General features: G+C 46.3%; 2 protein-coding genes across 2 annotated transcripts; one reads left to right on the forward strand and one right to left on the reverse strand.

The window, feature by feature from the left end:
* The first annotated feature begins 24,187 nt into the window (after positions 1–24,187).
* LOC149434144 (uncharacterized) lies at positions 24,188–50,621 on the forward strand. Its single transcript, XM_089664058.1, has 6 exons — positions 24,188–24,247; positions 28,092–28,215; positions 28,332–28,429; positions 28,538–28,679; positions 32,167–33,176; positions 50,334–50,621. Exons 1-6 carry the CDS (start codon positions 24,188–24,190, stop codon positions 50,619–50,621), a joined length of 1,722 nt encoding a protein of 573 aa, XP_089520184.1.
* Positions 50,622–60,259: 9,638 nt separating this feature from the next.
* Positions 60,260–61,382, reverse strand: LOC149434145 (uncharacterized). Its single transcript, XM_089664059.1, has 2 exons — positions 61,070–61,382; positions 60,260–60,415 (listed from the first exon to the last, which is right to left on the reverse strand). Exons 1-2 carry the CDS (start codon positions 61,319–61,321, stop codon positions 60,260–60,262), a joined length of 408 nt encoding a protein of 135 aa, XP_089520185.1. The 5' UTR covers positions 61,322–61,382.
* Between the last annotated feature and the right edge of the window lie 3,488 nt (positions 61,383–64,870).

Below are 64,870 nucleotides of genomic sequence, written 5' to 3' on the forward strand. Positions count from 1 at the left end.
TGAACCTCCCCCCACCTACTGTCTCCCAGGCTCCACTTGCCCATCTGAGGGCCCAGGACCAGTTCACTGCCATTGGCTGGAGGGGGGATCAGACATCTGCTCCCCTCCTTTTCTTGTCCTGACCCAGAAGTGACATTATGATGTCACTTCTGGGTGCCGGTTGAGAGTTTTCCCAGAGGCCGGCAAAGAATACAATGCGGTGCGGTGTGCAGTGCATTACATCCAGGGGAGTACAGGGGAGACATTGGAGGTCTTGCAGACCTTGGATGTCTCAATAAAGAGAACCTGTCATCAAAGTAGTTTATTTAATTGTAAAATATTAAAAGTTCCAGCCAAGCACATAACATCCCCTCAAAAAAAAAAATGAGCCCCCCCACATACACACACGTTAGAATGTAAAAGCACACGCTGGACCGCCTATGCATGAAAACGCTGATTGTGATACATGTTACATATCACCGCACACGCCAGAATGAGAGCGATAATTCTAGCACCACACCTCCTTCGTGCACTACCAGTATTTTATTCTCTGGGGTCTCTGCTTTCAGAAAATATCTCATATTTGGGGGGTTTGTGTCATCTTCAGGCCGAAAATGATTTTTTAAACTTGTGAAGAAAAAACACAAAAACAGCTCTGGCAGTGAAAGGGATAAAGGATAAGCCGGACACTCCCCTTTCCTGAGGAGCAGCCAATCGGTGCTCATTACACTACAATGTCTCTCTCTTCCCTGCTAGTCCTCGGGGGCAGGGCTGGAGACAGGCGGGGGAGGGGAGAAGGAGATATACACCACAATGGTAAAAATATTACATGTTTAAGTCGCCATAAAGCCCCTTTTGATTGTATAACCGACATTCCTAATACGGTTTGGGTTACATTTTATTTTTTATCTGGACAAGTAGATTGGAGCCCAATTTAGTCCGTGGACAAGGAGTTTTTTCAAAAATTTTAACACCCCCGGACTATATAGTATCAGAATGATGTAATGTACAACCTAGATTATATAGTGCAGGGGTCAGGAGGATGTAATGTACAACATAGAGTATATAGTGCAGGGGTCAGGAGTATGTAATGTACAACAGAGTATATAGTGCAGGGGTCAAGAGTATGTAATGTACAACATAGAGTATATAGTGCAGGGGTCAGGAGTATGTAATGTACAACATAGAGTATATAGTGCAGGGGTCAGGAGTATGGAATGTACAACATAGAGTATATAGTGCAGGGGTCAGGAGTAAGTAATGTACAACCTAGATTATATAGTGCAGGGGTCAGGAGGATGTAATGTACAACATAGAGTATATAGTGCAGGGGTCAGGAGTATGTAATGTACAACAGAGTATATAGTGCAGGGGTCAGGAGTATGTAATGTACAACATAGAGTATATAGTGCAGGGGTCAGGAGTATGTAATGTACAACATAGAGTATATAGTGCAGGGGTCAGGAGTATGTAATGTACAACATAGAGTATATAGTGCAGGGGTCAGGAGTATGTAATGTACAACAGAGTATATAGTGCAGGGGTCAGGAATATGTAATGTACAGCATTGACTATATAGTGCAGGGGTCAGGAGTATGTAATGTACAACACAGAGTATATAGTGCAGGGGTCAGGAGTATGGAATGTACAACATGGAGTATATAGTGCAGGGGTCAGGAGTATGTAATGTACAACATAGAGTATATAGTGCAGGGGTCAGGAGTATGTAATGTACAACAGGGTATATAGTGCAGGGGTCAGGAGTATATAATGTACAATATAAATTATACAGTGTAATGGTCAGGACTCATAATATTGTTATTCAGTAATTAAAGGTTCTTAAAGAGTTGCTTGCCTCCCATCTCCTGAGACTGCACTCAGTGACTTGGGTCTGAGACACTACAGACATATCCCTCCACCCGGCACAGCCAGCAGATAACAGAGAAGGTCCCCTGGAGGAGTCAGGCACAAGGCAGGAGACCCCAGTCACATGTCCTGGGTGCCTACATTATGCAATGCTTAGAGTAAAAATCAACATTTTTCTGCCAGCTGAACCCCAGAACCTCCATAAATCCAGTCTAGATACATAAATTGTGTCTGCAGCACAGAGAAGGAAGATTATCCGAGAGAAATCCAGGAATACAGGACGGGGAACACAGCTCAGGAAAGTGACCAGGGGATTACAGGCTGATATCACCCAGTCCCCGCCCTACTCTGGACCAATCAGTGAGCAGTATGGGTGGAGGAATGGATTTAGTGTTCATGACCCACCTGTGCTGATCTCTGTAGGAGTGTCCTCCTCTATAAATGTCCCCGTTATTCCATCCTCCTCCATAGACTGCTGATCATCCCTCACATACGCCTCTTCTTCTTCTGCTTTCACCTCAAATTCTATATCGATTGGATCTCCACTCTAAATCAAGGAAATGAGAGAAAATATCATCTGAAGCTCACATAAAAAACTCCACACATTGTCTCTACAAGTCCATGTTCTAAATCAGCGGTTCTCAACCTGGGGGTCGCGACCCCTTTGGGGGTCGAACGACCATTTCACAGGGGTCGCCTAAGACCATCGGAAAACACATATTTCCGATGGTCTTAGGAACCGAGACACCGCTGCTGTCTCCGGCGATGTGTGGGCGGGATGATATGCTGCCCCTGTCACCGCCTCCTCGCCGCTGATTGGCCACCGGAACTGTAGCTCAGGATAGGCACACAGGCGGCCAATCACCGGCGAGAAGATGGAGCTTGGAGAGGAGGAGCCGAGCGGCAGCGCGCGGGGAGATCGAAGAAGATCGAGGGAGCTGCAGGAGCGAGTGAAGAGAGAGGCCAGAGAAGGAAGACAGCTGACAGGTAAGTGCAAATTTTGCTGCTGCAGCCAGGTATGAAGGCTGTAGATGGGAGAGGGAGAGAGCGAGCCCAGGCTGGAGCAGGAGTCAGCAAGGTAAGTATCATTGGTGTCAGTGGGAGGGATAGTGCCCCATCATTTATGTCACTAATACCAACGATGGGGCACTATTCCTCCCCCCACTGACACCAACGATGGGGCACTATTCCTCCCCCCCACTGACACCAACGATGGGGCACTATTCCTCCCCCCACTGACACCAACGATGGGGCACTATTCCTCCCCCCACTGACACCAACGATGGGGCACTATTCCTCCCCTCACTGACACCAACGATGGGGCACTATTCCTCCCCCCACTGACACCAACGATGAGACAGTATTCCTCCCCTCACTGACACCAACGATGGGGCACTATTCCTCCCCCCACTGACACCAACGATGGGGCACTATTCCTCCCCCCACTGACACCAACGATGGGGCACTATTCCTCCCCCCACTGACACCAACGATGGGGCACTATTCCTCCCCCCACTGACACCAACGATGGGGCACTATTCCTCCCCCCACTGACACCAACGATGGGGCACTATTCCTCCCCCCACTGACACCAACGATGGGGCACTATTCCTCCCCCCACTGACACCAACGATGGGGCACTATTCCTCCCCCCACTAACGCCAATGATGGGGCACTATTCCTCCCACTGATACCAATGATGGGGCACTATTCCTCCCACTGATACCAATGATGGGGCACTATTCCTCCCACTGACACCAATGATGGGGCACTATTCCTCCCACTGAAACCAATGATGGGGCACTATTCCTCCCACTGAAACCAATGATGGGGCACTATTCCTCCCACTGACACCAATGATGGGGCACTATTCCTCCCACTGATACCAATGATGGGGCACTATTCTTCCCACTGATACCAATGATGGGGCACTATTCCTCCCACTGATACCAATGATGGGGCACTATTCCTCCCACTGACACCAATGATGGGGCACTATTCCTCCCACTGACACCAATGATGGGGCACTATTCCTCCCACTGACACCAATGATGGGGCACTATTCCTCCCACTGACACCAATGACGGGGCACTATTCCTCCCACTCATACCAATGACGGGGCACTATTCCTCCCACTCATACCAATGATGGGGCACTATTCCTCCCACTCATACCAATGACGGGGCACTATTCCTCCCACTCATACCAATGATGGGGCACTATTCCTCCCACTGACACCAATGATGGGGCACTATTCCTCCCACTGATACCAATGATTGGGCACTATTCCTCCCACTGACACCAATGACGGGGCACTATTCCTTCCACTGACACCAATGATGGGGCACTATTCCTCCCGCTGATACTAATGATGGGGCACTATTCCTCCTACTGATACCAATGACGGGGCACTATTCCTCCCACTCATACCAATGATGGGGCACTATTCCTCCCACTGACACCAATGATGGGGCACTATTCCTCCCACTGATACCAATGATTGGGCACTATTCCTCCCACTGACACCAATGACGGGGCACTATTCCTCCCGCTGATACTAATGATGGGGCACTATTCCTCCCACTAACACCAATGATGGGGAACTATTCCTCCCACTGATACCAATGATTGGGCACTATTCCTCCCACTGACACCAATGATGGGGCACTATTCCTCCCACTGACACCAATGACAGGGCACTATTCCTCCCACTCATACCAATGATGGGGCACTATTCCTCCCACTGACACCAATGACAGGGCACTATTCCTCCCACTGACACCAATGATGGGGCACTATTCCCCCCACTGACACCAATGATGGGGCACTATTCCTCCCACTGACACCAATGATGGGGCACTATTCCCCCCACTGATACCAATGATGGGGCACTATTCCTCCCACTGACACCAATGATGGGGCACTATTCCTCCCACTGATACTAATGATGGGGCACTATTCCTTCCACTGACACCAATGATGGGGCACTATTCCTCCCACTGATACTAATGATGGGGCACTATTCCTCCCACTGACATCAATGATGGGGAACTATTCCTCCCACTGATACCAATGATGGGGCACTATTCCCCCCACTGACACCAATGATGGGGCACTATTCCTCCCACTGATACCAATGATGGGGCACTATTCCTTCCACTGACACCAATGATGGGGCACTATTCCTCCCGCTGATACTAATGATGGGGCACTATTCCTCCTACTGATACCAATGATGGGGCACTATTCCTTCCACTGACACCAATGATGGGGCACTATTCCTCCCACTGATACTAATGATGGGACACTATTCCTCCCACTGACATCAATGATGGGGAACTATTCCTCCCACTGATACCAATGATGGGGCACTATTCCTCCCACTGATACCAATGATGGGGCACTATTCCTCCCACTGATACCAATGATGGGGCACTATTCCTTCCACTGACACCAATGATGGGGCACTATTCCTCCCACTGATACTAATGATGGGGCACTATTCCTCCCACTGACACCAATGATGGGGAACTATTCCTCCCACTGATACCAATGATGGGGCACTATTCCCCCCACTGACACCAATGATGGGACACTATTCCTCCCACTAACACCAATGATGGGGCACTATTCCTCCCACTGACACCAATGACGGGGCACTATTCCTCCCACTCATACCAATGACGGGGCACTATTCCTCCCACTCATACCAATGATGGGGCACTATTCCTCCCACTCATACCAATGACGGGGCACTATTCCTCCCACTCATACCAATGATGGGGCACTATTCCTCCCACTGACACCAATGATGGGGCACTATTCCTCCCACTGATACCAATGATTGGGCACTATTCCTCCCACTGACACCAATGACGGGGCACTATTCCTTCCACTGACACCAATGATGGGGCACTATTCCTCCCGCTGATACTAATGATGGGGCACTATTCCTCCTACTGATACCAATGACGGGGCACCATTCCTCCCACTGACACCAATGACGGGGCACTATTCCTTCCACTGACACCAATGATGGGGCACTATTCCTCCTACTGATACCAATGATGGAGCACTATTCCTCCCACTCATACCAATGATGGGGCACTATTCCTCCCACTGACACCAATGATGGGGCACTATTCCTCCCACTGATACCAATGATTGGGCACTATTCCTCCCACTGACACCAATGACGGGGCACTATTCCTTCCACTGACACCAATGATGGGGCACTATTCCTCCCGCTGATACTAATGATGGGGCACTATTCCTCCCACTAACACCAATGATGGGGAACTATTCCTCCCACTGATACCAATGATTGGGCACTATTCCTCCCACTGACACCAATGATGGGGCACTATTCCTCCCACTGACACCAATGACAGGGCACTATTCCTCCCACTCATACCAATGATGGGGCACTATTCCTCCCACTGACACCAATGACAGGGCACTATTCCTCCCACTCATACCAATGATGGGGCACTATTCCTCCCACTGATACTAATGATGGGGCACTATTCCTCCCACTGATACTAATGATGGGGCACTATTCCTCCCACTGACACCAATGATGGGGCACTATTCCTCCCACTGACACCAATGATGGGGCACTATTCCTCCCACTCATACCAATGATGGGGCACTATTCCTCCCACTGATACCAATGATGGGGCACTATTCCTTCCACTGACACCAATGATGGGGCACTATTCCTCCCACTGATACTAATGATGGGGCACTATTCCTCCCACTGACACCAATGATGGGGCACTATTCCTCCCACTCATACCAATGATGGGGCACTATTCCTCCCACTGATACCAATGATGGGGCACTATTCCTTCCACTGACACCAATGATGGGGCACTATTCCTCCCACTGATACTAATGATGGGGCACTATTCCTCCCACTGACACCAATGATGGGGCACTATTCCTCCCACTCATACCAATGATGGGGCACTATTCCTCCCACTGATACCAATGATGGGGCACTATTCCTTCCACTGACACCAATGATGGGGCACTATTCCTCCCGCTGATACTAATGATGGGGCACTATTCCTCCTACTGATACCAATGATGGGGCACTATTCCTTCCACTGACACCAATGATGGGGCACTATTCCTCCCACTGATACTAATGATGGGACACTATTCCTCCCACTGACATCAATGATGGGGAACTATTCCTCCCACTGATACTAATGATGGGGCACTATTCCTCCCACTGACACCAATGATGGGGAACTATTCCTCCCACTGATACCAATGATGGGGCACTATTCCCCCCACTGATACCAATGATGGGGCACTATTCCCCCCACTGACACCAATGATGGGACACTATTCCTCCCACTGACACCAATGATGGGACACTATTCCTCCCACTGACACCAATGATGGGACACTATTCCTCCCACTGACGCCAATGATGAGGCACTATTCCTCCCACTGACGCCAATGATTGGGCACTATTCATCCCACTGACGCCAATGATTGGGCACTATTCCTCCCACTGACGCCAATGATGGAGCACTATTCCTCCCACTGACACCAATGATGGAGCACTATTCCTCCCACTGACACCAATGATGGGGCACTATTCCTCCCACTGACACCAATGATGGGGCACTATTCCTCCCACTGACACCAATGATGGGGCACTATTCCTCCCACTGACACCAATGATGGGGCACTATTCCTCCCACTGACACCAATGATGGGGCACTATTCCTCCCACTGACACCAATGATGGGGCACTATTCCTCCCACTGACATCAGTGATGGGGCGCTAGTCCTCCCACTGCAAAATTACAGTTATGAAGTAGCAACGAAAATAATTTTATGGTTGGGGGTCACCACAACATGAGGAACTGTATTAAGGGGTCGCTGCATTAGAAAGGTTGAGAACCACTGTTCTAGATGCTCCATCCCACCAACCTTGCAATGGTGAGGGATGGTGTGACCTTCCTGTGTGGAATCCCGGGAATACAGAGGACGGGGACATCTCTCTGGTGGGTTCCCATGACTGGATCCATCTGTAGGAAACACACACACTGACTGAATCCATTGTTTCTATGTGTTTATCAGATGATGGGGGATCTAGGTGGATCCTCCGTACTGCTCTCTCCTTTACAATAAAGTCTCCTCTTACCCGGTGATGTGAGGGGCGGCTGATTGTCCATCATGACGTCCTTGTAGAGATCCTTGTGTCCTTCTAAATACTCCCACTCCTCCATGGAGAAATAGACAGTGACACCCTGACACCTTATAGGAACCTGACACACACAATGATACAGTCACCATCCAGACACATCCCTTGTCTGTTACTGGAGAATGTCCCAGAATTCCCGGCACCGCTCACCTCTCCTGTCAGCAGCTCAGTGATCTCTCTGGTGACTTCTAGAATCTTCTTCTTCTTTCTCTCTTCTATCAGGGAGGGAGGTGGAGGCAATGTGATGTCATATGATCTCCAGACTTCACAGGAGGAAAACTCTACATCTGAACACAAATAGTCACATCAAATGATATTCCCAGAATCCTCCTCACCTCTCCATTCAGGTCTCCATTTTATTAAAGCCCCACTTCAGGCTGAGGTATAATTCCCCCCCACAGGACCCCCACACTACGCAGGGTATAGGCTTGTTGCAGCATTCTGATGTCATTACATACAACGCAGGACCAACAGTCCCACTTTACATGTGAGGATACCAAGGGGCCCCACATCCTAAGAGCATCAGAAAAATGTCAGATGGAGGGACATTGGGAGGAGGAGCTGTGAGGTCAGTGTGATGTCATAGGATTCTCTGACTCTGGATGGAGGGACATTGGGAGGAGGAGCTGTGAGGTCAGTGTGATGTCATAGGATTCTCTGACTCTGGATGGAGGGACATTGGGAGGAGGAGCTGTGAGGTCAGTGTGATGTCATAGGATTTTCTGACTCTGGATGGAGGGACATTTGGGGGGAGGAGCTGTGAGGTCAGTGTGATGTCATAGGATTCTCTGACAGGATGGAGGGACATTGGGAGGAGGAGCTGTGAGGTCAGTGTGATGTCATAGGATTCTCTGAGTCAGAATGAAGGGACATTGGAGGGAGGAGCTGTGAGGTCAGTGTAATGTCATAGGATTCTCTGACTGCAGATGGATGGACATTGGGAGGAGGAGCTGTGAGGTCAGTGTGATGTCATAGGACATATAGACTCTGGATGGAGGGACATTTGGATGGGGAGATTAGAGGGGTCCTCTATATGAGGCTCCCATATAAACCAAATCCTTGTTCCTGGGTGCGTCCTACCTCTCCTAAACTGAAGAGTGAACTTTGACCTTTACCATCCAGAAATCTGTCCGGAATCTGTGGAAGTAAGCTGTCATGTGATCAGGTGACGTGCGGAGGAACGGAGTGTAAATAGCAGACAATTGTCTCCAGAGCCCCTAATGGTGGGGATGGATTTGGCGGCGTGCTGGTGCCAAGTTTCCTCCCCCCAGGGTCACTGCAGGTGTGGAGAAAAGCTGTGTAAGAGGATATGGAGGAGAGATGAGGAGGAGATCCAGGAATCAGGAGAAAGGTCAGGGCAAGCAACAGACGAGCGCATCCAAGAGACCAAGCCGGGGTCACTACACAGAAAATCAATCCAAGGAAACAACAGGCAGGACGAGGAATAGCAAGAAGGAGCTGAGAGACAAATGAGAATATTGCTCAGCCAATGGGAGATGATCTCAGCATGACTTCCATCATGAAGGAGATGAGGGGGAGGGGAGGAAGTCACTGAAGGTGACCATAGATCCATGGAAATTCAGCTGGTTCAGCAGGGATCGCTCACATTTCCATCCATGTGTGGCCACTGCCGGATAAAAGCCACTCCCCCAGCGGCTGCAGCCAATAGCTTCAGTGCTGATCTGTGTATTCTGAGAGCGGAGGAGTCCCCCCATTGTCAGAATACAATGTGTGGATGGGGGAATCGCTTCTATTTCCTTCCATGACCTTTTTGTCTCCCGCTCCCTTAACCTACTAGCAATGACAGAAACCTGACTCCAAGCAGCAGATTCTGCTTCCCCCGCAGCACTTCCCTATGGAGGCCTCCCCTGGACCCACTCACCCAGACCCAGTGGTCAGAAAGGTGGTGGGGTTGGTTTACTTCTATCCTCACTGAGCACCTTTCAAGTCCTCCCTAACCCTCCCTCTCTATTATTCTATTCTTTCCAGACTCACTGCATCCGACTGTTCTCTGCGATCTCTCTTAGGCCTCCTGGACCCGTGTCCCGCTTTCTTGATGATGTCACCACCTGGCTACCCTACTTTCTCTCCTCTGAACTACCCGCTATCATTCTCGGAGATTTTACCATTCCTATTAATGTCAACAACCCGGCTACATCCCAACTCTTCAACATAACCTCATCTTTTGCATTAGCACAATGTATACCGTCCTCCACTCACTCTGATGGGAATACATTGGACCTTGTTTTCTCCCATCTTTGCACTCCCTACAACCTCACAAACACCCCCTTTCCTCTCTCTGATCACAATCTCATCACCTTCACAGTCTCCTCGTCTTCAAACACCTATCCCTCCAAGCAGCCAACAATTACCCGCAGAAACCTTCACAACTTGAACCCGGCTCCTTTCCACTCTGCAACTGACCAACTCTATGACAGAATCTCTCCCCTGTCCTGCCCTGACCTGGCCACTGCTGTCTACAACAGTTCACTGTCATCCACACTGGACTCACTTGGTCCTCTAACAACACGAAGCATCAGGCCCCGACCATTACATCCGTGGCAGACTGACCACACCAGACATCTTAAACTACATAGTCGTGCGCTGGAGCGATTGTGGCGTAAAACCAAATCTTAACAAGCATTCACCCGATATAAATCTGCTTTCTTCACATACAATTCCTCCCTTCATATTGCCAAACAAGACGACTTTGTCACTCTCATCAATACCTTGTCATCCAGTCCTCATTGTCTCTTCTCTACTTTTAACTCTCTACTTTCTCCACCTCCACCCAGCACCTCACTCACTGCTCACGAGATTGCAAATAATTACAAAAAGAAGATTAACACAATTCATAGCGGCATCTCCACTGCACAGACATCCATCCCACTTAGCATACCTTATACTAAACCTCCCTCAACACTTTCCTCTTCTGACCTCGCTACTACCGAAGAGGTCACTAAGGTTTTCTCAGAAGCCTTTCTCACCACCTGCCCCCTGGATCCTGTCCCCTCACAACTACTACGGTCACCCTCTTCCATCCTATGCTCCCTCACTCACATCTTCAATCTTTCCCTCTCTACTGGTGCCTTCCCCTCCCCTCTAAAGCATGCACACATCACTCCCATACTTAAAAAGTCCTCCCTGGACCCCACCAACCTGAACAACTTAAGACCCATCTCCCTGCTGCCATTTACCTTTAAATTCCTAGAACGCTTAGTCTACAATCACCTGAGCTCCCACCTCACCAACAACAACCTTCTTCACCCTTTACAGTCTGGCTTTCGCTCACTCCACTCCACTGAAACTGCCCTACTAAACCTCACTAATGATCTACTAACTGCATAAACCAATGGCCACTACTCCATACTCATCCCAACCAATGGTCACTACTCCGTACTCATCCCAACCAATGGTCACTACTCTGTACTAATCCCAACCAATGGTCACTACTCCGTACTCATCCCAACCAATGGCCACTACTCCGTACTCATCCCAACCAATGGCCACTACTCCGTACTCATCCCAACCAATGGCCACTACTCCATACTCATCCCAACCAATGGTCACTACTCCGTACTCATCCCAACCAATGGCCACTACTCCGTACTCATCCCAACCAATGGTCACTACTCCGTACTCATCCCAACCAATGGCCACTACTCCGTACTCATCCCAACCAATGGTCACTACTCCGTACTCATCCCAACCAATGGCCACTACTCCGTACTCATCCCAACCAATGGCCACTACTCCGTACTCATCCCAACCAATGGTCACTACTCTGTACTCATCCCAACCAATGGTCACTACTCCGTACTCATCTCAACCAATGGCCACTACTCTGTACTCATCCCAACCAATGGTCACTACTCCGTACTCATCCCAACCAATGGCCACTACTCCGTACTCATCCCAACCAATGGCCACTACTCCGTACTCATCCCAACCAATGGCCACTACTCTGTACTCATCCCAACCAATGGTCACTACTCCGTACTCATCCCAACCAATGGCCACTACTCCGTACTCATCCCAACCAATGGCCACTACTCCGTACTCATCCCAACCAATGGCCACTACTCCGTACTCATCCCAACCAATGGTCACTACTCTGTACTCATCCCAACTAATGGTCACTACTCCGTACTCATCTCAACCAATGGCCACTACTCTGTACTCATCCCAACCAATGGTCACTACTCCGTACTCATCCCAACTAATGGTCACTACTCCGTACTCATCCCAACCAATGGCCACTACTCCGTACTCATCCCAACCAATAGCCACTACTCTGTACTAATCCCAACCAATGGCCACTACTCCGTACTCATCCCAACCAATTCCCACTACTCCGTACTAATCCCAACCAATGGCCACTACTCCGTACTAATCGCAACCAATGGCCACTACTCCATACTAATCCCAACCAACGGCCACTACTCCGTACTCATCCCAACCAATGGCCACTACTCCATACTCATCCCAACCAATGGCCACTACTCCATACTAATCCCAACCAATGGCCACTTCTCCGTACTCATCCCAACCAATGGCCACTACACCGTACTCATCCCAACCAATGGCCACTACTCCGTACTCATCCCAACCAATGGCCACTACTCCGTAGTCATCCCAACCAATGGCCACTACTCCATACTAATCCCAACCAATGGCCACTTCTCCGTACTCATCCCAACCAATGGCCACTACACCGTACTCATCCCAACCAATGGCCACTACTCCATACTCTTACTACTTGACCTCTCTGCGGCTTTTGATATGGTTGCCCATCCCCTCCTCCTCAAAAAACTCCACTCTCTTGGCCTCTGAGACTCTGCTTTCTCATGGTTCTCCTACCTATTGCAGTGCTCCTTCAGTGTTACCTATAATGTTGCCTCCTCCTTTTTACTCTCTCTTTCTGTAGGGGTCCCTCAAGGTTCTGTCCTTGGACCCCTTCTCTTCTACATCTACACCTCCCCCTTGCTCACTTGATAAACTCCCATGGCTTTAAGTACCATCTCTATGCTGATGACACACAAATCTATCTTTCTACTCCTCGCCTCACCAATTCAGTCTCCTCTCACATTACTTACCTACTAAATGACATATTTCGACATGGATGTCACTCCACTTCCTCAAACTCAATCTTTCCAAAACTGAGCTCTTAGTATTCCCTCCAGCCCGTGCCCCCTCCCCTGACTTCCCCATCAAGATCAATAATACAATTATCAGTCCCACCCCTCATGCCAGGGTACTAGGTGTAATCCTAGACTCCCATCTGTCCTTTCAGTCCCAAATCCAATCGCTGTCCAAATCTTGTAGACTCCGCAACATCTCCAAGATACGGCTATTCCTAACCTCGGAAACCACTAAGCAACTTATTCCCTCCCTTGTTTTATCTCGCCTTGACTATTGTAACTCCCTCCTCATAAGCCGACCTCATCGCAGGCTATCCCCTCTTCAGTCTATCATGAATGCTGCTGCCAGACTCATCCACCTTACTAACTGTTCTGTATCTGCCATTCCTCTCTGCCAATCCCTCCACTGGCCTCCACTCAGTGTCCTCCACCCCTCTCTGCCAATCCCTCCACTGGCCTCCACTCAGTGTCCTCCACCCCTCTCTGCCAATCCCTCCACTGGCCACCATTCAGTGTCCTCCAACCCTCTCTGCCAATCCCTTCACTGGCCTCCATTCAGTGTCCTCCACCCCTCTCTACCAATCCCTCCACTGGCTTCCATTCAGTGTCCTCCACCGCTCTATGCCAATTACTCCACTGGCCTCCACTCAGTGTCCTCCACCCCTCTCTACCAATCCCTCCACTGGCTTCCATTCAGTGTCCTCCACCCCTCTCTGCCAATCACTCCACTGGCCTCCACATAGTGTTCTCCACCCTTCTCTGCCAATCCCTCCACTGGCTTCCCATTGTCTTGGAAATTCGCTTTAACGAATTTCTCCTTACCGTGAGTACTCGCAGTTGGATGCGCAGAAATCCCCCATAAAGCTGTGTGAATCTCGCTTACCACGACTGCAGCCAAACTACACGATTCCTGCCCATCCAAATACTTTGGTCCTGTTGATTTGTAGGTGATGGAGCTCCGTTACCCTAGAATGATCACACGACACTCTAAGGCTGGTTGCAATCCACATAAGGGCCGGCTTTAGGCTCAGCTCTCTATTTTTATTAAAAAATACACACATGCCCCCCACATGAATAAAGTCAATCCCTCCCACCGAACAATGCAATGGGGATTGCCTATACAGAGGATATACATTCCAATTGGAGCATAGCCTTTGCTATTATCTATCACTGGTCCTCCCCCATGAACCTTCTGAGGTCAGCAGACTTCCTCCCCTTCCCCCCTATGAGCCATCTGAGGTCATATTTCCTGTCCTACTAGCTTCTATTGGTATGTAAAATTCTCTGCACAAGCACTCCCTAAAAATATCAGTCTGTACCTGGATGGGCCCGATACGATCTTTATTAAAACACATCCATCCGAGATACAGTTTCAAGTTGGTAATGGGTTGTAAGATATGCATAAGCCTACACGTGGAGTTCACACCGCTTGCGCATTGCGTTATGAAGCCCACGTGGTACCATGCTGCTGATATGTGGATACAGGCCCACGGTCTACTGACAGCAGCATTCGCATGGAATGCCGTGGTGGTATACACGCCGGTCTATAAGCGCAGATCTGCCATCTCATCCATTACCAAGCTGAGTACTGTAATACATACATTGTACATGGCATGGCCCAATTGCAGCCTTCAGAGCTTTAATTAAGCCACACGAGAGACATATGAATAACACGAATACATGACACATTTAAAGTTCGACCAACAATACAAAATTTCCATGACATTCCCTCCTGTTTTATCATATTCTCCTCGTGTCCCTTCTTGATCTTCTTCAGCTTGATGGGTGTAGTCTCAAACTTCAAAGAGTTCCTGTAGTTGTCCCTGAGAATAAAGCTCCACGGGGTACCTGAAACAACAAGACCCGACGCAGACTCGACGCAAACAGGCTTGATTGAAGCGATGATCCTCAAGAGCGTTGGAACCTTCACTACAGGAAGGCTCTTGCAGAAACCACAAACAGACTTGTGGTATGAATAAGGCTTGTGATCCCACGGTGGTCTGGGGAGATCCAGCAACAGATTCTCAAATTGCCCCTGCAGACGGGGCCACACAAGGCTGGTCTCGACCCAGACAGTTTTCCAAATCGCAGACACAAACAATGATGAGGCTTGAAGCTTGCTTGAAGGTCTTGGAGAATGTGGTCTTCAGAGAGATAAATTAGAGGGAAGCCAGGACGTAATCTGTAGAGAAGGTGGATGGTTGGTGAGGTCTTCCTCCGATCAGTGGTTGGAGTGGGATCCCAGGAGCGGGCATGGAGATGTGGTCGTCTGCCCGAGCTTGGTTTACACGGTCGATGAGGCAACAGGAACATCTCACCGCGGCATATAAAAGGCAGATGAAAAAGAGAAGCATCAGGATATACACTCCCACTTCCTTCAACCAAGATCCGATGGAGAACAGGAAATCTCCCAATCCTCCCAAACCCTTGAACGGATTCCAACCCTCACTAGCTATAGCTCTAGCTTTTCCCTGTAGTTCACTAACTTTGTCCATATGGGCCTGGACCTTGTCATCGGTGTCTTCTATCCAAGTACAACAATCCTCTCCGATGAACTCACAGAACCCCCCTTTGGCGGCTAAAAGATAATCGAGGGCCATCTTCTCCTGAAGCACTAAAATTCCCATCTGCCGTTGTTCTTGGGCAATTTCTCTGACAGCCTCTACGGTCTCGTTAAACATACTATCCACGATGACAGAAAAATTGTTCAGGCGCTTCATAAGTTCTATTCCCCATCCTGTCCATGAGGGGAACCAAGCCCATGCCTGGTCGCCCTCAGAGAACAGCTCCCTGCGAACTCTCCCTGCCATCCTTACCTTCTTGTGGACCATCAACTCTTCATGGTCCATCACTACATAGGATGCGGGGACTAGCTTTATGAGGGCACACGAACCTTTCGCGTTCTGGGGAAATGTTCTATAGGCTGCCGAACCACACAGAAAATAGTATGGACCTGTCAGAGCAGAACAGGAGGAGTTCCTCGTTCGGCCTCTGGTACTGAGCAACAGTTGCACAGACTGGGGGATTGCTCCCTCAGTCTGCACATCACATCCGTCCTTCCAACACACGTGGTCTGGTCGGTCAGTGTGGTTACTCAGAAAGGAAGTCTGGTTAGTCAGATTGACAGTTATACCTCCCTCGCAGGTGGTAATCCCAACAAACTTGTTACCTGTGCCAAAGCTGATGTTAAAGCACACCTGAGGGCTGCCTAGCTGTCCAGTTACCCATAATGGACTGGTGAGGGCCCTACAGGAGCTAGAGCTAATATTGGTGCTGAAACTGATGTTACCTGCTAAAAATGTGTCATTAAGTTCTACCGATAAATGTCTACGTGGGGGCTGACCAGGGGTCCCTTGCTTTTTCATGCCGACGCGGATGTCATATAGGGCATGAACAGCGGCCATTGCGGACATGTGATGACTGGGTGGGGGCTTAGAGCATACCCAACAGTTGGTTTTGTTGGCGGTTCTGGCTAAACGTAGGTGCATTTTAAATAAAAGGTTGGGGTATCTGCCATCTTTTCCTCCGTTCACACACATGTAAGACATACAAACAAAAAGAAAAAGGAAAATGACACCCCTCATTCTCTGGTGTAGCTGAGAAGCTTCTTGCAGTGGCTTGCGTGCACCCAGTTGTCTCGTCCCTCGAGCTTGAGTGAGGTAGGTGTCGTCAGCTGGACTTGGTATGGTCCGGTGAACCGTGGCTCGAGTCCGGTTCTTTGATGTTTCTTTAGGACGACCCAATCACCTGGCTCAATAGAAAGAACACCTGTTATTGTATTTGGATCGGGGAGCGATTCGCGAACCCGATGGTGTATCTTCTGCAGCTCCCGTTGCAGAGATTGCACATAACCTGTAAGCTGTGAATGCAGAGACAACAACTGTTGAGGAAAGTACAACCCTGTTTTGGGAGGTCCCCCAAACAACACCTCGTAGGGTGACAGCCCATGTGGTTGCCGAGGGGCATTCCGGATGGAATAGGGGGCAATGGGGAGACACTCAGGCCAAGGTTTTTGGGTATCGGAAGACGTTCAACCTTACCGCTACTCTCGGGGTGATATGGGGTGTGTCGCCGCTGACTCCAGTTCCACCAAAGAAATGCAGTCGTGTCCTTTGGAAGAGAGATTAGTAGTGGACAAAGAAGACATGTTAGCAGAAGAGGTGTTAGTATTGTTAGTCGTGTTGCAAAATTCAGCACTGTCATTGCTGTCCTCCCCCCCCTTCTCATCTTCCGACACAGGAAGAAGAGAAGCTGGGTTAAGAATAGTGCATCGTTTGATAGTGAGGTTAGTAGGGGTTAGGAGGGCTTTCCCCTGAGAGGGGTACCTTGCCTTGGATGTCCTGTTTTCGCAGGACCGTTCTTGCTGCACCGGTGTCAGTGAGGCAAGGGAGGGGATATTTTAATTCCTCGAGAAAAAGATGGATCTGGGCCGACACCGATTTGCCAACTTCCTATGAGGATTCATAGGAGTTACTTACCATGGTGGTCATAGGGGCGGGGGACTCATCAGGAATGAACTGCCACCGACCTTTAGGTAATTGGGGACAGCTCCTCCTCATGTGCCCCGTTTGGTGGCACTGGAAGCACCTGGGTGGGGGCCTATTCTTCCTGTGACCCAGATCCCTTGGTTTTTCGTGTGGGGTCTGGGACATAAGAACTTTGGCCTTGTCTTGTTTTCTTCTATCCATTTCCCTCTCTAAGAGTGGAAAGGATAGCAGGGATAGACATCTCATTATATTCGGGTCGGGCCAGAACCAGCCTTTCCCGAATTTTAATATTGATGCCTTCCAAAAATTTGGCCCGCAACAGAATGTGCGTCGCGGTCACCTTTACCCCTTCAGTTGGAGCATCAGGTCCAACTTCCAGATCCGCATCCAGTGCCGTCTGCTTGAGACGGCGCCAGAAGCAGGCGCTTTCCTCATTAGGACCCTGGGTGAGCTTCATCATGTCCGTAGTAGAGGTAGCACCATACATTTCTGGAAGCTTTGCCTTTAGCTGTGTACAGAACTCTTTGCCCCCTGAAGTCATCTCCTCATGCGTGGTTATAGAGCACCCTGCAATCACTGTACTGGCCACTTCCATGCCCACCTTTGCCCGTAGGATCTGTGCACAATCTGACCCGCTCATACCATAGCTGAACTGGTTTTGTCCAAACATTCGAGCAAATCCTCTCGGATTGACTCGATAGTCCGGGAGCTCAGCCAGAATAGTGCGGATCTCTGCCGGGGTGAAGGGGACATGCCAAACTACCCGTTCCCCTAAAGTCCGTTCCCCCCGTGCATTGGGAGGACCTTCAAATTGCTGCACCCTGACTGGATAGGCCTCGGTCCGGGAAGAGTGCAAGGGCTGACCCAGCTTCATCGGTGGGCTTAGATTAACCACCTCGCTTACTGCACCTTCAGGTTTGAGGTCCCTCAGATCAGGGTATAGCTGGGGGGCAGGGGTCTGATCAGTGGTTCGTAGCGCTTTGATGCAATCCGCCCTGTTTTTTAACCGGGTGTCTACTCCCCTTGATTCACAGATAGTCTGCAAATCGGTTGTTGAGTAGGCTTCATAGTTGGAAACAGAAGGAGCTGGGGTGAAGCAGGAAGAAAGGAGAGGTAGAGGTAGAGGCTGAGGCATAGAGACAGAAGACACAGAAGGTACATCAAGAGTGACGTCACTAACAGAAGAGACAGGTGCAGTTATACTTATCTCAGCCACTGTTGGTTGTTGGGGAACCCCAGCAGACCCTGATCCTGCCTGCCTTAGTAGAGTCAGCCCTGAAAGAGCTTCTTCCACCTCTGACACTGGATCCTCCTGTTTTATTCCCTCTGGAGGCCAGGTATACATCACCTGGTTCTTCCGGACAGACACCAGTTTATGTATGCCCTGCCTCCCTAATTGGATTGACCTGTGAAGCCATAGCTGTGCGATCTCTAGTTCTGACGCCTGCATCCGTGGTTCAAATTCAGAGATGAATTTTTCCCACCTCCATGCGTCAAATGTACCTTCCCGGGGAATTTCCCATCTGGTACCCTTCGACCATTTATTCCACCTTTTGAGGGGTTCTGTAGACTTCCCCCCCAAACTCACCTTCATCAGTTGTGCAGCTGTCCTTACCCTGAAGAGGGCTGGTTCCCCCTCTCTCTTCATGGACTGACTACTGCCCATCGTGACTAGTCACTGGTATATATCCCGCGTCCGGGTACCTGTTTACCCCCTGGAGCACTCGGTGGGATCCTACCGAGAGGCCTGATTCCACCACTTTCCCAGCACAGCGTAATTTATGTGATACTTATCGATCACCCGAAGCGCATCAAGTGGCGGTCAGACTGAGAGCACACCTCCCACTCCCACAGCGCAATTTGTGTGATCCTGACCACCCGAAGTGTTTGTGGTAACCAGGATTTCCCTGGACCGCCCACTCACACAGCGTAATTTATGTGGTTCTCATCACCCACTGTGTTTGGCAGGCCACACCGCACAATGATGAAAGTGGCTTTTCTCTCCCTGCACACAGTAGCTAACACAAGTCAAAACAAAAAGAGGGGTTCTTGGATGTTACTTAGGGGTCACTGGTTGGGCAGAAACCTGCTAACTGACCTTTAGGAAATTTGTGTAAAGAAAAAAACTTTCCTAATACACACAGAAAAACCCTTTTTCAACCTGAAAAACTGTTAAAAAGGACAAAGTGGATCCTTATGAAAAACACGGGACGTTTCACAGTAAAACAATTACACCGAGGTAAACCGAAAAACTGCGCCAAAAGTAACCTTGTTGCTGACGCAAAAATCACTCCTATCAGCACCGCTAAACGATCTGCGCTACACACGCAATCTTTACTGCAACCACCTAGAACCGTTTACACAAAAAGTCTGCTGGACGTGAAACACGCGACACAGCAGCTTAAAACAAACCCGCTTTACAATAAGGAACTACTTTTAACAGGAAAAACACAAGAAAAACATAATCACTATACAAGAAATCTATGTGCAAAAACCCAGACTACACCGCGCTCACTAAATGTGGAACACGTGAGGGGAAAACTCGCTTAATACACTTTAAATTGGCTGGCAATACGCAAATTTAAAGCTAAAAGCAAACAAATGAAACTGTAAAAAATTTGGATTAAAAACACAATATGGGTCAAATGCATATAGGAAACTTCATGCACATTGCATAGAGATTACTGCACATTTGGTAGCCAACAAAATGGCCACCAAACAAAAGGAGTCCATGTGGTTTAGTCAAGAAAATGACCCCCCACAGAGGAGCACATGGCAGATACTAGAATGACCCCCCACAGAGGAGCACATGGCAGATACTAGAATGACCCCCCACAGAGGAGCACATGGCAGATACTAGAATGACCCCCCACAGAGGAGCACACGGCAGACTCTAGCCTCAAAATTGCCTCTTACATAAAACAGACTTTTAGACAGAACATACACTGGACAATTACACAACAATATGAAGCACACATACAACACAATTTGGGCACAATCACAGAACGGACATAAAACACCAACATATCACACTAACATGCACATGTAACAGAAAGGACCCCCTGCTGCATGCTTGCTGGGAGCAGTAGTACCACAAAACATTGTACAGACTACATACACACACAGATCTTACAACAGTTAACAATTAACCTAAGCCTTTCAGCACTGTAATAATTACCTCACGTGGAGGGGGGTAGAGCAATCACCACAGTACCTACAGCCCACAAATACTTACCTAACACTATGCAACAACTTTTACCCACTAAAACATATACCCGTTTAATTTTTGGTTGGAAGATTTTTAAACTTGACCAAATCCAGCCAACCAAACCCACCCCCCCTGCTGCTCTCCGCAGAGACAAACCCTCGTCTTTTCACCCACAAATCAAGAGTTTAGGACAAAAAACGAGGTCCTTGTTAAGCGGTATTTCTTGTTAGCTAACAGAGAGCGAAATCAGCCACACGAACACGCAAAAAGCGATCCTCTTAATGGCAGAGAGACCTGAAATGTGCCGGCATACTTTTTGCTAGTTCATGATGGCCATTCCCCCCTCGTTCTAGGTTAGCTACGCAAGAATACGCGTTAGTATCCACCAGGCTCGCCAAACTGTCTTGGAAATTCGCTTTAACGAATTTCTCCTTACCGTGAGTACTCGCAGTTGGATGCGCAGAAATCCCCCATAAAGCTGTGTGAATCTTGCTTACCACGACTGCAGCCAAACTACACGATTCCTGCCCATCCAAATACTTTGGTCCTGTTGATTTGTAGGTGATGGAGCTCCGTTACCCTAGAATGATCACACGACACTCTAAGGCTGGTTGCAATCCACATAAGGGCCGGCTTTAGGCTCAGCTCTCTGTTTTATTAAGAATACACACATGCCCCCCACATGAATAAAGTCAATCCCTCCCACCGAACAATACAATGGGGATTGCCTATACAGAGGATGTACATTCCAATTGGAGCATAGCCTTTGCTATTATCTATCACTGGTCCTCCCCCATGAGTCTTCTGAGGTCAGCAGACTTCCTCCCCTTCCCCCCTATGAGCCATCTGAGGTCATATTTCCTGTCCTACTAGCTTCTATTGGTATGTAAAATTCTCTGCACAAGCATCTCCTAAAAATATCAGTCTGTACCTGGATGGGCCCGATACGATCTTTATTAAAACACATCCATCCGAGATACAGTTCAGATTAGTAATGGGTTGTAAGATATGCACAAGCCTACACGTGGAGTTCACACCGCTTGCGCATTGCGTTATGAAGCCCACGTGGTACCATGCTGCTGATATGCAGATACAGGCCCACGGTCTACTGACAGCAGCATTCGCATGGAATGCCGTGGTGGTATACACGCCGGTCTATAAGCGCAGATCTGCCATCTCATCCATTACCAAGCTGAGTACTGTAATACATACATTGTACATGCGCATGGCCCAATTGCAGCCTTCAGAGCTTTAATTAAGCCACACGAGAGACATATGAATAACACGAATATATGACACATTTAAAGTTCGACCAACAATACAAAATTTCCATGACACCTTCCACATCCTGCCCACTCTCCTCAGCCCTCAAATGCCCCTCCCCACATTCTCCCTGTCTTCCATTCCCCCCATTCAACCTCTCCCCCAGCACTCCCTCCCCACCACTCTTTCCCAGCCCCCCACACACTGTACCCCCTCAACCCTCACACCCACCCCCTCTGCAGGAGCCGCCTCCTCCTCCCCATTCATTTTGTATGTTTTTTTGTAATAAACATTATTTGGAAAGTAGCAGAACGTGTCTTTCAAATTGTCAACAATGCATTTGGGGTAATAATGGTGGCTTGGTCATGTCGGGAATCCAACACAGGTGCTTTTCTGAGTATGGCTACCAATAATTCCAAATAGCGAACACTAACAAAGCAGCACTTCAGAAAGAAAACTAAAAGGTGACCCTTCCAGAGGCATTGGTGGTGAGACTCTTTGGCCTTTCTGCTGCTTTCACCTGGTGGTCTGTCCTGCAAATAGTTTTAGCTGTTCCACAAATATGTTCCCTGTGCTACTTCATTGACACACACTATACAAGAAGTGTGTAATATCCAGGACACCAGGCGTGACACCAGGACACAACTTACACACAGTAACCTGCCAAGGAATGCTAGAGACACAGAAAAGTTGGGAGAATAAGAAGAAGGCCTTCTGTTGTTTGGACTATCATTATGCTGGACTAACTGGACCCAGACTAAGTTTGCTTTACACCCCGTGTAACATCTTGCCCCGAGATTGGTTGGGGAGCATAGGATCTTTAGCTGCCTGATTCTAGACGTGTGTGCCTATGGAATTTATGTGCCCAGTGGACACTTGTTCCTCACTTAATTCCCTCCCCACCTCTTGTTGCCAAAACACTGACATGTGAATGAGGAACAAGTTGGATCCAAGTGGTATGTGTGGAGCAGATAGACAATTTGCCCATTAGGGCCCCTTCTTTTCTGGGGGACATTGCATGTAACTGGTCTCATCCATAACTGATAGTCCTTCCAAGAGCAGCTTTCAAGTCATGTGACTTCTGTGGAATGCCAATCCCAACTAGAGATGAGGTGATGGGAGACATCTTGACAGAGTTGGGCCACAGGATCCCCCCACACATTGTCTACTTGGCTGCACCTCCCTTTTGGCAGTCTGCACAACTCCACTCCACCAAGCTATGTAGAAGTCCCTGGATGGAATGAAGAGCTACTCCAAACGTGAACAATGTAACGTGAATGGAGTGTTCTGTGTAAACTGTTGCAGCATTTCACAAGAGGAAGCAAACCAAGATTGGGAGTAGCTGCAGACAGCAAGCAGACAACTTCAATCTTTATGTATCCCAGCTTAGGATTGAAGGAGCTGGTTTACCTCTCGGAAACATGCAATCCTATCTGCTACAGTCCTAAAGCTGGACTTGCCAGAAAACACTTCGTTTGGACATTACCAGAAATTCCAGGTAAGCAAGATTGTCCAGTGCAGCTGGACCTAGCAGAGTCCTGCAATGCTTTAGGGACATGCAGATCAGCTCCAACTGCAATGAAGAAGATTGCCGACCTGCAAAGGCTGAAGAAGGCCACAACACAGGGCACTGTCCAAGAGAAATAGAACATTTATTACCAGCAATCAATAGAAAACTAGAAAACATCATAAAAAATTGTAACTAAACTAAAATTGCTGCCTGAAATAGACTCCAAGGCTGGGCTGGTCCTCGTCTGGTTCCACCTCCAGGGCTTGCTCCAGGGCCTGGATCCAGCGGCACATCCAGCCCAGGAGGCCACGAATGTCGGGATCGGGGAACAATGTAGAAAAAGCCAAACAAAATGTATTATCTGTAACAAAAAAGGAGACAGACTTGCTTCACACAACAACAGCATGCAATGCTTGTCTACCTTTGTCCATTATCCTGAAAGCACTCTATGCTGTTGTCACCTCATAATTGGAACACAGAACTTACATTTCTTGCCTGGATGATATCATGGCCCAAGGAGTGAGCTTGGAATCCTTAGTCCTAGATTACCCGCTTCCCACCCGCAATGTACTGTGGCCAGGCGGCAGCTACAGGCAAAGCAATGTACTTGTACGTCACTCTGGCTGTACTAACACAGGAGGAACACCGCGCACCCGAGCCGGAACACAGCACTCCCCTCCCCCGACTGCTGTGTCTGGCAGATACAGCAGAATGAAGATCCCAGTGATTGTGACCCGGTGATCATGTGATCTCTAGGTGATCCAATGTAAGCAGTTATTATGAATCAATCTCATTCATAACAGCTCTGCTTCTCCTCCTAGTGAGCTGTGATTGGCCCACAGCTGTCACATAATATATGGGGCCAATCACAGCACCCTGTACCATGTGACCAGCCAATCACAGATCACTATCTTGAGCTGTCAAAAAGCTAACTCACTGATGACAGTTGATGAATGAGTTCGGTTCTGACAGCAAGCTTTCTCCTGCAAAGAAAAGTATGGAAACAAAATCCCTGATCACCCCCCTCCCCCCACAGTAGTACAATGGTTACCATGGTAACATCCTACTATTCTGATAAAAGTATTTTAAAAAAAAAGTTAAATACCATAATGAGAATTTAAAAAAAAAAAAGTTTTTTATTTACTTTCTTAACTACTTGCCGACCACTTACCTGCATTTTGTGGGCGAGCAGCAGCGTAATCTGCATTGCTTCCTGTTTTGGGGTGTCAATGCGCCTGCGCCCCCCGCTGCCCCCCCCCGGTCGGTCCAGGGAGAGAAGAGAGAACACGGCACCGAGTAAAAGCACCACTACATTGTACACACACGTTAGGTTAGCACATTTAACCCTTTGATGGCCCCGTCACCCAGCCAGTGCCATTAGTACAGTGTCAGTATATAGAATGTATCACTGATCTCTGTATTCCTGCCACTAGTGACATCACACAGTGTCAGGGTCAGTAAGCCCCTCCCAGCCAGGGTCAGCTGGCGTTAGATTGGCCGCACACTGTCGCACTCACGCTATAGGTCGCTGATCACCGCCATTACTAGTATAGTGTTTGTACGGATCAATATATTGATCATGAACAGAACTATACTAGTGCCGGCTTTGTATAGTGTCCCCAATACTCAGTGTTAGCCGGATCGGCCCGGTCACTGCCAGCACTAGTGTTCAGCCCCTCCACTGTTCTTCACAGAAGATTTGTACCAATTGTGGGCCAAGGCAATTTATACACCACAATACATGGCCGCCCCCCAAATTCAGCTCTTGTCACACAATTCACATGGAACTCTATCACCGTTTATGAATTTAACATTTGTTTGGGCCGAACCCTCAACATGGACATTACAGAAAAGAATGAATTGCAGTCATATTGGTCCGCAGACCCGATTCATCGTATGTCCGTGTTCTCTGCTGGCACATATATGTCCAACATGGACCAGCAATGTACTGGAACGTCGCTGGACTTGGAGTGGTTATACCGGGAGGATGCTTGCAGCTACAGGCATCATTCTAGTGCTGGTTTATTAGCTGGGGGGCGGCTTTCATGTAAAAGTAATCCTAGTGGCCAATTAGCTGCAGAATTGTTTTTACAAACAGCGAGATGGAACATCATTATAAATGACTTCCTATAGCAGCAAATCTGATGAGATGAATGAAGTGGGTGTAAAGTGGAAGCAGTGGATCTGCAGGGAGCAGCATCTTGAGCACAAAGCACTTTATGTTGTGGATGGATTTGCACACGGTTCAGTTTCCTTCATTTATCGATAAACCCCATAAGACCAATGAAGTGGGTGTAAAGTGGAAGCAGTTGATGTGCAGAGAATAGGATTTGGAGCCCCGAGCTCTTTATCTCTGAATGTCTCCACATATTTGTAGTGTATTTGTGATGATTTCTGTGCACACACAATAGGACAGCGCTGTGACACATAATGCTCTTCTAGATGACAGGGAATCCTTCCCTTTGTTACAGCAGCAGTCCGCTAGAAGGTTTTTGTAGGTTTGGAGTTGTTACACATAGCGTGGGTTTTATCCATTTATAGTGATGACATCATTGCCCAAATCTGGGGGTCACCAGCCATTTCCACCCTTTACTCCCAGCTGGGGGGCTTTGTATCCATATACCAGATGTTCTACAGGACTAAATCTACAATCAATGTTACTGCAAAATCAAAGGGGCCAAAACCCCTCCCCCGAGGAGTCATATATTTCTGTCCCCCTTGGTGGGAGTGGAGGTGACCCCTCTATAAGGATCTACAGTCCATACACACCCAGCACAAGGCCGGGGTCACACTACCAGACGCTTCTCGGGGCTGCAGTTCCTCTGAGCTCCACAAGGTGGGGATCTCACTTCTACCCAGACAGGAGGTCTCTATGGAAGACATACAGGAAGTGATGTCAGGTACAGGCAGGAAGTGATGTCAGGTACAGACAGGAAGTTCCATGAATGAGGAAGTAGAGAGTCCACATTTCTGGATGTGGCAGCAGAGGAGGTAATACGTAGATTAATCCCTTCAGGGGGAGGAGTTGATGATAATATATTTGCTCCCAAAGCTGGCCTACATGGTTCAGTTTTATCGTTCAGCCAGCGGGATGACCAGAAAAACTGAAGTGATTCCTCCATCGACACATTGGAGGTGGATGGGGGAATCCTCCCCGCTGCACTCTTGTATTCTGACAATGGGGGGATCTCCACTGCTCTCAGAATACACAGATCAGCACTGAAGCTATTGGCTGCAGCCGCTGGGGGAGTGGCTTTTATCCGGCAGTGATCACACATGGATGGAAATGTGAGCGATCCCTGCTGAACCAGCTGAATTTCCATGGATCTATGGTCACCTTCAGTGACTTCCTCCCCTCCCCCTCATCTCCTTCATGATGGAAGTCATGCTGAGATCATCTCCCATTGGCTGAGCAATATTCTCATTTGTCTCTCAGCTCCTTCTTGCTATTCCTCGTCCTGCCTGTTGTTTCCTTGGATTGATTTTCTGTGTAGTGACCCCGGCTTGGTCTCTTGGATGCGCTCGTCTGTTGCTTGCCCTGACCTTTCTCCTGATTCCTGGATCTCCTCCTCATCTCTCCTCCATATCCTCTTACACAGCTTTTCTCCACACCTGCAGTGACCCTGGGGGGAGGAAACATCACACTGACCTCACAGCTCCTCCTCCCAATGTCCCTCCATCCAGAGTCTATATGTCCTATGACATCACACTGACCTCACAGCTCCTCCTCCCAATGTCCCTTCATCCAGAGTCAGAGAATCCTATGACATCACACTGACCTCACAGCTCCTCCCCCTAATGTCCCTCCATCCAGAGTCAGAGAATCCTATGACATCACATTGACCTCACAGCTCCTCCCCCATTGTCCCTCCATCCAGAGTCAGAGAATCCTATGACATCACACTGACCTCACAGCTCCTCCCCTATTGTCCCTCCACCTGACTTTTTTCTGATGCTCTTAGGATGTGGGGTCCCTTGGTATCCTCACATGTAAAGTGGGACTGTTGGTCCTGCGTTGTATGTAATGACATCAGAATGCTGCAACAAGCCTATACCCTGCGTAGTGTGGGGGTCCTGTGGGGGGAAATTATACCTCAGCCTGAAGTGGGGCTTTAATAAAATGGAGACCTGAATGGAGAGGTGAGGAGGATTCTGGGAATATCATTTGATGTGACTATTTGTGTTCAGATGTAGAGTTTTCCTCCTGTGAAGTCTGGAGATCATATGACATCACATTGCCTCCACCTCCCTCCCTGATAGAAGAGAGAAAGAAGAAGAAGATTCTAGAAGTCACCAGAGAGATCACTGAGCTGCTGACAGGAGAGGTGAGCGGTGCCGGGAATTCTGGGACATTCTCCAGTAACAGACAAGGGATGTGTCTGGATGGTGACTGTATCATTGTGTGTGTCAGGTTCCTATAAGGTGTCAGGGTGTCACTGTCTATTTCTCCATGGAGGAGTGGGAGTATTTAGAAGGACACAAGGATCTCTACAAGGACGTCATGATGGACAATCAGCCGCCCCTCACATCACCGGGTAAGAGGAGACTTTATTGTAAAGGAGAGAGCAGTACGGAGGATCCACCTAGATCCCCCATCATCTGATAAACACATAGAAACAATGGATTCAGTCAGTGTGTGTGTTTCCTACAGATGGATCCAGTCATGGGAACCCACCAGAGAGATGTCCCCGTCCTCTGTATTCCCGGGATTCCACACAGGAAGGTCACACCATCCCTCCCCATTGCAAGGTTGGTGGGATGGAGCATCTAGAACATGGATTCATAGAGACAATGTGTGGATTGTTTATGTGACCTTACATTTTACAGATGATATTTTCTGTCATTTTCTTGATTTAGAGTGGAGATCCAATCGATATAGAATTTGAGGTGAAAGCAGAAGAAGAAGAGGCGTATGTGAGGGATGATCAGCAGTCTATGGAGGAGGATGGAATAACGGGGACATTTATAGAGGAGGACACTCCTACAGAGATCAGCACAGGTGGGTCATGAACACTAAATCCATTCCTCCACCCATACTGCTCACTGATTGGTCCAGAGTAGGGCGGGGACTGGGTGATATCTGTTTTTTTTACCTTCATGCATTCTTCCTTTAGAGCCACTTTAAGCCACCACTGATTATTGGACAACATCACACTTGTAGCGCTCACCCCGGATGGGCCAGCTGATATTCCCTCAGGCTCTTTTTCAAAGCTCGCCCAGTAGCAGCCAGGCACACAAGATGGAAAGATGGTGTTGGACCCGTAGGGTTCTCTTCCTGGTATTTTTCTATGAAGGCATTGATGTTGGTGTAAATGATCTGGTTCCTGGGCAGGTGGCTTCTACACCCCAGAGGATCTCCACATCTTCATCCCCCTGGCTTGTAGTGTAAGGCAACGAGAACTGACATTGAAGCTCCACACCACTGCTAAGAGGTCCAGATACAATTTTAATCTAGTAAAAGCCAGTTTAGGGGGTCAGAGTGCAGCCGTCATCAGGGCTTGACTGGCAACAATGGGAACAAACCAGAGGTTTGGCGGCCACACAAGATGCTTGTATTTCGCAATGCACCAAAAACACAATTGTAGGTCCAGTTCACTTTGATGCCAGTCAAGCCCTGATGAAGGCAGCGCTCGGACCCTCGAATCGCGTTGGCTACTTCTTGGATTGTACCCCTAACTGTTAATGAATAAAGTCACATCTGGACCTCTTAGCAGTGGTGTGGTGCTTCAATTTCAGTTCTTGTTCCATCCCAGTTACTCTTCTGGCTCCATGAACAGTCTAGGAATATCCCTTTATAGATAATGTATTATGGGGTGACCTGGGATATGGTGCAGGGGGGCTGTGGGGTACTCCAGTAGTAGTGTGGTAACATGGGGACACTATGACTTTCTCACACTTCTCAGAACGGTCCTTCCAGCAGCAACGAAGGGACTGAGTGACATGAAGACACCGTAGGAAATGTCCCGCTGTAAGCCAGCTCTAGCATCACACAGTCACTAGGATCCTACACACTGGTCTGTACTCACAATGTCCCTGGGTACTTAGTTGTCTGCGTCCAATATCAGCCAGACATTCCTCCCATGAACCCTCCAGACCAGATTCTCAATCCGTTCTAGCAAGGTTCAGTACAACAGGCCCCTCAGCTCCAGCATAGCTAAGACCTCGATCAGCACATTTACAACCACAGCTGGACTGCCCAGAATGGAAGCAGCTCTTCAGGCTGGGAACTTCTCCTCCTGGACAAGAACAGGGCTGCCTCAGACCCTAGGCTATTTATGTACTCCCTGGCCACCTACTGGGCATCCTCCACGGATTTGCTCAGACAAAATAAATATGCAGGCTGTGAATCTGCCTTTTCCAGCCCACTATGTTTTATATTACTCCAGAAGGAAGGGGAAGCAGTTGAACCTGAAGAAAGTGAAGCCTAAAACAGTCCAAAACATTCAATCACTGATTACAGGGGAGACAAAAAGGACTAAAGGAGCCTAGGCTATCTAGAAACCTGTCTAGGAGTGTGCTATGGACTATATAATTTATATTACAACTTGACCCCTGCACTATATACTGTATGTTGTGCATTACATCCTCCTGACCCCTGCACTATATACTCTGTTGTATATTACATACTCCTGACCCCTGCACTATATACTCTATGTTGTACATTACATACTCCTGACCCCTGCACTATATACTCTATGTTGTACATTACATCCTCCTAACCCCTGCACTATATACTGTATGTTGTGCATTACATCCTCCTGACCCCTGCACTATATACTCTGTTGTATATTACATACTCCTGACCCCTGCACTATATACTCTATGTTGTACATTATATACTTCTGACCCCTGCACTATATACTCTATGTTGTACATTACATACTCCTGACCCCTGCACTATATACTCTATGTTGTACATTACATAATCCTGACCCCTGCACTATATACTCTGTGTTGTACGTTACATCCTTCTGACCCCTGCACTATATACTCTATGTTGTACATTACATCCTCCTGTCCCCTGCACTATATACTCTGTTGTACATTACATACTCCGGACCCCTGCACTATATACTCTATGTTGTACATTACATACTCCTGACCCCTGCACTATATACTCTATTTTGTACATTACATTCTCCTGACCCCTGCACTATATACTCTATGTTGTACATTACATACTCCTGACCCCTGCACTATATACTCTATGTTGTACATTACATACTCCTGACCCCTGCACTATATACTCTGTTGTACATTACATACTCCTGACCCCTGCACTATGTACTCTGTTGTACATTACATACTCCTGACCCCTGCACTATATACTCTATGTTGTACATTACACACTCCTGACCCCTGCACTATATACTCTATGTTGTACATTACACACTCCTGACCCCTGCACTATATACTCTATGTTGTACATTACATCCTCCTGACCCCTGCACTATATACTCTATGTTGTACATTACACACTCCTGACCCCTGCACTATATACTCTATGTTGTACATTACATACTCCTGACCCCTGCACTGTATACTCTGTGTTGTACATTACATACTCCTGACCCCTGCACTATATACTCTATGTTGTACATTACATTATCCTGACCCCTGCACTATATACGCTGTGTTGTACATTACATACTCCTGACCCCTGCACTATATACTCTATGTTGTACATTACATACTCCTGACCCCTGCGCTATATACTCTATGTTGTACATTACATACTCCTGACCCCTGCGCTATATACTCTATGTTGTACATTACATACTCCTGACCCCTGTGCTATATACTCTATGTTGTACATTACATACTCCTGACCCCTGCACTATATACTCTATGTTGTACATTACATACTCCTGACCCCTGCACTATATACTCTATGTTGTACATTACATACTCCTGACCCCTGCACTATATACGCTATGTTGTACATTACATACCCCTGACCCCTGCACTATATACTCTATGTTGTACATTACATACCCCTGACCCCTGCACTATATACTCTGTGTTGTACATTACATACTCCTGACCCCTGCACTATATACTCTATGTTGTACATTACATACTCCTGACCCCTGCACTATATACTCTATGTTGTACATTACATACTCCTGACTTCTGCACTCCCCCCTCCCCCCACTGCTATATATACACATAATATGTCTTCTCCTCTGTTCCCCCCATTTCCTCCCAGCTGGACATTTTATATTGGATGATGTGATTGGAGCACAGACTTTTACATGGTGATAATAATGTGATAACATCCTCCAACTTTGGGCCCTTAAACAGAAAGTGATAATGAGGGAGGAGTCAATACCCCAATGATGGTGGTCTTCAGGATCAGTCCAGTCTTCATCTTGGTTGTTCTCCCCCCATCCTCACTCTCTGACCTCTGGTGGGGCTCAGCCAGTCCTGGTTTGGGGGAACCAATCAGCTCCTGTCTAGTAATCCTCTTTGTCTTTGTATTTTAGTCCATGGCCGGGAGATGAGGAAAAACTCCGAGGATTGTCTCACTTTGTCTCCAGACTGGAAAGTAGAAGATGAGGACATCACACAGTATAGTCCAGGAGAAAACCCGGCTCCCTCCAATGTCCATCCGGCACCACCCAGTGTAGATGGACCATCGGATTCCTCGTATCCTGAGGAACCTCAGACTGTGCGGGACCGGGCCGGCCTTCCAACAGAGAAGAGGCTCTCCTGTACTGAGTGCGGGAAGGGTTTCCGGCGTAAATCAGAGCTTAATGTGCATAAAAGATCTCACACGGGGGAGAAGCCATATGCCTGTCCTGAGTGCGGGAAATGTTTTTCACATAACTCCAGTCTTTGCCTTCATAAAAGATGTCATACAGGGGAGAAGCCATATTCCTGTCCTGAGTGCGGGAAATGTTTTTCACAGAAGTCCTATCTTTACCTGCATAAAAGATCTCACACAGGGGAGAAGCCTTATTCCTGTCTTGAGTGTGGGAAATGTTTTTCAGTCAAGTCCATTCTTTACAAACATCAGAGATCTCACACAGGGGAGAAGCCGTATTCCTGTCCTGAGTGCGGGAAATGTTTTTCAGTAAAGTCCAGTCTTTACACACATCAGAGATTACACATGGGGGAGAAACCTTATTCCTGTACTGACTGCGGGAAATGTTTTAGTTCTAAAAACAATCTTAATAGGCATAAAAGATCTCACATGGGGGAGAAGCCGTATTCCTGTCCTGAGTGTGGGAAATGTTTTTCAGACAAGTCCAATCTTTACACACATCAGAGATTTCACACAGGGGAGAAGCCGTATTCCTGTCCTGAGTGCGGGAAATGTTTTTCAGACAAGTCCCATCTTTACACACATCAGAGATCTCACACAGGGGAGAAGCCGTATTCCTGTCCTGAGTGTGGGAAATGTTTTTCAGAAAAGTCTAGTCTTCACAAACATCAGAGATTTCACACAGGGGAGAAGCCGTATTCCTGTCCTGAGTGCGGGAAATGTTTTTCAGTGAGGTCCTATCTTTCCAGGCATCAGAGATCTCACACGGGGGAGAAGCCATATTCCTGTCCTGAATGTGGAAAATGTTTTTCAAACAACTCTAATCTTTACACACATCAGAGGTTTCACACAGGAGAGAAGCCGTATTCCTGTCCTGAGTGTGGGAAATGTTTTGCACATATGTACATTCTTCACAAACATCAGAGATCTCACACAGGGGATAAGCCGTATTCCTGTTCTAAGTGCGGAAAATGTTTTTTAGAGAAGTCCGATCTTTCCAGACATGAGAGATCTTACACGGGGGAGAAACCATATTTCTGTCCTGAGTGTGTGAAATGTTTTTCACATAAGTGCAGTCTTTCCAGACATCAGAGATCTCACACGGGGGAGAAGCCGTTTTCCTGTCCTGAGTGCGGGAAATGTTTTTTGCAGAAGTCCGATCTTTGCAGACATCAGAGAACTCACACAGGGGAGAAGCCACTTTCCTGTCCTGAGTGAGGGAAATGTTCCTCACTGAAGTCCTGTCTTCCAGCACAGTAGGGGTCCCACACAACCCTGGAGGTGTATTAGTGCCTTGAGTGCGGGAAATGTCTTCTAGATGAATGTTGCTGGACATCCCAGCTCTCATGTGGGGAAGAAGCACACCCTGATATACACCTCAGATATACTCCATGGCTGATCTTCATCATGGAAGAAACAGTTCATAAGGAGATCAGAGGCCCCCAAAGACATGGATGAAGTGTGGGACCGGGTTGGCCATTGATGGCAGGAGAAGAATAAAAATGGAGTTCTGCCTGTAAGGATCTAGAGAACCTCCATTGTGTTGATGTACGCCATTTTAAGTATTAAGTTAGGTTTTTGCAGATATATTAGAAGTTTAATGGAACTGTTTTAGTTTGGTGAAGGATGTATCAACAAAAGATAACATGACCCTGAAGCTTTCTTTGTCCGCGTAATTCTCAGAAAGCTAGCAAAAACAGTTTATACCAAGAAATGTATATGTCATGTTTCATGTAGTCAGCTCATGATGGAAACTTACAATTACAGTTTTAGAACTCGCCCCCCCCCCCCCTTATTATTTCTGTATCCTATATAATCTTAGTAATGTCTAATAAACTTTGAACATCTCTGAACAAAGGCTGCTGATATTTCCGTGTTCAAGGGGTGTTCCCAGAATTCTGCTGATAAACCAGGAATCTCTCCACATACCGGGGGTCTCTGAGGGGATATGAAAATCATCCTTTCAGCTGAGGGCTCGTCCGGGATGACCACCCACCTCACTTGGTAGGTAAACCTTTTTTCTTTTATGACCAAAAGCTCTTTCTTGCCCTGTGTTGAGGGAAGGTCTTGAATCATTCTGTATTGTCTATATAGACCCGTGATAACCTGTAGCTGCTTTTGGTAAGCAGACTTAACTCTTTGGTAGAGTTACAAAATAGTGCACTATAAAAAAAGAGTGTTTTTGGTAAACACAGATTGTTCTCTGGTAGAACATAAAATAAATTGTTCTTTGGTAGAACACACTGTCCTTTGGTAGAACAGTGAAGAGATAACTTTTGGGAAGTTATCAAAAGGTTAATAAGTCTGTGGAGCAGATTCTGGTTTATCTGTCTTTTGCTTTTTCTTTCTGTTGCGTAGAAGTATAAGATAATTTGTTGTGTGGAATAAAATAAGATTTTATCCACTGTCTAAATATGGGTCAAGGAGGTAGTTACCCACCAGGTACCCCAGAAAAGGGAGAAAATTGTAAGGATTATGTGGGACAGACTACTATTTAATAAATCCGTGGGTGGATTGTATGGCTGGTTGGACAGAGGCCATGGGAAGTACAGACCCATCCCCGAGAGATCTTATGGGAATTTTAGGGATTTCTCTGAGAGTAACATTAGAAGGAGGTATTGTTGCCAGATCCTCCAAAGTACCCATTATACCTGCCTATTTCAATGATGAGAGTCATCCCTCACACATTACACCCCCTCCTGATACACATCCAGTTTGGGCCACAAATTCTATGGATGTAGGATTGATTTCATGTACACCATACACAGTCACACTCAAGGAAGGGGCATTGCCCTACAAACAGAGGCAATACAAATTCCAGAAAAGTAGGAAGGGATTGCTCCTCTAGTGGAAAGATTTTTAGGGACAGGTATTTTAGAAGAAACTGTTTCTCCTTACAACACACCTATCAATCCTGTTAAGAAGCCAGATGGCTCTTACAGATTTGTACAAGATTTGAGGGCCATAAATAATTTGGTGGTTCCAATAGCCCCAATAGTGCCTGACGTGCCATCACTCCTCACCTCCATTCCGTCCGATGCAGAATATTTTACAGTGATTGATTTAACAAATGCATTATTTTCGGTTCCTCTGGACCACCAGATGAGGGCGCTATTTGTATTTATATTCTGAAAATCATCAGATGACCTGGTGTAGAATGCCCCAGGGTTTTGTAGATTCACCTGCAGTCTGCTCACTTGCCCTCCAGACCACACTGAGGTCCTGGACCCCTCCCAATGGTTCAGTTCTCCTACAATATGTGGGACCTATTGATTTGTAGTTCAAGTCAGGCGGCCAGTCAGGAGGATAGTTGGTCTCTGTTAGAATGGTTGTCAGGGAATGGTCACAAAGCATCTAAAAAGAAACTGCAATGGTGCCAAAAACAGGTTGAGTACCTTGGTTTTACTCTAAGTCATGGTGAGAGGAATGTCAGTCACAAAAGAGCTGCGGCTCTCGTGGGTCTGCTCCGCCCACAAACAAAAAAGGACATGCTAACTTTTCTTGGTATGATTGGTTACTGCCGCCAATGGATACCTGATTGTTCATTCTATGATCACACTCTGAGGTCTGCCACACTTTCAGAATCACCTGACATTCTCACATGGTCAAATGAAATGGTTGATGCCTTTGTGTACCTGAAGAATGCTATGGTAACGGCCCCTGGTCTTGGACTACCTGACTATAAGAAAATGTTTCATCTGTATGCGGGGGAAAATTGTACAACCATGGCGGGGGTCCTGGCTCAGGAACATGGAGGCAAGCTCCGCCCTGTAGCTTTTTTTTTTCAAAGTAGTGCCAACTCAGGTTCAGGGCATGCCTGCTTGTCTGAGAGTTTTTGCATTCAGCGTGATGGTGGTGGGAATGGCTATTTCTTTCACATTGGGACATGAAACTACCCTACACACCACACACCAAGTGTCCTTACTACTGAAAAACATACACACTCAACACATGTCAGCACAAAGGTTGAGCGGATATGAAGTGATTCTTCTATCTGATCCCAACTTGATTATTAAATATTCTTCAGCAAATTCAGGTCCTGCTCCAATTTTGAATGCCCTATTGGGGCTAAAGGGGGAACAGGATGAAGTGGCACCAGAACACAATTGTATAACCCACATACAGCAAGACACTTCCCCTAGGCCCGACATGTCAGCTGTGGCTCTTGATGGGGCCCCAGATGTGTTTGTAGATGGCTCATGCTCTAGGCCAAATGATAGTACTTACCATGCAGGATATGCCATTGTGCAACTTCCTGACAAAATACTTGAGGCAAAGCCAATCCCATATCAGTCAGCCCAAGCAGCCCAACTGATTGCCCTTACAAGAGCATGTCAATTATTTGCAGGACAGGATGTCAACATTTACACAGACTCCAAGTACGCCCATGGTGCTGTACACGATTTTGGGGTCATTTGGGAGAGAAGAGGATTCATTGCTGCTGATGGCAAAACCATATCTCACTCTTCCTTGATATCTGATCTACTCAAAGCCATACAGTTACCAAAAACATTAGCCATTCTTCATTGCAGGACACATACAAATCACAGAGATCATATTGCCAAAGGAAATGCATTAGCAGATAAGGTAGCAAAGGAAGCTGCATTACAACAGGTGGCCAGTGAACAGATGTCTATGCCCACTTCAGGCGTCACAACCACCCCACATGACCAGATGTATGCAGATTTACAAACATTTGCTACAGAAGTCGATCTAGAAGACTGGAATGGTTCTGGAGCACAACTAGATCCAGCTTCTGGTCTAGTGTGCTTAGAGGGGAAACCATGCATTCCCATGTCAAGTGCCCCATTGTTCATCGCACAGTACCACGGTCTAGGACATAGAGGATGGAAAACGACATGTGAAACATTATTGCAGGATTGTTACATTACAGGCTTATCTAGGTTGGTGAAAGAATATGTTTCCAGGTGCATTACATGTATAAGGAACAATCCACAGAACCCAAAGAAATCACAACACCAGCATCTAGTGTACCCAACTACACCTTTCACCCATTTACAAATAGATTTTACCCACATGCCAAAAACAGGACAGAGGCAAGAGTTTTTGTTGGTAATGGTGGATATGTTCAGCAGATGGGTGGAAGCATTTGTCACTAATAAAGAAGACGCACAGACTGTAGTCAGAATTCTTACACAGGAGATAATACCCAGATGGGGATGTCCGCTGCAGATAAATTCTGATAACGGACCAGCCTTTGTGGCCAAGGTATGCCAAGACCTGGTAAAAGTACTTAGATTGGAAATGTCATATTCCCTATCATCCTCAAAGTTGGGGTATAGTAGAAAGGATGAACAGGACAATTAAGGATAAGTTGAGGAAGGCCACTGGAGGAACCTATACCCACTGGAAGAAGATGTTACCTGCAATTCTAGCAGAGGTAAGAATGACACCTAATAAGACTACAAGGTTATCTCCTTTTGAAATATTAATGGGAAGACCATTCCCCACTCCTTGGGCTAGACAGCCACTTATGTTAGAAAGAGGGGACCTTGACCTGGTACAACAAGAATATGTGAGAAAATTTATTTAAATTTTAGATCAGATTGAAAGAAATGTTGCTTGCACTTCTTCTTTATTTTTTCAGGAACCAACACACCTTTTCCAGGTGGGAGATGTCGTAGTGGTCCGCCAACACGCTAAAGACAAGAAGCAAGGCTACCCCTTTGGACCACCTACTACGGTGATAGCGGTTACCAGAATGGCTGTTCTGGTGAAGAATTCCCAGTCCTGGATCCATGCTAGTCGAGTGAAGAAGGTGAACCAAACACCTGAGAAACATGAGATGGAAAAAGGAGGTGAAGTATGAGAGGAAAATCTTCAAAGAGCGGGTGAAGTAAGTGAAAAAGACCCTGAAGATGACATTCCTTACTGCCCCTCATGGTGCTTTGAAGATCTGGGTCCTATTGGGCACACTGACTGTGCTCTTTTTCCTGCCAGTATGGATCATAACTAACTGTATTTATCACCCTGAGGACTTGGGCCTAATAAAAGGTATCTGTGGTCAAGGACTAGATTTAAATGAGACCCAGATAACCAAAAGTGAAAGAAAGTCAAAAAGAAGTTTTGAAGAGAACAATCCTATTTCAGGAAAAAGTTGGTGCAGTTTAAATCTGCTTATGCTCAAAAGTCAGGTTCTGATAAATGTTGGATCTGTAGTAAGTTACATCCGAGCACATATGAAATTCCTCTTCTGGCCGCTCCAGGCAAAATATTTTTGTTAATAAAAGGGAATGTAAGTATTGGTTTGACCAATATTACTTCTAATGCCACCATATCTTTTCCAACTCTGGGAGTCACTCAGTCCCCCGATTGGTGTTTTAGACTGGGGAATACTTCCCACAAGGGAAAGGGAATGTGCTCTCAGTCCATATTAAATATATCTGATCCTGGAAGGAGGGATGGAACTTCTTCTGTGAAACTCTGGCCACCACAATGACTGTTCCAGATTATTATGAAATAATAAAGCAACACAGGGAACAGGTAGATGGTTTAATGGAAGAAGCTAGAGCTATAGGAAAAGATGGATGGACTCCTTTTGATTGGCTAGGATCAGGATTTGGTTCCATCTTTTCATGGATGAAAGGTATCGCTGTAAGAATAGTCATGATATTGTTTTTTGTTTTATTTTTATATCTATGTTTTAAATGCTTATTATATTGCATTGCTAGAGCTACCAAGCCGCAAAATACAAATGAAGGGTATCTGGCTATGTACAAAAAGATGAATGAGGTAAAGAATTAAGATCATGTTCATGATCTAAGAGGGGATTGAAAGGATCTAGAGAACCTCCATTGTGTTGATGTACGCCATTTTAAGTATTAAGTTAGCTTTTTGCAGATATATTAGAAATTTAATGGAACTGTTTTAGTTTGCTGAAGGATGTATCAACAAAAGATAACATGACCCCGACAATGTCTTTGCCCGGCTATTTCTCAGAAAGCTAGCAAAAACAGTTTATACCAAGAAATGTATATGTCATGTTTCATGTAGTCAGCTCATGATGGAAACTTACAAGTTACAGTTTTAGAACTCGCTCCTCCCCCCCTTATTATTTCTGTATCCTATATAATCTTAGTAATGTCTAATAAACTTTGAACATCTCTGAACATAAGCTGCCGTTATTTCCGTGTTCAAGGGGTGTTCCCAGAATTCTGCTGATAAACCAGGAATCTCTCCACAGACTGGGGGTCTCTGAGGGGACAAGAAAATCAATCCTTTCACTTACCTGACCTAAATCCAACAGAACACCTCTAGGATGTCATGTTTTGGTCCATCCGAAGCCACCAGGTTGCAACCAAACCGGATATCGTATGTAGTCTCCAGCGCCTCAGGATATGCACAGCCAAAAGGGAAGCCAAGGGAACCAGGACAGCGACAACCAAAGGAAATGCTTCAGGGGTGCAGCCCTCCTCAGACGGGGAGATCAGCCACTAGATAGAGAATAAACAGGTGCGCACACACCTTGTGCATTATCCAAGGTTTATTGAAAGGAGTGAAAAATAAAACCAGACTCACGGATGAAGCATGTATCTAAAAATCATTTGCATAATGACGATGGCCACAACGGCAAGCAAGGTGTTCCAAGTGTCAGTGCGGTCAAATGGCTGACGCGTTTCGGGGATGAATCCCTTTCCTCAGAGCTCCTGGCCAACCTCTGATGCAGATGTGTAGTGGATGGATGATGGGAGTTTTGCTGGTGAAATCTTATTAGGAGCCTCCCCCGATGTTGTCAGGCATGAATACAAGCACATGGGGGCCATACAGACTACTGAGGACAATTCTGAGTTGCTGCAATGACATTTCAGCACAATGGTATGACAGGCGGTGCCACCTGTGAGACTCGGCATGTGAAGGTAACATTGCCGCACTGTGAAGCTAAGCATGGAGGTCACAGCAATGTGTACTCACCCAATCAGCTGCTGTCTTCATTTAGAGGTAGGTGATCAGGGGGCGGGTCTGTGAAATCATCCTCTTCTAAGCCCCTCCCATCTGACCGTGCCCATTACTCTCCATGACATGCCGAGCAGAACTTGGTTTTCATGTGTCTGCGTTGGGCTGATTTGTGGTCACCATGGATTGAATTATTAGGTGTAAACCAGGCAGATGGCTTGTTCTGGGGATTGTCAGTGATCACATGTCCTGTTATATGGATTCAATATCCATCGTCTGACATCCTAACAGGAGTTCTGTCATTTTTCAGGATGTCAGGAAAAACATGTCCTCCGTCAGTAAATGTTCATGTTGTGTCAGTAATAAAAGTCACGGAGGGTTGGGAACCCTGCAAGGGGGGCAGAGATATGTGACTGCCTAGTCCAGCCTTTCTCAGCCAGGGTTCCTCCAAAGGGTTCTAGGGCTTCCTTGTCACTTCATTGGGCTGTATATGGAAGTGTCACCGACCAGCCGTTTCTGGATACACAGCTTTGTCATCATTGCACACACACACCATTTTTTTCTGTTCAATACATTTTTTATTATAATTTCACTTTTAACAAGATTGCAGAAAAAAAATCAGTAAACGGTAAAAGAAGGAATCTGATTGGTCAGGAAGATCCCTTTTCTGGAATGTGGAAGCGGAGTCATTATTATTGGTGTACAATACAATACACAACGTGTTCCATTATTATAACAAAGTATTGTAGAAAAGATCCCAACATGTGACATGGCTGAATGAATGCTGGTCATAGTAGTTCATCTATTCTCTGAGTGGGGCGGTATCTATTGGGCCAATCCCTTTTACAAACCAGATATAATATCGCCCTTCAAAGTGAAAACAGAAACGATTTGCACAAAAGCAAAGAGTAGAAATATTTTCCGGTGGATCCCCTCTACCCAGACCCCATATGTAGACATAGAACAACAAGCTGTGTTCCCCCTAGTTTGGGGCGGAGTTCTCCTTCCCTCCTGTTGGGGGATGGGAGAAGGATGGACTGAAGACAGAGAGACGCTTCGGGGTCACCACTGTTCTGTAGAGCCTTGAAATGAAGGACATCAACTTCAGAAGTTCTTGTTGTCTGTGTAAAGTTCCCCGATAACGAGATCTGGGCTCTCCCGGCTTCTAGCTCTGTAACCCGCTATATCATTATCAGGAAACGCAACTCCGACACCCAAGAAGGGCTGAAGTTGTGTCCTTCATTTCCAGGATCTACTGACCACTCTGCACCCCGACATTTACTGCACTTCATCCATGTCTTTGGGGGCCTCTCATCTCCTTATCAACTGTTTCTTCCATGATGAAGATCAGCCATGGAGTATATCTGAGGTGTATATCAGGGTGTGCTTCTTCCCCACATGAGAGCTGGGATGTCCAGCAACATTCATCTAGAAGACATTTCCCGCACTCAAGGCACTAATACACCTCCAGGGTTGTGTGGGATCCCTGATGTACAGGAAGACAGGACTTCAGTGAGAAACATTTCCCACACTTAGGACAGGAAAGTTATTTCTCCCCCGTGTGAGACCTCTGATGTTTGTAAAGATTAGACTTCCTTGTAAAACATTTCCCACACTCAGGACAAGAATATGCCTTCTCTCCTGTGTGAGATCTCTGATGTGTGTATAGATGGGACTTGTCTGAAAAACATTTCCTGCACTCTGGACAGGAATATGGCTTCTCCCCTGTGTGAGATCTCTGATGTTTGTATAGATGGGACTTGTCTGAAAAACATTTCCCACACTCAGGACAGGAATATGGCTTCTCCCCTGTGTGAGATCTCTGATGTCTGTAAAGATTGGACTTTAGTGAAAAACATTTCCCACACTCAGAACAGGAATACGGCTTCTCCCCCGTGTGAGATCTCTGATGTGTGTATAGATGGGACTTCATTGAAAAGCATTTCCCGCACTCAGGACAAGAATATGGCTTCTCACCTGTGTGAGATCTCTGATGTGTATAAAGACTGGACTTCTCTGAAAACCATTTCCCACATTCAGGACAGGAATACGGCTTCTCCCCTGTGTGAGATCTCTGGTGTGTGTAAAGATTGGATTTACTTGTAAAACACTTCCCGCACTCAGGACAGGAATATGCCTTCTCCCCCGTGTGAGATCTCTGATGTGTGTAAAGACTGGACTTCACTGAAAAACATTTCCCGCACTCAGGACAGGAATACGGCTTCTCCCCCGTGTGAGATCTCTGATGTCTGTAAAGACTGGACTTCAGTAAAAAATATTTCCCGCACTCAGAACAGGAATACGGCTTCTCCCCCGTGTGAGATCTCTGATGTGTGCACAGATGGGTCTTCGTTGAAAAACATTTCCCGCACTCGGGACAGGAATATGGCTTCTCCCCCGTGTGAGATCTCTGATGTGTGTAAAGATTGGACTTCTCTGAAAAACATTTCCCGCACTCAGAACAGGAATACGGCTTCTCCCCCGTGTGAAATCTCTGATGTCTGTAAAGATTGGACTTCAGTGAAAAACATTTCCCGCACTCAGAACAGGAATACGGCTTCTCCCCCGTGTGAGATCTCTGATGTGTGTATAGATGGGACTTCATTGAAAAACATTTCCCGCACTCAGAACAGGAATACGGCTTCTCACCTGTGTGAGATCTCTGATGTGTGTAAAGACTGGACTTCTCTGAAAAACATTTCCCACACTCAGGACAGGAATACGGCTTCTCCCCTGTGTGAGATCTCTGGTGTTTGTAAAGATTGGACTTACTTGTAAAACATTTCCCGCACTCAGGACAGGAATACGACTTCTCCCCCGTGTGAGATTTTTTATGCACATTAAGATTGTATGTAGAACAGAACCTCTTCACGCCCTCACTACAGGAGAGACTCGCCACTGTTGGAAGGCCGGCCCGGTCCCGCACAGTCTGAGGTTCCTCAGGATACGAGGAATCCGATGGTCCATCTACACTGGGTGGTGCCGGATGGACATTGGAGGGAGCCGGGTTTTCTCCTGGACTATACTGTGTGATGTCCTCATCCTCTACTTTCCAGTCTGGAGACAAAGTGAGACAATCCTCGGAGGTTTTCCTCATCTCCCGGCCATGGACTAAAATACAAAGACAAAGAGGATTACTAGACAGGAGCTGATTGGTTCCCCCAAACCAGGACTCCGCCCACATCAGGCAGCTTGGTCTCTGAGGAGCTTACAATTCCACCCTCAAGGGAACTAGGAAATGGCTCCTCTGATCTCCTACCAGGTCATTTCTTTATTCATGGACCTTAGTCAGAGAGTGAGGAAACAACCAGAACTGTCTTTTATAGGAGGGACAGTGATGAGGGGATTATAGGACGAGGGTCCCCACCCCCTCTATCACTCATCATGACAGAGGCATGCCTGTGTTAGCAACATCACGGGAACATATGCCCAGCAATCGTCTTTGCAGTCATGGATTTTCTCCTGTTGCCCCTTTACTACATTTTCCAGTTCGGAACATTTTTCTTGGTAGGCTATAGCGGCCTCCATGTTTGGGTCAGATTTTTCTGTGCTGGTCAGAGCTCAGAGACCAGTATTTATAGAAGAAGACCAACCAACAGGATAGGTATACAGGCAGGTCACCCTGACAGATGACATGGGCTCACCTGAGGTGCGGGGTCTAAGCACTAACCAGTATCACCAGAGCTCCAGATGGAACAAGTGGCTGCAGGTCAGTAGTGAAGGTACAGAAAGTAGCAGGAGAGACAAGGGCAAGATATTGGATGGAGAAGGAACAAATATCTGCCAACCAGGAAGTGCAGAGACATGGCTTAAATCAGGAAGTTCATGGGAGGAGCAAAGAGTTCAAGGCTCAGCAGAAAACAAAGCAATGGATAAGCAGAGTGCCGTCCATTATATCAGGTAACTCAGTGAGAAGAGTTACTGCCAGACACAGTAGAGGTCCTGGGTTCAAGTCTAGGCTCTGACAGGTGTCTACGTTGAGCAGAGGCAATGAATTAAGATTTAGCTTCCAGCTGATCCCCAGAATCTCCATAAATCCAGTCTAGATACATAAATTGTGTCTGCAGAACAGAGAAGGAAGATTATCCGAGAGAAATCCAGGAATACAGGACGGGGAACACAGCTCAGGAAAGTGACCAGGGGATTACAGGCTGATATCACCCAGTCCCCGCCCTACTCTGGACCAATCAGTGAGCAGTATGGGTGGAGGAATGGATTTAGTGTTCATGACCCACCTGTGCTGATCTCTGTAGGAGTGTCCTCCTCTATAAATGTCCCCGTTATTCCATCCTCCTCCATAGACTGCTGATCATCCCTCACATATGCCTCTTCTTCTTCTGCTTTCACCTCAACTTTTATATCCATCAGATCTTCACCCTAAACCAAGAGAATGAGAAATTTAACCAAAAATATATAAATGTAAACTTACATGAAAAATCCACATATTTTTCCTCAAGTCTATATTCTAGATGCTCAGTCCAACCAACCATGTAACAGTGAGGGATGGTAGAATCATCCTGTGGGGAATCCCAGGAATACAGAGGACAGGGACATCTCTCTGGTGGGTTCCTGGTATTAGGTGGCTCCATCATATCCTTGTGTCCTTCTGAAAACTCCTCCATCACTCCATACTCCTCATCCTCCTCTTTATACTCTTCTTTAACATCAATATTATCATCCCCGAGGATTCCACTCTGAATATATAATAAAAATGCCATCAATGGTAACAATGCAGATAATGTACAGATCCTAATGATACTATCAGTGATTGTTCCTCATCTACCTGATGATGGTGAGGGATGGTGTGACCTTCCTGTGTGGAATCCCGGGAATACAGAGGACGGGGACATCTCTCTGGTGGGTTCCCATGACTGGATCCATCTGTAGGAAACACACACACTGACTGAATCCATTGTTTCTATGTGTTTATCAGATGATGGGGGATCTAGGTGGATCCTCCGTACTGCTCTCTCCTTTACAATAAAGTCTCCTCTTACCCGGTGATGTGAGGGGCGGCTGATTGTCCATCATGACGTCCTTGTAGAGATCCTTGTGTCCTTCTAAATACTCCCACTCCTCCATGGAGAAATAGACAGTGACACCCTGACACCTTATAGGAACCTGACACACACAATGATACAGTCACCATCCAGACACATCCCTTGTCTGTTACTGGAGAATGTCCCAGAATTCCCAGCACCGCTCACCTCTCCTGTCAGCAGCTCCATCATCTTCTTGGTGACTTCTAGAATCTTCTGCATGTTGTGTCTCTCAGGGTTTAGGGAGTCACATGGAGGCACTGTGATGGTCATATGATCACCTGACTTCAGAAGAGGAAATCTCTGTATTGAGGAACAAATAGGAATATCATGTTAGACTCCCAGAATCCTCCTCACCTCTCCGGTCAGGTCTGTTTATTAATAGAGATGAGAGTGATGTCATGTGACCTCCCAGAATCCTCCTCACCTCTCCGGTCAGGTCTGTTTTATTAATATAGATAAGAGTGATGTTATGTGACCTCCCAGAATCCTCCTCACCTCTCCGGTCAGGTCTGTTTATTAATAGAGATGAGAGTGATGTCATGTGACCTCCCAGAATCCTCCTCACCTCTCTGGTCAGGTCTGTGTTTTATTAATAGAGATAAATGATGTCATGTGACCTCCCAGAATCCTCCTCACCTCTCCGGTCAGGTCTGTGTTTTATTAATAGAGATAAGAGTGATGTCATGTGACCTCCCAGAATCCTCCTCACCTCTCCGGTCAGGTCTGTGTTTTATTAATAGAGATAAGAGTGATGTCATGTGACCTCCCAGAATCCTCCTCACCTCTCCGGTCAGCAGGTAGATGATCTCCAGGGTGAGGTTTAGTATCTTCTCAGTCATGTGACTCCGGTCCTCCTCCATCCTCATTGGTGCCATCATGTGATCTATACAGGTCTCCTTGTAGACGGATAACTTTGGGAAATGAAAGTAAGAATGATTTGGATGGTATTGGTCACACAATAATAGGATGTGGATGTGAGGGGGGAATAGGAGGGTTGCTGGACATTGAAGAACTACTCCCCCCATGAGAAGACATTTAGTCTGGACTGTTTAGGGTTTACAAAATTTTAAAGGTCCCGGGACCCTCTTGTCCTGCCAGATCAGAAATCCCCTTTTCTCTGTTGGGTTTATTTGGTCTCTGAACTGGTTTTGATGAGTATTAGATCTGCAGACAAGGAATGATCAATACGATCCTTCCTATGACTAGTTTGCTCTGAGACAGTGCTGTGAGGTCAATGTCGGCTCATCATGAGGTCCAGGAAGGGGAACTTGCTGGCCGGAATTACTGGATAATCAGGATAATTGGCAGAACTCCAGCTGCAAGGCTCCAATCTCCAGCAGCCTGCTGACTGACAGGAGTGATGTCACTGTCACTCTCTGCAGTAAGAGAAGGGATTGGGTAGCAGGAGGATGGTGCTAGTGGAGTAGAGAGCTGTGGGGGAGGAGCCTGTTCTCATCTCTTCTATGTGTAGGTAGGAGGAGGACAGCAGGAGGAAGGGTTTGATCTCCTAGTTGCCAAGTATTCTGACATTTCCAGGACATTGTACAGAGTGGCAGTGGATTTTTCTGGCTCTGAATTCCAGCACCGGGCACTGCCAGATTCTGTGGTATGGGAAGGTATTGGACTGTCCGCCCATTAAGCATTAATACTATGCATACAGACCTCCCCAAGGACCAAGTGTCCTTCTTTGTTCTATTTTGTGTCTTGACCAGTGAGATGGTGAGGTGAAGACTTCCTACACGTGCTGACAGGAGTTCTTTAAGGAGGTCAGAAAAGTAAGTGAAGGTGGGGTGGGAGGACCATCAGAGACCAAGAGTTCCTATGAGCCCTAAAGCCCCCTCTTACCTCAGAGCCTTGCAGCCTGAATACCCCTCAGAGGCCCCCACAGTCCTTCAGCCCCACTAACCTCTCAGAGTTGTTCAGCCCTATTACTTCCTAACAGGCTCCCAAAGTTCTTCAGCTACTCCTCCACCTCAGAGGTCCCAGAGTCCTTCAAAGGCAGGAAACCCTCAGAGGATCCAGAGTTCTTTAGTCCCACTACCTCCTCAGAGACCCCTCAGCTCCTCTACTTACCTCAGACCCCTCAGTATTTCCCTCCCTCTGACACCAATGATGGAACATATTCTTCCTGGCCGGCTGGGGAATGTTTCCTTCCTCCTGAGCAGCAATGTAAGGGGCTCTATGCTCCATACTCCTGACCCCGGCACTCCATCATTGTGTTGGCTGCATAGTGTAATGATTGCCCATTGGCTGCCTGTGTAGTGTCATCATTGCCCTTTGTGGGCCATGTATGGTCAGGATGGTCCTTGTCTTGTCTATTTATTGTCAGTGCTGTTTGTTTAGAGGACCATATTACTAGAATTTATCTCCACAATGAGGAGAATGTTCCGGCCCCGGAAGTGGGGGAATGTTCTGCCCCTGAAGGGGGTAATCTGGGTTCCCACACTATATATGTGTGTATCATCATCTGCTGGAGATAAAAGATGTCACAGTGACTATGGAGGAAGAGGACGGACATGACTATGGAGGAAGAGGACGGACGTGACTATGGAGGAGGGTGACGGACGTGACTATGGAGGAAGAGGACGGACATGAATATGGAGGAAGAGGACGGTCGTGACTATGGAGGAAGAGGACGGACGTGACTATGGAGGAAGAGGACGGACGTGACTATGGAGGAAGAGGGCGGACGTGACTATGGAGGAAGAGGACGGACGTGGCTATGGAGGAAGAGGACGGATGTGACTATGGAGGAAGAGGACGGACGTGACTATGGAGGAAGAGGACGGACGTGACTATGGAGGAAGAGAACAGACGTGACTATGGAGGAAGAGAATGGACGTGACTATGGAGGAAGAGGATAGACATGACTATGGAGGAAGAGGATGGACATGACGGGGGGGTTACTGGGTGTAAATAGGAAATAACATCTTATTACCTCCTCTGCTGCTACTTCTGGTAACGTCTATTTTATACTTCAAAACCATCTGGAACATCCTGTCTGACATCACTTCCTGTCTGTACCTGACATCACTTCCTGTCTGTCTTCCATAGAGAAGTCCTGCCTGGGAAGAAGTGAGATCACCACCTTCTGGAACTCAGAGGAACTGCAGCCCCGAGAAACATCTGTAAGGCTCTGTTCACAGCTTTGTAGTTTGCTTTTTCGCAGTTCATTTTGCATTTTTGCTATGTTTGTAAGGGAGAATGTCACCAGCACACCGAGGATCACCAATACGGGGCCAAAAGTTTTAATGAACGATCACAGTTACAGCAAGGCAATGTATCGGAGTCTCGCAGGACCCCTTCATCAGGCATGTGACGGAGGAGTCATGCGAGTCTCTGAAACATTGCCTTGCTGTAACTATGTGAACGTTCAGTAAAACTTTTGGCCCCATATTGGTGATCCTCGGTGTGCTGGTGATATTCTCCCTTACTGATTCTGTTCTGTTCCAGCCAACGGTCGCTGCAGCACCCACTTATATACACCGCCATTTATACACAGAACATGTGCGTTTGGATTGTACACTTGCATGTTGATACGTTTGTGATGCATTTTTACTGAGTTTTGTGTTTTGTTCAGCTTTTTTTTTTTTCAAAGTGCATTTTTTTTTTTTTTGCTGGGCAGAATAAAAATGCAAAAATGCACAACCATGCATTTCAGCAGATTCTCTATTGAACTCTATTGTAGCAAAATGCTGCTTTTTGCTTTTAAAAAAGTCCCTGACCCTTTCCAAAAACACAGCAGCTCAAAAAAGCCTAGATGTGAACGTGTCCCATAGGAAGCCATGTTAAATTGTGCGATTCTGAAAATAGAAAGTACTAACATACACGTTGGTGTGAATGGAGCCTGAATAATCATTCCTGTAAAATATCTACCTTACACGGCTACCAGGGAAATTCAAATATAACACACGATATGGAAGAACAAATCATTCTAGTTCTTATGGAACCAACACTTTAACAAAGATATTTTATTACATATAGAAAACAAATTAAAACAGATTCCCTCTGAAATCAAATCTTTTTGGTGATGAAAATGTAAAAATATTCTTTAAAGTATAAAAATATCTATCAATCCACTGATAATGAAGATGTTAGACATAAATGACAAGGATGTAATGGTCACAGAGGAATGGTGGTGGAGATCTCTCACAGTAAGAACACTTCCTTGAATGGTTCTATAAATAAAGAATGAATCCTGGAGGGAATAAAGCTGTAAAGCAATAAATAATATATAAACTGGGCCATCCACTTCATCCATAAAGACATTGTGATTGAAGATCTTCTAGATCACATAGAAGGAGGACTCATCCATGATTTCATACATTTGTTTGGAAGGATAGAACAATCCTCAGAAGGGAACATGTAGGATGACAGGAAAGGCTCCTGACTGGTGAGATCCTCCAAACATAATGATGACATCCATGAACTGGAGCGAGCTCGTTGGGGTGATAAAGCCAATCTGGAAACACTGTGTAGACGTTCTCCAAGAACTCAGCACACTCCAGGTGTGGAGAAAGTCTCCAGGTGGGTTTAGCCTGTCATTTATCATAGATACAAACACACTGTAACCGGGATGGATCACTCTGCCATTTGCTCTCTTTTTTAGTCTGCTGGCATAGCTGTGTCCAAATTCGATAGATCTGTACCTATGATCCGCTGTGCTTTATTTCTCCTCCCGAGACCGACACTTCCTATCCTCCATCCTACAGCCATCATACTACACTGCAGTGTGGATGGGAAGAATACTCTCCATGGTGCAATGATAGAAACTGACCAGAATTCCTGGACACCATAACACCAATCATATGAATGTGGAACTCTTTGGCGTAATCCTCTTTGGACATACTGCAAAAAGTTCTGCAATGCCTTCTCTTCTCACCTTGGAACTCCTATCTGAAGATATCAACCTGTAAACTTGTACACAAAGGGCATTGGCTCTGTCAAAGATCTGCTGAACAACACTTACATAAGAACGTTTCAGGATCCCAGCCTCACTTATTTTCAGGACCAGAAAGACTTCTACAAATTCCTCAGAATTAGACATATGCTACCTCACCTGCACTGGTGTGAGAACACTCAGCCCATGGGCCTCATAACACTCTTCAACAGCTCTACACCTTCCAGCTCCCATCTCTCTACCTTCTACCACCTACTCCAAAGACAAACTCATACAACCAAACGACCAACGATGGGGTTCTGGAAATCGGAACTCTAATTCTCTATCTTTTTATAAAAAACAATATTTTCTCATTTCTGTTATAAAAAATATCCAATAAACTCAAATTTTGTCATAAATTTAGGCCAACATGTTTTTTTCTATATGTCTTTGGTAAAAAAAAAATCTCAATAACTGCATAATAATTGGTTTGTGTGAAAGTTATATCATCTACAAACTATGGGATAGATAATGGAATTTAAACAGCTTTTACTTTCTGACTGCCTTCACATTTCTTGAGGTGCTAAAATACCAGGATAGTACAAACACACCCAAATGACCCCTTTTTGGAAAGTAGACACCCTAAGCTATCTGCTGAGAGGCATGTTGAGTCCATGAAAGATTTATTTTTTTTTCCACAAGTTTTTTTTTGTACACAAAATTGTCACTTAAATGACATATTGCTCACACAAGCCATGGGTATATGTGGAATTACACCCCAAAATACATTCTGCTACATCTACCAGGTATGGGGGTACCACATGTGAGAGACTTTTTGGGAGCCTAGCTACGTACAGGGGTGTGAAATCCAATGACCACTTTGAAAGGTGCATAATTTCCTCATTTCACTTCCTCACTACCTTTCACAGTTTCGGATGCCCTGAAATACCAGGATAGCACCAACCCCCCCTACCCAAATCACAGGTCTGATATACAGGTTTGACCCCATATCTGGCCAGCTTATTGGGGAGAAATAGTTTGAATGCAAGGTGGCCTAAAAAATTAATGAGGGACTCATCAACGCAGATTTTTTTGGTGGGGAGTATAGACATCTGCACATTTTTGGTTAAGGTGGTTTACAAGGGGATGAATTTTGTGGAGCCGCTCAAATTCAGGGTCACCCCGAGGATGACAGATTGTATTGTCATTGAAATGCATAAAACACATTATAGTCTCATATCCATGCCTGGCCATGACAGCAGAGAACACGGCATATGATGAATCGGGTCTGTGGACCAATACAACTGCAATTCATTTTTCTTAGTAATGCCCATGTTGAGGGTTAGGCCCAAAAAAACCTTAAATTCAGAAACTATAATAGGTTTCCATGCAAACAGTCTGGCAAGGTTTGAATTCGGGTTGGTGGTGATAAACTGTTGTGCATATAAAATGCTTTGATCCGCAATCAATTCATACAGATCTTCTGTGAAAAACAGCTCCAAAAAATCAAGGGGAAGAGTTAAATTTACCTACTGACACTGCACTTGCTGGGGGAGGGGGAGTTAAGCGTAGGGGCTAAACGCAGGTGCTGGCAGGTTGCCGGGGCTGATCCCGCTAACGCTGCATTTTTGGGGACGCTATACTAATGTGAACGCTGGCATATTTCTGATCTGATCAAAGATATTGATCCGCTCAGACACTATACTAGCAATGGAGGTTTATTGTATATGAGCGTGTTCCTGACAATCAAGGGGTTAAATGTGAAGACTGATGTACTGACGGGCAATCTGACGCTATCTGGGAGGGACGATTACTGACCCTAATGCTATCTGAAGTCGCTGGTGACACTAATACAGTGATTAGCAAAAAATCTGTACACTGTACTAATGACACTGGTGACAGGGCAGCAAAGGGGTTACTGGGGGGTGATCAAGGGGTTAAATGTGTCCTAAATGTGATTTTACTGTGTGTGTAGTGCTTTTACTCACATGGATCTGCTTTCTTCTCTCTCTGGGACGGAATGTGCTCAGAGAGCGAAGATGTCATCATTTCCTGTACCTGTGTAATGGAAACACATCTACAGGAAGATCTCTGATAGAGCAGGGATCGATCATCAGATCCGAACATCACTGGCCTGAACATGATGATTGATCGGTCAGGAACTGAATCACGGCAACGGCAGGTTGGTGTGTGCCCATGTGCTCCCCTGGCAACTGCGGGAGCGCGAATCACATACATATATATACATATACATATGATTTTGTGCAGGGAGTCTGCCCTGTGGCAGTATTTCTATTATAGGGCGGACTTAAAGTGGTTAAGGAAAGTGCGGCGCTGTATTTCTATTTATTGACATTTTTGCACATTTATATGAGTATGTTTAGGTGTGGCCAGCGTTGTTTTAGTTGAATTCACTGATAAGTTGGTTTATTGATTATTGATCACCTTTTTTAGCTGCTTGTGGGAATACTTTGTATTATTTGTGCTCCTCTTCACTAGTGTACCTTTCCAGTTCCTGTATTTATAAATATGGACACAGAATGATCTCTGATTCGGTACAGGTGATCAGCAGGTCCAGGTGATCAGCAGGTCCAGGCCAGAAATCATTGACCTGGACCTGATAATCGGCTTGTGCTGTACTGAATGACAGCACAGTCAGGGCGGTGGGCTCACACGTGTACATGTACTGTATGTGATCTGGAACAGAGGGACTGCCCTGCCGCAGTATAAGTGTGGTGGTCGGTCCTGAACTGGGTAAAGTCAGATTGTTTGCCGATGATCTTTTACTTACTTTGGTCCAACCCAACACCTCCCTGCCAGTCCTATTCTCTGTACTCCATACATTTCCCTTTCCTCTGTAAAACAGAATGATAGTTTCCTTGGCCCACCTCCTACCTGGATTATTTGGGCATTCATCTCCCTCGCTCGTACAACACACTCCATGAGGCCAACTACATCCCCACTTTCAAATACTTGAGAGTCCTACTTCTGTCCTGGACTCATCTTCACCTCTCCTGGATAGGGAGGATCAGTGATGGAAAATTGGCAATTTTACCAAAACTCCTTTACTTGTCCTGTACTCTTCCCCATCCCCACCCCCACCGATCCCCATCTCCTCCTATACTCTGAAATCTTTTTAAAATCAGGTCTTGTGATTCAACTGAGCAGACAAAGGGCCACGAATCCCAAGACATGCTATGTTTATACATAAGGAACAAGGAGGTTTGGGTGTTCCAAATGTTACTAAATATTTCTTGGTGCCCAGATTACCCCACTAACCCCCCTTTACACCACAATACATGGCTCCTTATGGGCTGACTTAGAAGCATTGCTCTGTTCTCAGACTTCTCACCATTCACTCCCATGGAGTCCTCCTAAATCCAGACCTACGTCTATCAGCCTCTTGATGGGTCACACACTCTGCACCTGGAACTCTATTCAATATTCCAGCAACTTCATATCCCCTCACTTGCCTCTCTGTCCTCTTCTGGGTGATCCTAAAACGGTTACAAACATTACTAATCTGCGCTCTCCCCGGAACCCTCGGTACATCTTAATGCATTTGCAGCCCCCAGGCCTCACAAGTTCCCAATATAAATGGTCACACATTTCATACCCTGGACTTTGTCTGCCCTTGTACTACATAGCTGGGGGGAGATCTAGAGGAGATTGTCCAATCAGATTGTATAGGAAGGTATTATAATGAGGGAGGTGTGGTCCCGAGCGGTGAACACGCCCTGTCACACCCCCTTCTGTGATGCAACAAGGAAGTGAAGGCTTCTGGGAAGTGGCCTACAGGAAGTGAATGCTGAGAAATCATGGACAGGAAATGATGCAATCTGAAAATCCGTTCCAACGATCCAATAAACTGACAGACAAGTAATGGTCCTGTGGATGAGGGGAGAGGAAAGCCCATCGGGACGGCCGGGCCAGAGACGGCATCAGAGAACGCTTCTGTGTATTATGGGAGGGAAATTCTGCCCGAAAAGGGGAACTTCTCCTTTAAGTATGGACCAAACTGGTCACGTCTGGGTGAATGACGGTCCATTCATTCAACAATTTATAGACTCAGCCAATCACAGGGCAGGACTCCATTGTTATTCTTCTGCCATCAATAGCCAACCCGGTCCCACACTTCATCCATGTCTTTGGGGACCTCTGATCTCCTTATGAACGGTTTCTTCTATGATGAAGATCAGCCATGGAGTATATCTGAGGTGTATATCAGGGGGTGCTTCTTCCCCACATGAGAGCTGGGATGTCCAGCAACATTCATCTAGAAGACATTTCCCGCACTCAAGGCACTAATACACCTCCAGGGTTGTGTGGGACCCCTGATGTACAGGAAGACAGGACTTCAGTGAGGAACATTTCACTCACTCAGGACAGGAAAGTGGCTTCTCCTCCGTGTGAGATTTCTTATGCCTGGAAAGATTGAAGCTCCTTGAAAAACATTTCCCAAACTCAGGATAGGAATACGGCTTCTCCCCTGTGTGAGATCTCTGATGTGTAACAAGTGCTGATTTATATATGAAACATTTACTGCACACAGGACAGGAATACAGCTTTTCCCCCATGTGAGATCTCTGATGTGTGTACAGATCAGACTTCTGTGAAAAACATTTCCCACACTGAGAACAGGAAAGTGGCTTCTCCCCCATGTGAGATCTCTGATGTTTGGAAAGACTGGACTTCTCTGAAAAACATTTCCCGCACTCAGGACAGGAATATGGCTTCTCCCCCGTGTGAAATTTCTGATGGCTGTAAAGATGAGACTTCACTAAAAAACATTTCCCGCACTCAGGACAGGAATACGGCTTATCCCCCATGTGAGATCTCTGATGTTTGTAAAGACTAGACTTGTCTGAAAAACATTTCCCACACTCAGGACAGAAATACAGCTTCTCCCCTGTGTGAGATCTCTGATGTACATAAAGATTAGACTTCTGTGTAAAACATTTCCCGCACTCAGGACAGGAAAATGGCTTTTCACCTGTGTGAGATCTCTGATGTCTGGAAAGAATGGACTTGCATGAAAAGCATTTCCAGCACTGAGGACAGGAATACGGCTTCTCCCCCGTGTGAGATCTCTGATGTGTGTAAAGATTGGGTTTCTGTGAAAAACATTTCCCGCACTCATGACAGGAATATATTTTTTCTCCTGTGTGCAGCCTTTGATGTGTGACAAGATGTGATTTTAATACAAAACATTTCCCGCACTCAGCACAGGAATATGGCTTCTCACCTGTGTGACATCTTTTATGCCTATTAAGATTGGATTTATAACGGAAACATTTCCCACACTCAGTACAGGAGAACCTCTTCCTTGTTGGAAGGCCGGCCCGGTCCCGCACAGTCTGAGGTTCCTCAGGATACGAGGAATCCGATGGTCCATCTACACTGGGTGGTGCCGGATGGACATTGGAGGGAGGCGGGTTTTCTCCTGGACTATACTGTGTGATGTCCTCATCTTCTACTTTCCAGTCTGGAGACAAAGTGAGACAATCCTTGGAGGTTTTCCTCATCTCCCGGCCATGGACTAAAATACAAAGACAAAGAGGATTACTAGACAGGAGCTGATTGGTTCCCCCAAACCAGGACTCCACCCACATCAGGCAGCTTGGTCTCTGAGGAGCTTACAATTCCATCCTCAAGGGAACTAGGAAATGGCTCCTCTGATCTCCTACCAGGTCATTTCTTTATTCATGGACCTTAGTCAGAGAGTGAGGAAACAACCAGAACTGTCTTTTATAGGAGGGACAGTGATGAGGGGATTATAGGACGAGGGTCGCCACCCCCTCTATCACTCACTTCCTTATTTAGTCCATGATTTAGTCATGAAGAACAGCGGGGCTGAGCCCCACCAGAGGTCAGAGAGTGAGGATGGGGGGAGAACAACCAAGATGAAGACTGGACTGATCCTGAAGATCACCATCATTGGGGTATTGACTCCTCCCTCATTATCACTTTCTGTTTAAGGGTCCAAAGTTGGAGGATGTTATCACATTATTATCACCATGTAAAAGTCTGTGCTCCAATCACATCATCCGATATAAAATGTCCAGCTGGGAGGAAATGGGGGAACAAAAGAGAATCCATATTATGTGTATATATAGCAGTGGGGGGAGAGCAGAAACCAGGACTATGGAATGTACAACATGGAGTATATAGTGCAGGGGTCAGGAGTATGTAATGTACAACATAGAGTATATAGTGCAGGGGTCAGGAGTATGTAATGTACAACATAGAGTATATAGTGCAGGGGTCAGGAGGATGTAATGTACAACATAGAGTATATAGTGCAGAGGGCAGGAGGATGTAATGTATAACATAGAGTATATAGTGCAGGGGTCAGGAGTATGTAATGTACAACATGGAGTATATAGTGCAGGGGTCAGGAGTATGTAATGTACAACATAGAGTATATAGTGCAGGGGTCAGGAGTATGTAATGTACAACATAGAGTATATAGTGCAGGGGTCAGGAGTATGTAATGTACAACACAGAGTATATAGTGCAGGGGTCAGGAGTATGTAATGTATAACACAGAGTATAAAGTGTAAGGGTCATGATTGTCCATTTGAAGGCCAGGCCTTTTTTGAAGTAAAAATCAGTATTTTTTGCTGTGAAATTACTTAGAAGCATAAAACATATCAAAGACGCCGCTTTAAAAGCCTTTCCAGGTTACCAGTTTGGAGTTACAGAGGAGGTCTGGTGCTGGAATTATTTCTCTCCCTCTGATGATTGCGGCAATACCTCAAGTGTGGGACAATCTCTGTATACGTACCAATGCAGGACTGATGGCTGGGTTTGCCTTTGCACACAAGAACGGTGGGACGGGCACTTTACATTTTGTTTCCTAATTTTTAACCTATTTCTTTAATTTTGAATCACTTTATTGCTGACACTAGGAATGTAAACATCCTTTGTGACAGCAATAGACAGTGACAGGTACTCTTTATGGAGAGATCTGGGGTCTATTAGACCCTGGATGTTTCCTCTGCCCTGGCAAGCATTGGTGTGGTCAGATACTTTCCAAATTTCAAAATGGCGCCATTTACAAGTGAGATAATGTAAGAGTGAGGACTACATAATGTACAATAAAATCATATAATAAAGGGTCAGAACTCATAATATTGTATTCAGTAATCAGTGGAAGATGAAATGTTTACTGTAGACAAGTTGCAGAGATCCCACACCGCTGCCTCCCATCTCCTGAGACTGCACTCAGTGACTTGGGTCTGAGACACTACAGACATATCCCTCCACCCGGCACAGCCAGCAGACCACAGAGCAAGGAACCCTGGGAGAAATGTTCTTTTTTTTTAATTTAAATATTTATTTATTTTCCATATATAATACATATTTCATAATTATTCTCATACAAAAACCATTTCCATATCATTAATAACATTTCTTACTATCTTTATTCCCATTTACCTCCCCCCTCTATCTAATTTCCCCTCCTCCCTAAATAAAACCCCCCTCCCCCCATGTAAACCCACCCACTCTGCATTGTTCTATTACCTCTTTTACCAACGAGGATAGAGAATATATAAATCCTTCCACCTCTCTCACACTACTACTTCATATATTTCACCATAAATTCTTCCCATTTTCTCCACCTCTTAGAGAATAACCCCATCTTGTCTTCTTGCATATAATACAATCTCTCCATCCTACATATCTGATTCGTTCTCTCCACCCAATCCTCTATCTTCGGCACCTCTGGTCTATGCCAGAACTTAGGTATCAGACCCTTCGCCGCATTCAGATAGCACCATATACCCGAGTCCTTGTATTTATTTACTGATAGCTCTGTACTATGTAGTAGACACTTCTGGGTCCAGTCCTATCTTTATCCCAGAGATATTCTCAATTAGTTGGACAATTATCTCCCAGAAACCTTGGATCTTCGGGCACTCCCACCATATATGATATGACGTGCCTATCTTTCCACATCCCCTCCAGCACTCTACTGTATTTTCCCCACATATCTTATACTCAACCTTCGGTGTAATGTGCCATCTCGTTAAACACTTATAATTTACCTCCACCTCCCTCATACTTATATTCTCGTGTATTAGTCTATATATTTTCCTTTGTTTATCATCATCTATCTCTATTCCCAAATCTCTTTCCCATTTTACTATATACATTGGCTTTGTGTGAGTGTCTAACTCAGTGAGGGTCTTATAAATCTTTGCCGTACCCCGCCTCCCATCACCTCGTGTTTCTAACAACCTCTCAAACAGATTCCAATCCTTTCTCAATCTCATCGGTTTGGAAGGTTTCTGACAAAGTGTTTTAATTGGTGATATTTCCACTCATCTATTTTAATGAAGAGTTCCCTTTTATCTTTTTTCAAATCCTTAAGTGTTCTCAATTCCTGTCCTTCCATAATATCTCTCAATTGGATATCTTCTTTTTTAAACCATTTTCCTGTGCTCTCCTCCTTACCTGGAGGGAAATAATCTGTGTTCTTCAGTGATATTAATTGTGAATTAAAATCCCATTTCATAAATTTGTGCAATTTATCCCAAACCTTTAAAACATTTAATGTAAAAACACTCGTGGTATCTTTTAACCCTCTATATTGTGCTGGTGCCCATATAATTCTACTCAAGGTACCTCCACTTAGTTCATTCTCAATCTGAACCCACCTTTTCCCCTCTGAGTTATGTATCCAATCATACATTCTCGCTAGGACTGCTGCTCTATAATACCTCTTAATATCTGGCACTCCCAAACCTCCCTTCTCCTTTTTTCTACTTAACAAGTCATATGATATTCTAGGTTTTTTATTTTTCCATATGTATTTTGTTAACATCCTTTTTATTACTTTAAAAAAGACCTCCGGGATTTTGACTGGAATCATCTGGAATTTATAGAGGATTTTTGGTACAATTATCATTTTTATCAGGTTTATACGGCCTATCCAAGATGGATTACCTCCTCCCAATCTCCTTAGTTCCTCCTTGATCTCATTTAAGAGTGGGATATAGTTTAATTTATACAGGTTCGTATATGAAGCAGAAAGTTTAACTACCAAATACTTTATCTCTCTATTTTTCCATATAAAAGGGAATTATTTTTGTATTTTTTCTTTTTCACTATTTGGAAGGTTTACATTTAAGATCTCAGTTTTTGTTGGATTGATTTTCAAGTTTGATAGCTCCCCATAATCCTTTAAGCTCTTCATTAGATTTGGGAGTGTTATCCTAGGATTTGCCACATAAAACAACAGGTCATCCGCAAAGGCAGCTACTTTATGTTCGACTTCCCCTATCTGCACACCTTTTATATTTATATTCTTCCTAATAGTTGCCAATAAAGGTTCCAATGCCAATACATACAACAATGGGGACAGTGGACATCCCTGTCTAGTTCCATTTGACATCCCAATAGGTTCCGACCTCTCTCCATTAACCATGACAACCGCTGAGGGCTCTCTATACAACTTTCCTATCCACTCTCTCATTCTTACTCCCATTCCTAGAGTTTCCAGGGTATCCATCATAAAGCCCCAATCTACTCTATCGAATGCCTTTTCAGCATCGATGGAAAGCACTACTACCGGGGTTTTCCCCTTCCTAGCTTTTTGGATAAGCAACAGAGTTCTCAGCCCATTATCTCTACCCTCCCTCCCTGGGAGAATTGTTCTGTCAGGGATCTTACTAGACCCGGACATGGGGAAGAGAATCCAAAGCACATACCCCAGGTGTCTAGGTCTAGAAATGCTCATGAATCATCATTTTGCTGCCAGCTGAACCCCAGAATCCCCATAAATCCAGTCTAGATACATAAATTGTGTCTGCAGCACAGAGAAGGAAGATTATCCGAGAGAAATCCAGGAATACAGGACGGGGAACACAGCTCAGGAAAGTGACCAGGGGATTACAGGCTGATATCACCCAGTCCCCGCCCTACTCTGGACCAATCAGTGAGCAGTATGGGTGGAGGAATGGATTTAGTGTTCATGACCCACCTGTGCTGATCTCTGTAGGAGTGTCCTCCTCTATAAATGTCCCCGTTATTCCATCCTCCTCCATAGACTGCTGATCATCCCTCACATACGCCTCTTCTTCTTCTTCTGCTTTCACCTCAAATTCTATATCGATTGGATCTCCACTCTAAATCAAGGAAATGAGAGAAAATATCATCTGTAAAATATGAGCTTTATTATTGTGACATCACACACAAAATCCACACATTGTCTCTACAAGTCCATCTTATAGATGCTCCATCCCACCAGCCAGGCCCAGACTGGGCCAAAAAAATTGTCCCAGGCATTTTAGACTGAGCAGTCCAGTGTAATCCTCCGCAGAATGTAGAAAAAGAAAACTTTCCACCCACATATCTCCATCTCTGAGGCACAACACTGCCGGGGGGTGTAGGTGAGGATGACACAGGAGGAGAGGGAGGAGGAACAGAACCAGCTCTCTCTCTCAACTGTCCATGCGGGAAAAGGGGTGGAATGTCATTGATGGCTCTGGGCTGTAAGAGAGAGGCTCTCTCAGCTCAGAGCCCTGCAGCCACTGGGCAGCCACAGTCCAGCCTCCTGGGGCCACTAACAATGGCATCAGAGCAGCAAGGTTACATTGCCCCCTGGCTGAGTCCCCCATGGCTCCGGGGCTCCAGAGCTGTCTGCCTCACTCCCTCCCCAGACATCACAGGGTACTAAGGAAATGCAGCAGAGTTCCCAGAGTTCTGGCCCTGTCCGGAAGCCCCTGTCCACAAGGCAAATACCCAGTGTGCCCTATGGCCAGTCTGGACCTGACACAAACCTTGTAATGGTGAGGGATGGTGTGACCCTCCTGTGAGGAATCCCGGGAATACAGAGGACAGGGACATCTCTCTGGTAGATTTTTGTAGCTGGATGACTCCACCATGGTGTCCTGGTACAGATCTTTGTGTTTTTCTGGAATCTCTGACTCCTCCATCACCCCATCCTCATCCTCCTCCTCTTCTATTTCTTCTTTTTCCTCAACTTTAGGATCTCTCAGGTTTCCACTCTGAATATATAATAAAAATGACATCAACGGTAACAATGCAGATAATGTACAGATCCTAATGATACTATCAGTGATTGTTCCTCATCTACCTGATGATGGTGAGGGATGGTGTGACCTTCCTGTGTGGAATCCCGGGAATACAGAGGACGGGGACATCTCTCTGGTGGGTTCCCATGACTGGATCCATCTGTAGGAAACACACACACTGACTGAATCCATTGTTTCTATGTGTTTATCAGATGATGGGGGATCTAGGTGGATCCTCCGTACTGCTCTCTCCTTTACAATAAAGTCTCCTCTTACCCGGTGATGTGAGGGGCGGCTGATTGTCCATCATGACGTCCTTGTAGAGATCCTTGTGTCCTTCTAAATACTCCCACTCCTCCATGGAGAAATAGACAGTGACACCCTGACACCTTATAGGAACCTGACACACACAATGATACAGTCACCATCCAGACACATCCCTTGTCTGTTACTGGAGAATGTCCCAGAATTCCCGGCACCGCTCACCTCTCCTGTCAGCAGCTCCATCATCTTCTTGGTGACTTCTAGAATCTTCTGCATGTTGTGTCTCTCAGGGTTTAGGGAGTCACATGGAGGCACTGTGATGGTCATATGATCACCTGACTTCAGAAGAGGAAATCTCTGTATTGAGGAACCAATAGGAATATCATGTTAGATTCCCAGAATCCTCCTCACCTCTCCGGTCAGGTCTGTGTTTTATTAATAGAGATAAGAGTGATGTCATGTGACCTCCCAGAATCCCCCTCACCTCTCTGGTCAGGTCTGTGTTTTATTAATAGAGATAAGAGTGATGTCATGTGACCTCCCAGAATCCCCCTCACCTCTCTGGTCAAGTCTGTGTTTTATTAATGGAGATGAGAGTGATGTCATGTGACCTCCCAGAATCCTCCCCACTTCTTCGGTCAGGTTGGTGTTTTATTAAGAGGCACGAGTGATGTAATGTGATCTCCCAGAATCCTCCTCACCTCTCCGGTCAGGTCTGTGTTTTTTTAATAGAGAGGAGAGTGATGTCATGTGACCTCCCAGAATCCCCCTCACCTCTCCAGTCAGGTCTGTGTTTTATTAATAGAGAGGAGAGTGATGTCATTTGATCTCCCAGAATCCTCCTCACCTCTCCGGTCAGGTCTGTGTTTTATTAATAGAGATGAAAGTGATGTCATGTGACCTCCCAGAATCCTCCTCACCTCTCCGGTCAGCTCTGTGTGTTATTAATAGAGATAAGAGTGATGTCATGTGACCTCCCAGAATCCTCCTCACCTCTCCGGCCAGGTCTTTGTTTTATTAATAGAGATAAGAGTGATGTCATGTGACCTCCCAGAATCCTCCTCACCTCTCCGGTCAGGTCTGTGTTTTTTTAATAGAGATAACAGTGATGTCATGTGACCTCCCAGAATCCTCCTCACCTCTCCGGTCAGGTCTGTGTTTTATTAATAGAGATAAGAGTGATGTCACGTGACCTCCCAGAATCCTCCTCACCTCTCCGGTCAGGTCTTTGTGTTATTAGTAGAGATAAGAGTGATGTCATGTGACCTCCCAGAATCCTCCTCACCTCTCCGGTCAGGTCTGTGTTTTATTAATAGAGATAAGAGTGATGTCATGTGATTCCCAGAATCCTCCTCACCTCTCCGGTCAGCAGGTAGATGATTTCCAGGGTGAGGTTTAGTATCTTCTCAGTCATGTGACTCCGGTCCTCCTCCATCCTCATTGGTGCCATCATGTGATCTATACAGGTCTCCTTGTAGACGGATAACTTTGGGAAATGAAAGTAAGAATGATTTGGATGGTATTGGTCACACAATAATAGGATGTGGATGTGAGGGGGGAATAGGAGGGCTGCTGGACATTGGAGAACTACTTCCCCATGCGAAGACAGTAGTCTGGACTGTTTAGTATTTGCTACATTTTGGAGGTCCCGGGACCCTCTTGACCTGTCAAATCAGAAATCCCCTTTTCTCTGTTGGGTTTGTTTGGTCTCTGAACTGATTTTGATGAGTTTTAGATCTGCAGACAAGGAATGATAAATACGATCCTTCCTATGACTAGTTTGCTCTGAGGCAGTGCTGTGAGGTCAATGTCAGCTCATCATGATGTCCAAGAAGGGGAACTTGAGGACTTTTGGCCGGAGTTGCTGCCTAATCAGGACAACTGGCAGAACTCCGGCTGCAAGGCTCCAATCTGTGGCAGCCTGCTGACTGACAGGAGTGATGTCACTGTCACTCTCTGCAGTAAGAGAAGTGATTGGATTGGGTAGCAGGAGGATGGTGCTGGTGGAGTAGAGAGCTGTCAGGAAGGAGCCTATTCTCTTCCCTCCAATGACAGCCTAGTATGGGTAGAAGGAGGACAGCAGGAGGGTTTGAGTATCAAGTATACTGTAATATCCAGGACATTGTACAGAGTGGTGGTGGGTTCCTGGGGCTCTGAATTCCAGCACCGGGCACTGCCAGAGCCTGTGTCATGGGAGGTATTGGAGTGTCTCCTGAAGATGTCTAGCACTGACCCCCACTTACCTTTTAGTCAAAAATGCACCAAGAGTCCTCCTCTAAGAACAAGTGTCCACCAAGGGGTAAAGGATTGTCCTTCTGCATTCTATTTGGTATCTTGGAATACATTATTTGACCAGTGAGATGGTAAGAAGGTGAAGGTTGCCTTCCTTTCCTGGTAGAAGCTCTGTAAGGAGGTCTGGAAAGTAAGTGCAGGTAAGAGGACAATCAGAGACCAAGAGCCCCCCTCCCTACCTCAGTGTCCCCCTGAGCCTGACAAACTTCTCTTTCCTCAGAGCCCTGCTCCCCACCAACCCTATCCTACCAGATTCCTTCAGCTACTCTACCCCCTTAAAACCCTTTAACTTCACTATCCCCTAAGGGGCCCCAAAGTCTCCCATCCTCAGTAACCCCTGAGAGACCCCTCAGCTCCTCTACTTCCCTCAGACCCCTCAGTATTTCCCTCCCTCTGACACCAATGATGGAACATATTCTTCATGGCCGGCTGGGGAATGTTTCCTTCCTCCTGAGCAGCAATGTAAGGGGCTCTATGCTCCATACTCCTGACCCCGGCACTCCATCATTGTGTTGGCTGCATAGTGTAATGATTGCCCATTGGCTGCCTGTGTAGTGTCATCATTGCCCTTTGTAGGCCATGTATGGTCAGGATGGTCCTTGTCTTGTCTATTTATTGTCAGTGCTGTTTGTTTAGAGGACCATATTACTAGAATTTATCTCCACAATGAGGAGAATGTTCCGGCCCCGGAAGTGGGGGAATGTTCTGCCCCTGAAGGGGTTCATCTGGGTTCCCACACTATATATGTGTGTATCATCATCTGCTGGAGATAAAAGACGTCACAGTGACTATGGAGGAAGAGGACGGACGTGACTATGGAGGAAGAGGACGGACGTGACTATGGAGGAAGAGGACGGACGTGACTATGGAGGAAGAGGACGGACGTGACTATGGAGGAAGAGGACGGACGTGACTATGGAGGAAGAGGACGGACGTGACTATGGAGGAAGAGGACGGACGTGACTATGGAGAAGAGGACGGACGTGACTA

This window comes from Staurois parvus, unplaced genomic scaffold, assembly GCF_062004578.1.
Source record: "Staurois parvus isolate SC_StPar_1 unplaced genomic scaffold, SC_StPar_1.0 ptg001821l, whole genome shotgun sequence".
NCBI lineage: Eukaryota > Metazoa > Chordata > Amphibia > Anura > Ranidae > Staurois > Staurois parvus.

Excerpts from the sequence above, each read along its gene's own strand:
- LOC149434144 (XM_089664058.1), top strand. The coding sequence starts at position 24,188 with ATGGCCCAAGGAGTGAGCTTGGAATCCTTAGTCCTAGATTACCCGCTT. Across the intron at positions 28,216-28,331 it reads GCCGCCCCTCACATCACCGG|ATGGATCCAGTCATGGGAAC; the intron begins GTAAGAGGAGAC and ends TGTTTCCTACAG. Across the intron at positions 28,430-28,537 it reads CCATCCCTCCCCATTGCAAG|AGTGGAGATCCAATCGATAT; the intron begins GTTGGTGGGATG and ends TTCTTGATTTAG.
- LOC149434145 (XM_089664059.1), bottom strand. The coding sequence starts at position 61,321 with ATGTCATTTTTATTATATATTCAGAGTGGAAACCTGAGAGATCCTAAA. Across the intron at positions 60,416-61,069 it reads CCATCCCTCACCATTACAAG|AGTGGAGATCCAATCGATAT; the intron begins GTTTGTGTCAGG and ends TCCTTGATTTAG.